Raw genomic sequence first — 72,089 nt, 5'->3', positions numbered from 1 at the left:
ATTTTAAATCAATTAATGTTAAAGTACGACGATCCAACCAAAATAAGAGGCTAATTTGTCTTAAAAGATAGTGTTACTTTAAGTTTATTAAATAATTAATGTATTTAAGTTGAACTCAGGTTCTTTAAATCACATAAAAAATATATAATTTTTGTCGATAAAGTCTCGAACTCAAGTCTCTTCAGATTAAATGACAGTAAATTTACTAAATAGAAATTAATTTTTTTCTATTTGTAAATGATAGTTATTTTATTAACAATAGAAATTGGTTTGTCTAGTTGTTATTGATAGTCACTTTACTAATAGTAAAAATTGATTTGTCTTGTTGTAAATGATAATCACGTTATTAACAATAGAAATTGATTTGTCTTGTTGTAAATAATAGTCAGTTTACTAACAATAAAAATTGATTTTTCTAGTTGTAAAGAATACTCACTTTATTACAATAGAAATTGATTTGTCTAATTATAAAGTGAATATCATTTAACCGAAAGGAACTTGTGTTTAAGACCACATAGGTAAAAATTTATGTACATAATTTGTTAATACTAGTAGAAATTATGAGAATTATTTGTTGTGAATTTTCGTTGGCCTAGTGGTAAAAACGTAGAGATGTCTTCTAATGACCTTGGGTTTCCTTATGAGAAACAATTTTGGATTCTTTTGAGATTATTAATTCATAATTGTTTTAAAATGAAATTAAAAATAAAAATTAATTTAGTATTTACAAAATGAAAAGTCACAAATAAAATCCAACGTGACAGTGCAGTCAAGGTTTAAAAATATGAGAAAAAAACCCGTTTAAAAATAGGAAAAATCCGGTTTAAGAAAAATATGAGAAGGACTAAAAGGATGCGGTTAAATTTTCTAAGAGATTAAGTCGAGTCTATTTTTTTGTGAGGGACTAATTTAAATTATGTAATATTTACAGAGGACCAAAATGGGTCTTCCATAGTTCCATCTATTATTTATTCAATGATCCTAGAAAAATGACTTGTCTCTTATAAAAAGAAACAAAGGTAATAAAAATACTTAAAAGATCATTTGGAAGAGATGGCTATCTTCCAATTTAATAAAGATTTTGAGTTGGAATCTATTAGGGATTAGTTTCTACAGTAAATCGATTTGACAAGTAAATTGTTGGATTAGGTTCATTAACTAAATGAAGGAAATATTCTCTTAAGTAATTCAATTTGACAAATAAATTGTTGGATTAGGTTCATTAACCAAATGAAGGGAATATGAGAAAAAATAAGTTTGTTAAAGTGTATTTTCAAATAGTTGATGCAACGGTCATATTAAATTAAAAATAAGTTTGACAAATAAATTGTTGGATTATATATATATATATATATATATATATATATATATATATATATATATATATATATATATATATATATGATCAAATGATACTAAAGTGTTAAATTTTAATTTGATAGCAAATGTCAACCATTAAAAGAATTGATGCAACGGTCATATTAAATTAAAAAAATCATGTACTCTATTTTTTCACCTAAAAAATAAACTATTTATATGACCGTTGGATCAATTATTTTAACAATTGATATTTGATGTCAAATTAAATTAAATGATATATATATATATATATATATATATATATATATATATATATATATATATATATATATATTATATGTGTGTGTCTATATGTATTGATTAAAGACTAAACTTCTCTATTTAATAAAATTCTTGTATCAAATTAGAATGATTTTTAAATTTGTGAAATAAACGTGTTGATTCTAATAAAATGAATTTAACAAGTTGAACATAGTTGTTCGTGAACTTAAAATGACTCGAGTTTGAGCTTTAAAAAAGTTTGTGTCAAACTCGAAATGAGTTTTAAAGTGAAATAACTTTTATCAATTTAGACCGAGTTGAAATGAATTCGACTCGACTTTTTCTAACCCTAATTATAAATAACAAAAATGATAAGTCTATCCTTTAATAAATTTTGAAGATATGAATCAAACATATACTAATCTATTATAGTTTTTTTTTGTTTTCTATAAGGGTTAAATATACAAAACCTCTCCGTAATGGAAGCGAGATTCGCTTTAGGCCCTTGTAAAAAAAATTTGATGAACCCCTTGTAATATTAAGATTCCATCCATAAGACCCCGCGTGCACTATTTTGTCCACGTGGCATTTTTTAGTTAATTTAATCCACGTGGATTATTTATATTTATATGTAACGAACCTGGTGCCTCAAGGTTGTAAGGCAACATAATGACCATTGAGCTACAACTCAGTTAGTGATTTATTAAGGCCAAGACTAACTTAAAACTAATAAAATAAATCTGACCATGCTAACAAGGTTTTCTTCTATTATTTTTGTACGGCTCAGTTTGTTTTATAACTTGGATTGAGTCATAAATTTTAATTAATTTAATAAAGAAATATGTCAAGTTATATTTAAGTTTTAATCCAACCATAATAATTTTTTATTCAAGAAATTTATTTTAAATTTGATAGAAGCATAAATTTATATATATTATTATAGTTATTTTTTATTTTATATATATATATATATATATATATATATATATATATATATATATATATATATATTGAATACACTAACAATAATATAAATATATATTTGTTACTTATATTAATTTGTAATAAGTATTTATAAGTATTAATGAGTATTTATTTAAATGTATTACTAAATATTACGAAATAGTAGTAAAAGATAATAGTATAAACAATAGTAATCATATATTTAATTTGTTACAGTTTGATTTTTTTTTCAAAAATAATAATAGTCATATATTATATTGAACTAGGATGAATATAGTATAATTGATCTATATAAAATTTGTATGAAACAAATAATGAATAGCCATACATGTATAGTACAGTGAAATATAAATTAAATGTAACAAATATATATCGCAGTGTGAAATTGTTAAACAAAAACTGAGCCTTAACCCAGCGGTTATGGCTTTGCCTTGCAACTTAGAAGGACCAAGTTTGATTCCTGGTTAAAAAAAATATTTAAAAAGTAAAATAATACCACGTGGACTGCCACGTTGGCGGTTAGAAAGAATTTTTGCTCTAATGTGGCAATCAAGTTGCAATCAGGGGTGTGTCTGAGTGAATCTAGAAATTACGAGGTTTTTTTATTAAAAAAAACTTTACCAAGAACTAAAATCAATTTTCGCTAATATTACAGGGGACTTTGTATATTTAACCTTTTTTATAATTTTTTTTTTTTAAATTTAATCAAATTTAACCTTAAAACATATTTCAAAATCATTTTCACATTAACTCTTTTAAATAATTAATTTTATTTATTTTTAAATAAACAAAAATTAACTCTTTTAAATATATATATACTCACACGATGATCTATTATATATTATATACTTTTTTAATTTGTCTAAATTTTATTTATTTAATCAAATATTTTTGTAATTTATATATAAATTTTTACGAAACATGTCAGATTAAATTATAGGCTCATGTAGGCTTGATATGACCAATTTGATTTTAATTATCAGTTTAATACAACTCTTTGAAAATATTTAATTTTTATAATAATTGATTTTAAAACATGTTTATGAATGATTGTAATCAAATATAATATAAAATTATTTACTTTGATATTTTATAATAATTAAACTTGACTTTTTATCATAAAATAAATTTAGTTTATTAAAGTATTATTATTATGATGTTATGGAATTAGTTAAATGTTTCAGATATATTATATATTGTTTATTAGTTGAAAAAAATAAATATTTTATTAATATATTAAAGTGATAACTATTTAAGATAAATCAATATTATAAATAATACTTAGACTTAGATATGATCATGATTTTCCCACATATTTTTCTGTCTTTTATTTTATTTTAAAAATTTCTTGAGTTGTTTTGAAACTTGAGATTTTAATTAAGGGTTAGTTTTTTTTTTTTAAGCAAGATGATATAAATAGAAGAATTAAGGGTTTTTCAACCGTTTATACAACAAAATCGAAAAACAACTCACAAAATTAAAAGAAATTAGCAATCAAATAAATTACGAGAAAAATAGTAAAGGATGTTTGTTAAATTTGCAAGTCAAACAACTCCTAGCTAATTCGTCGTCTTTTACTTTCTTTCCTTTAAAAGAAAAAAGTATCAATTCATATACTTCGAAAAGCACTCCTCCGCCACTATACTGGCACGGCCGTCTTTGAAGGTGTGCAAGACGACCCACCGGCCTCAAGTTTTTTAAGGCTAAACTATAGGCCTCAAGTATCAATTGATGTTTGTTTAATCTATTTTATAGTCAAACGAGAATAGAATTAAAATTAGAGATTGAGTCGTAAAATCTTAATAAGTCATAAGTGTCTATTAAGTGGATTTATTGTTTTTAATCTTACATATTTTTAATTCTTATTTTCAAACTTCTTCAAGAGAACTTACGAAAAAATCCTTTTTTTTTTTATTGATTCTAAATTTAAAATAATTGAATTAAAATTCTTTATGATATGACTCATGTACTACAAATTTAGATCAAATTGGTACTTTTGTTAAGGACTCTCTAATTATATAAGTCAATTTTAGAGTCTTACTAATTTACCTAAAAAATTTATGTGTTTTTCCTTTTCTTTACGCGTTAACTAATAAAAAAAATTGATTCTTAGGTGATTTAACACGTAGCTAATCAAAAACCGATTTTTAGGCCATTGTCTCGGATTTTTTTGTTTGGTAAAAATAGATGTTGACTGATAAATTAGCTGATGACTGATAGCTTATAGTTTATGCCTGATAGTTGAAACTAGTAACTGATAAGCTAATTGAAATGTTTGGTAAAATTAACGGTTCAAGTAACTTATAAATGTAAAATGACATAAAAAATATTTAATACATAATTATTTAATTTAAAATTAAATATAAAGAATCAAAATGAGTTTATGTTAAAATAATAAGGATATTCGATATGCAGTATGTGTGGCCAAGAGGAAGAAAATGCTGACCATGTATTCTTCTCTTGTACCAAGACTGCTGGTGTTTGGGCTGGTGTTATGCAGTGGATTGGAATTAATCATCCGGTTCTTGCTTGGAGTAAAGATATGCATTGGATTCTTGCTCATACTAAGGGTAAAGGTTGGAGGGCTCGGCTACTCCAATTGGTGGTGACTGAGACTGTACATGAAGTATGGTTGTATAGAAATGCAACTGTTTTTAGTAAAGATAGCTATAGCAAGAACACCTTAGATAGAATTATTGATAATATTGTGTATAGAGGTTGGAAAAATAGGAAAATTGGTATGCATATAGCCAATTTAATGCTATAGGAGGATAGGTTTGGGCTGAATCCTTTGGATTGCCATGTTTGTAAAGCTTTTTTGAATTAATATATTTTTTGGTTCAAAAAAAAAAAATAATAAGGATAAAAAAAGGAAGAAAAAAATATAAATTATAAGTTATAAGCTAAAACGCTATTTAAAATAGCGTATGGAAAATAAGCTATAAACTACGGATGAAAAGACCATTATCAAACAGGTCTAAATTATCATATGAGCTTAACTATAAGCTATAATACATAAGTTCAAAATTATGCCTTACCAAACAGAGCCTAAATATGTAGAGTGGAATAAAATAAAATATTATAGATTTTTTTTTGTTTGCTCTAATCTTTTTAAGAATTTCATCAAATTTAACCTTAAAATATATTTCAAAGTCATTTTCTCATTAACTCTTTTAAATAATTAATTTTCATTATTTTTAAATAAAAATAATTATTATATTCTATTTTTATTTTATTTTTCTTTTGTGTTGAAGTTATTTTGAATAATTAAAAAAATTGTTTCAAAATTTTATAATTTTAACAATTTCAATTAATTAATATTAGTTAATTAATATTTTATAATTGAATAATTATCTTTAGTCAATGTCAATTTCAATTTGTACATTATTTGTGTGGATAGATTATAGGAACAAATCAAGATTGAAGATATACATAAAATGATATGCATGACGAATATCTGCTAGATTGTGCCTAATAATTTGTCACCCTTGCTTCCCATGAGGAATCGTCGTTATTCCTCTCGTTTTTCTTTAGATCACTACAAGAGTCATAGTCAAATCAAAAGGTACTAAACTTAGTGCAATCTATGTTGGTTCCCACTGTTTTTTCCTTTCTTTCTTGGGCTCCACAATGTCCCATTAGGATTGATATGGATAATAACCACACACTCTTGATGCAACAAGGCTACAATCACGAAATAGGAATAAACACACATGATCAAAATTCTGGGTCAATTAAATAAACATTTGAGCTCTAATAATAAAGGAGCTCCTGCAAAAAACGACACAAAAAAATATCGAATTTAATTTTTGATGGAAATAATATTTGATCAGTGTTCATACCTTAGTACACAGCCCTGGATTAATAAAGACTCTTTTCTTAGAAACCAAATAGCTATAAAGCCAAATAAAAAATAAAAAATTTATGTGTCAAATTAAATATGGAAAAAGAAAAAAAAAATTGGGGTGGTTGAAAAGATAAGAAGAAGGTTAATTGGATTGGGTGGAATAAGATTTATTTTCTTAAGAAGGAGAGTGGTTTAGGAGTTAAACATTGCGGTTTGTTTAATCAGGCGTTGATTAGTAAGTGGAGGTGGAAGATTTTGAGTGAGGAAATTTTTTTATGGACTAACTTTCTTTCTTGCAGGTACGGTGACATAAGGAGAGCTATGCTCTCCAATAATGTGACTCACAAAAGAAACAAGGCGTCGTTTTGGTGGAAAGATTTATGTTTGGTTGGTTCGGGCGGAAGTAGACCGTTGGAAAATTGGTTTCCGTCAGCTATTATTTGCAAGCTTGGAATTGTGACCATATTGATTTTTGGTTAGATAGGTGGTTAGCGGGAGGGGCCCCTCTTTGTGATCGGTTTCCTTCTCTTTACCGGTTTGCGGAGGCCCTTGGTTCTAAAGTGAATGATAATGGTTTTTGGATTTCGGGTGCTTGGAAGTGGCGCATTAATTTTGGCGATAACTTGGTAGAAGAAGTTGAAGGTGAATTTGTGGAGGATCTTATTCGGGCTTTAGATGGGAGAACGCCTGTGAATGAATTAGAAGATTCCTTCATTTGATGGAAACACTCTTCAGGATATTCGGTGAAGGTGGCCTATGATATGTTGTTAGAAGGTCGGGTTCGGGGAGCGAGGCTCGGTGTCACTCTTGTGAACACTTTGATTCGTTTTTGGAAGACCAAAATCCCTAGCAAGATTTTAGTTTTTGGGTGGAGGCTTTTACTTGACAAACTTCCAACAAAGTTGAATTTGATAAAGCGGAAGATAATGTTAGCTCCTATGGAGATTGTTTGCCCTTTTTGTGGGTTGGAGAGGAAGATTTGGATCATTTATTTGCTTCTTGTTCGACTACTTTTCTTTGGTGGACCAAGTTGTGTGATTGACTCGGTTTTGATACCGTTTTATTTTCGGATAATATTTTTAATCGCCTTTCTCTTTTGGAATCGTCTTGCAAGTCCAAATTTAAGGTTGATACTAGTTGGTTATTTGAATAACTTTTTGTTGGGGAGTTTGGAATTGTAGAAACACTATTGTGTTTGAGGGTGTTTCTTGGAGGGATTTTGACACGGTAGGTATGATTAAGTTTGTTGTTTGTGAATGGTTTCTTTCCTCTTATAAAGGGTTAGATCCCATCCTTTGGGTCGATTGGTGTGTTAATTTGATTTTATGTATTAGGTGACTTTTGTAAGGGAATTTGGGGAAGTATTCTTTGACTCTCTTTTCTGTAATTGTTGGTTGGCACCCCGTTGTGCTTTTTTATAATGTTATCTTTGCTTATTAAAAAAAAGGTATGGTTTATTTTAATAACTTTAATTAAGTCAGATTTAAATTTACAAAACTGATATATGAGTAGTTTAGTAATCATGATTAGGGACTGATGACGTTTATGTTTTTTGTTACGTATAAAATGCAATCTTATCATGTTTTCTACTTGTCTTTTGCCATTTTCGTCTCGTCGCTATTAAGCTCTATGATTGTTGTTGATTGTTTCCCTTTTATATAGATGCATGCTAATGGGTGTAAGAAAGACGCAATGACCTGCAATTAAAATGGCCATGAGAATGTTCTTTGTACATTTTTTTGTTAATGTTGTGTAAAATTAATTTCTTAATATTTATTATTATTAGTAATTCATTTGTGCTTTAAAATATTATATTTTATATGATTTTTATGAAATTTACCGCTCCACCTAATAATTTTAGTAAGATCCGCCACACTACTAAACAAAATTCAAATGAACAACTTTTATCAATTTTTTTGTTATGTTTAATCTTATAAACTAAATCCAAATGACCAACACCTTTCAATTTGAATCACATGTCTAAATTCAAAACAAAATTCATCACCAGTCTATTTGATAAACTAAATTAAGACATAAATAATTGTTTTTATTATAATTGTGAGATATTGGATCGAACTTTAGTATGGTCGAATGGTAGCTTCTTGGTTCGACAGGATTAAGCATGAAGTCGAAGGTTGTTCACATGCTTGTGTCGAAGATGCTAGGGTTGTTAGCATGTTAAATTAAGTTTAGTGTTTAAATCCTAATTTGTTAAGTTAGCTTGTTTATTAAGTTGGCTTGTGTAATGGACCTTGTGGAAAAAGCCCATTAGCAAGTAAGTTAGGTTTTATTATAAATAGCATACTAGTCTCTCATCATTGCAACACAGCAAATTCTAATTTAGGGTGAGAGAGGTTATTTGTTATTCTTGTAAACTTGTAATCTTGTTTTCTAAGAGAAAGTAAAAGAATAGCAGTTATAACCAATTCTCGTGTTCTTCTTCTTCCTTGTTCTTTATTCTTTCTTTGCATTATACTTTGTTCTTGGCATTGAATTCACAACAAATTGGTGCGGTGAGCGTGGAGAAGATGCCTTCAACAAAGTATGAGATTGAAAAGTTAACCGGAGTGAATGATTTTGGTCTGTGGCGCTTAAAGATGAAAGCCCTACTGGTCCAGCAGGGTTGCTTGGAAGTGTTGAAGGGAGAGGCAGCCATGAATGCTGAATTAACGGCAGCGGAGAAGACGACTATGATCGAGAAAGCACACAGCGGAATTTTGTTGAGCCTTGGTGATAAGGTTCTCCGGCAAGTATCAAAGGAGACGACGGCATCAAAGTTATGGGTGAAACTTGAAAGTTTCTACATGACCAAATCCCTGGTAAATCGACTCTACCTGAAGCTAGCTTTGTATTCATTCAAGATGATTGAAGACAAAGTGTTGGCTGAGAAATTGGATATGTTCAACAAGCTGATTCTTGATCTTGAAAATATTGATGTGAAGATCGATGATGAAGATCAAGCGCTGTTACTATTGTGCGCTTTGCCTTGATCACATGCTCACTTCAAAGAAACTCTCCTGTATGGAAGGGAGTCTCTGACCTTTTAAGAATTTCAATCAGCCTTGTATTCTAAGGACTTGAACGAACAAAAGGAGCATAAATCTTCGATTGTTGGTGAAGGTTTGGCCGTTAAAAGAAAATTCTTGCGTAAGGATGGTAAGTTCGACAAGAACAAGGGCAAAAGCCATTCGAAGTCTTACAGTGGCGAAGCATCTGGCATTCGATGCTATCATCGTAAGAAGGAGGGTCACACAAGAAAGGTGTGCCCTGAACGCCTGGAAGATCATGGAGGTAAGGATAATGGCAATGCAGCCATTGTTCAAGATGATTTTGAATCATCTGATGTCCTTGTGGTTTCGAGCAGTGACTCTAGAAAGGAGTGGATTATGGATTCAGGTTGCACTTGGCACATGAATCAAGACAAAGACTTGTTCGAGGAATTATGTGATCAAGATGGTGGATCAGTGCTGCTGGGAAACAACAAAGCTTGCAAGATTGCAGGTGTTGGATCTGTGAGATTCAAGCTCCATGATGAGTCAATAAGGTTGTTAACTGAAGTCAGGTATGTTCCTGATTTGAAGAGAAATCTGCTTTCTCTTGGTGAATTCGACAAGAAAAGATATGTTTTCCAAGGAGAGAAAAGTATCCTAAGAGTCATGAAGGGGTCGAAGGAAGTCTTGAGAGGCGTGAAGAAACAAGCCTTGTATACCCTTGAGGCTGAAGTTGTAAGTGGTTCAACAAATGTTGCATCCACGAAACCATTGTTGAAAACAGAAATTTGGCACATGAGATTGGGCCATGTCAGTGAAAGGGGTCTGGTCGAATTAGGGAAACAAAATCTGCTTGGTTGAGACAAAGTCGAAAAGCTGAAGTTTTGTGAACCCTGTGTACTTGAAAAATCTTGCAGAGTGAAGTTCAACAAAGGCAAACAAAGAACACATGGGTCCCTTGATTACATCCATGCTGATCTTTGGGGGCCTACAAGGTGTGCATCACATTCTGGAACGAGGTATTTCCTATCCATAGTAGATGATTATTACAGGAAGTTATGGGTATTCATCCAGAAGACTAAGGATGAAAATTTTGAGAATTTCAAAAGTTGGAAGACTCTGGTCGAAAATCTGACTGCCAGAAAGGTCAAGAGGTTGAGAACCAGTAATGGCCTTGAATTTTGCAATGACGCGTTCGACAGTTTTTGTGCTGCCTTTGGTATTGCAAGGCATAGAACTACTACAGGTACTCCACAGCAAAATGGTTTGGCTGAAAGGTTTAATCAAACTATTTTGGAGAGAGTCAGATGCATGTTGACTAGTGCCGGATTAAAGAAGGTGTTTTGGGCTGAGGTTGTTTCGATAACAACATATCTGATAAACAGATGCCCTTCGACAGCGTTAGATATGAAGACACCTGAAGAAGTTTGGTTGGGACATCCACCAGATCTCGACAAACTGAGAGTATTTGGCTGCCTAACTTATGCTCACATTAGGCAAGACAAGGTCGAACCTAGAGCTTTGAAATGCATGTTCATGGGATACCCTGAAGGACCCAAGAACTTATAGGCTATGGTGCCTAGAGCCAGGTTACAGGAGGTGTATCACCAGTCGAGCTGTAGTTTTCAATGAAGCTGAGATGACTTTCAAGAAAACTGATGATGATGGTCGAAGTGCAGAAGGGCTGGAACAGGTAGAGATTCCTGTTGAGGTGGAGCAAGTCGATGCTGAATTGCATATTCCAGATGAAGTCGAAGAAGAAGCAGAAGATGCTGAGGAAGTTGAGGAAACTGTCGATGACTACCTATAGTTGAGAGATAGGTCGAGAAGAGTCATCAAGCCACCTCAGAGACTTGGGTATACAGATCTTATAGCTTATGCCTTAATCTCTGCAAGTGAGATTTTAGACAAGGAACCTAGATACTATAAGGAAGTTATGAGGAGCCGAAATAAGATTGAATGGCTGAAGGCCATGAATGATGAGATGAAATCTCTTCATGATAATCACACCTGGGAACTGATCAAGAAACCTGCCGGGACAAGGTTAGTCAGCTGTAAATGGATTTTCAAAGTTAAGGAAGAAATTGAAGGAGTGACGTCGAAAAGATACAAGGAAAGGTTAGTTGCAAGGGGTTTCACTTAGAAAGAATATGTCGAATTCAATGATGTGTTTTCTTTTGTTGTGAAGCATAGGTCCATTCGAATGTTGCTTGCCATGGTGGCACAGTTCGACCTTGAACTAGAACAAATGGATGTCAAGACTGCGTTCTTGTATGGTGATCTAGATGAAACGATCCTGATGAGGAAACTTAAAGGGTATGTTGAAAAGGGGAAGGAAGATTATGTGTGCAAGCTAAATAAATCCTTATATGGGCTGAAACAATCTCCTCAACAGTGGAATAGGAGATTCGACAAGTTCATGGCACGCATAAGTTTCATTAGAAGTTAGTTCGACCACTGTATTTACTTCAGATTTCGACCTGGAAATTCATTTGTTATTCTGTTGCTTTATGTGGATGATATTCTCATTGCAAGCAACAACTTCGAAGATGTAAAGAGGGTGAAGGCTAAACTTAATAAGGAGTTCGATATGAAGGATCTGGGAGCTGCTTCCAGGATTCTTGGAATTGACATTCGAAGAGATAGAAAGAAGCTAGATTTATGCTTATCTCAAGAGGCATATCTATGAAAGATTCTCGAGACGTTTGGCATGTCGAATTCGAAGCCAGTTGTGACTCCTACAAACCCTCAATTCAAGCTGAGTATTGATCAGTGTCCTAGTACTGATGTCGAAAGAGCCTATATGAACAACATCCCATATGCTAATATAGTTGGTTCTTTGATGTTTGTTATGGTCTGTACTAGACCCAACATAGCATATGCAGTAAGTCTTGTAAGCAAGTACATGGAGAATCCTGGAAAGGCTCACTGGCAAGCATTGAAGTGGATTTTAAGGTACATAAATGGGTCTCTGAACAGGGTCCTAATTTATGGTGGAGCCTTGGGTGAAGATAGTAAAATAGTAATCGAAGGATATGTTGACTCTGATTATGCAGGTTGTATGGATTCTAGAAAGTCTATTTCTGGATATGTTTTCACCATGTTTGGCATAACAATTAGTTGGAAAGCAACACTTCAGAAGGTTGTTGCCCTATCACCACTAAAGCGGAGTATATTGCCCTAACTGAAGTTGTGAAAAAAGCATTGTGGCTTGAAGGTTTTTCTAAGGAGCTGAAACTTCAAGGTAATGGTATCACTGTTAATTGTGATAGTCAAAGTGCAATACATTTGTCGAAGAACTCAGCCTATCATGAGCAAACTAAGCACATTGATGTGAGGCTGCATTTCGTCAGAGGCTGCATTTCGACTGAGGACAATGCTGCTGATATGATCACAAAGACATTGCCGAGTTGAAAGTTTTTCCACTATATGCAATTGATAAAGCTGCATGAAGAAAGCTAGTTTGTTCCCTTGACGTCGTAGAGTTGGGTCCAAAGTGGAGATTTGTGAGATATTGGATTGAACTCTAGTATGGTTGAAGGGTAGATTCTTTGTTCGAAAGGATTAAGCATGAAGTCGAAGGTTGTTCACATGCTTGTGTCGAAGATGCTAGGGTTGTTAGCATGTTAAATTAGGTTTAGTGTTTAAACCCTAATTTTTTAAGTTAGCTTGTTTATTAAGTTGGCTTGTGTAATGAACCTTGTGGAAAAAGCCCATTAGTTAGCATGTTAGGTTTTATTATAAATAGCATACTAGTCTCTCATCATTGCAACACAGCAAATTCTAATTTAGGGTGAGAGAAGTTATTTGTTATTCTTGTAAGCTTGTAATCTTGTTTTCTAAGAGAAAGTAAAAGAATAGCAGTTATAACCAATTCTTGTGTTCTTCTTCTTCCTTGTTGTTTATTCTTTTTTTGCATTATACTTTGTTCTTGGCATTGAATTCACAATAATAATAAAAAAAGGTGAAGCAAAACTGACAGAAATTAATTTTTAATAATAATTACTCTAAGGTCTTTATTCCTATAACAATAATAATAATAACAATAATAATAATAATAATAATAATAATAATAATAATAATAATAATAATTATTATTATTATTATAGGAATAAAGACCTTAGACTAATTTTCATTAAAAACACCATACACACTTATGTTAGAGAAAAAACAAATAAGAATTATTTTTAAAAGCAAAACTTAATAAAAAAATATTTTTCTCAATTAAAAAGAATTAATGTTATTTTTTACTGATGAATAATATTACTATGTTAGTCTTAAAGATATTTTAAGTAGTATTAGTCTTTTAGTTCAAAAATATTGAGTTAGTAAATAAAAGTTCAAGTTCATTATTATAATCTAATGCATGCTACACCTACTCAACATTCTCTTTATGTTTTTTTAGCTTTTGAGTTTTTATTTCTGTATTACGTTTACTTTTTTATTACATTCTTTCTTATAAGTTATTATTATTATCAATACTTATCAAATTTTCTCTTCATCTCACAACTATTTCCTTAATCACATCATCTTGAAAATATATTTTTATTTTTTACTTGAAAACAAATTTATACAATCATATCTTATCTTAATCTTCTTTTTTTTTCAAAATTTATCAAAATCTATTTTTAATGGGTCAACCCGAAACCCGCTTGATTCGACACATAATAAAAAACATAGACCCGATAGACTGAACCAAAAAAATAAAGTCGTGTTTATTTTAAGTTTTTTTTATTCAACCTATATTAAATTAGTGAACTTATGGACCGGCCCCATGTGCCGTATATTTTGACAGGTATAGTAATATATACAAGTTTTGTATAATTTATTATACAAACCATTTTGATATAAATGAAGAGTAACGTTAATTCAAATTTTAAAATGTCTTTCCATTTGACACTTCCTTGTATTGAACATCTTTTGATTAGTGATATGAATTAAGTTTGATTTTGTAAAAAAAAAAAAATCTTTCCATTAATCGTTAATATAAAACAAAAAATAATGCTAATTTTAAAAAAATCAGAGATATTAAAATATAATGATATACAATAGAATGAAAAATAAAATAAAGAACTTAAAACAAGGTTTGAAGTTGATTTTGATCAAGAGAAGAAAGAGGCTATGGAAAATGAGAAAGAGCCTCTAGGGTGATTTTTTTTGACAGATCCTCAAGAAAGAGCCAACTAGTGTATTTCAATCCGGCTAGAGGCTCCAATTGACTCTTTCAGCATTCAGCAGTTGAGTATACACTGTTTTCATGGGGAATTTCAGTTCATGAGCCAGATTAATCCACACATTCTGAGGGATGAAGTCTCGATGCTTCATGATGTTAGTGAACATCCAGGATCAGCTAGAATTATGCAACAACTCCATTAATGGATTACCTTTCAGATAGTATGCATGGATCCAATGAACCCACAAGTTATCAGCCTTTCTCTAAATATTCCAAAGACATTTCAACAGGGTAACTTGATTCCAACCAATGAGATTCATAATATTGAGGCCTCCACATTGCTTTGGTTGGCATACAATTTTCCAAGCTATAGGGCTCTTCCTGCTATTCTCATCCTTCCCTGTCCAAAGAAAGCATCTACATATAGAGTCAATTTTGTGTAAAACAAATTTAGGAATTGGGAAACACTGTAACCAGTATTGGGCTATGGCACATGATACACTTTGGATTAATTGAGTCCTCCCAGCATAGCTGAGGAGTCTAGTGGTCCAATGTCTCACCCTTTCAAGAATTCTCTCTATCAAAGGCAAGTAGTGATTGATGCTCAACTTTTTAGAAGTCAGTGGCACTCCTAAGTATTTCACAGGCAAATGTCCAAGATCAAATCCTGTGATGTCTCTGATAGCATTTATTGTTGTGTCTTTGAGCCCCCCACAAAATAGCTTACACTTTTGAGGATTAATCATAAGTCCAGTTGTGTTGGAGAAGACTCTAACTGTTTGCATCATCAAGCTTACAGACTCAACATCACCCCTGTAGAACAACAATATATCATCGGCAAAGATTAGGTTTGTTAGTCCAAGTTTCTTGCATTTTGAGTGGAACTGGAAAGTAGAATTGCTCTTCATTTTGACAACTAGCCTATTGAGGTATTCCATCATTAGAACAAATAAAAATGGGGATAAGGGATCCCCCTGTCTAATCCCTCTGCAGGCCTTCATGCTATTAGTCATATGCCCATTTATATTAAACACATAGGACACTGATGTGACTGTTAACATAATCCAAGCAATGAATTTGTTTGGGAAACCCATCTCCATCATTATACAATTGAAAGCCCTCCAGTCAACCATGGAATAGGCCTTCTGGAGGTCCAGTTGCATCATACACCTTGGAGTTCCATATTTTCTACCATACCCTTTGATAATTTCATATGCAAGCATGATATGGTTGTGGATCTGCTGGCCAGGGATGAATGTAGCCTGACATAAACTAACAGTACTTTGAAGAACATTTCCAAGCCTAGCAGTAAGAATTCTAGCAATGATTTTATAAAATATGGTACAGCCTGCTATTGGCCTATACTCCTATATAGAGCTGGCAGAGGCATGCTTAGGAATCAGGGTCACCACAGTTTGGTTAAACTTGCTATGCATAATCCCACTATCAAAAAATTCTTGAATAGCTGCCACTACATCAGCTTTAATAATGTTCCAGCTAGCCTTGTAAAACCTTGCACCATAGCCATCATACCCAGGGCTCTTTAGGTCACCTATACCTTTAAGAGCAGACTCAATTTCCTTCATGGTAATCTCCCCTTGTAGGAAGGCCCTTTATTCCCATGTAAGCTGTTTTCCTTCCCTCATAGCTTGAATATCTATGTGGGTATGAACCTGATTGCCAGTCCCCATTAGTCCACCATAGAAATCCATAACCTCCTTTTCAATATCCTCCTGATTAGTAGCTATAGAACCATCTGCCTTTTTGAGCATAGAGATAGTTTTCCTCTTCTGTTTGGCTTTCAACAGAGCATAGAAAAAAGTACTATTATCATCCCCTTTCCTCAGCCAGTCCACCTTTGTTTGTTTCCTTAATCTGGATTCCTCCAAAGCATTCCATTTAATCAACTCATCAGTGATCCTCTTGACTTTATCAATCAGCTCACCATCCAGTCTATTAGTCCTTAAACTGTTCTGAGCTTCCAACAAATCCACCCTGAATTTCTCAATGTTCCTCTTAATGTCATTCTTAGGTTTATGCAGATTCCTAAGATCTCTTTGTAATCTCTGAAGTTTGTACCACAAGACACACATTGGTCTACCTCTAGCAGGTTTGAGCCAACTATGTTTCACAGTTGCATCATAGTCATCAAGATCAGTCAAATGATTGCTAAATCGAAAAATTCTGGTAGTGGTTCTGACCTTAGGGATAGATATATGCAGAAGAGCATGGTCAGATATACTAGGAGGATGAATGTGTAGCACAGCATCAACATTCTCTTGGAACCATTGGACATTAACTAGAACCCTGTCAATTCTTGAGTAGATAGGGTTACTACTCTGCTTATTTGACCATGTGAAAAACTCCCCAGTGTTGTCCATTTCACCAAGCCCCGTGGCATCCATCATGTTATGAAGATCCTCATATTCCTTTTCAGTGACAAGGTTGCCTCCCCCTCTATCTCTAGCAGTTAAGACATTGTTAAAATCTCCTAAGACACACCAGGCACCCTGTTGAGACTTGAATAACATATCCAGGTTCTTCCATAGAATTCTCCTATGTTCCAATTGATTATGAGCATAAATTGCAGTCAACCAGTATCTAAATGTACCATCATTACTATACACACCACAATGAATGTATTGGCTAGATCTTTTAACAATTTTGAGATCAATATTGCTATCATTCCAGTGTATCCAGATTCGACCATTGGCATAAGAAGTGTAGTTGTTAGCATAGCTACCAGGGAGATTAAGTTTAGCCCTAACCTTCTCAGCATTATTCCTCTTAACTCTAGTTTCAATAAGAATGCTTATATTTGGCCTAAGCTCATGGAGATGGGAGCTAATCTCCTTCAGCTTGCCAATATTATTCAGCCCCCTTGTATTCCAAGATACAATCATGAGGTGCTACCTATGGTGACTAGGGGATCATTCAAAATCCCTAGGACACCAAAGCCATTATCACATGCTATATCATTAGGAGGATCAGGATAGACAATCTTTTTCTTACCTCTATCACCATTGGATTTTGCCACAGTTGTCCATTGCGGTTCCTCTATTTGAGCACTCTCCACAATAGCAGGAGTATCAGAGGTCAGCTCCTTAGTCTCAGGTGGTTTTGGCCTACAGACTTTATTCTGCATCTCTGTTCCACAAGTATGGCCAACCTTCTGACATTTATCACAAAATTTTGGCCGCCATTCATACTCAATATGTTGCTTCAATTTCCTCTCTTCAGGTCGTGGCGAAGTAACTACCACCGGCTGACTCACCGGTGTGGCAGGGATTCGAGGTGACGGCGGTACCGCAGCTTTCGGACGCCTCCGTCCTCTCTTCACCATCCTAGAGTTTTTTTATTAGATTTACTTTTAAAAAATGTAAATTCTTAAAAGTAAAATTTTGAAATTTTCTAAAATAAAAAATATTATGGAAAATTTCAATGTTTATATTTGAAAGAAAAATATATTATTTAAAAACTCAATTTTTAAATTTTCTATGATACTATTTATATTATAATTATCTCAAAATCACAATTTATGTAAATATTATCATTTTAAAAAGATTCAGCCACAACCACAGCTACAGTGAAACTACTCCCAAAATTTATCTCTATTAACGAGTTTTTTTATGCAGTGTCGGTGTAAAATATTTTACACGATCAGTGCATCACAACTATTCACCAATGATATTTTATATGTGATTAAAAAATTCAAACATTTATAAATTTTAACGACTATAATTAATTGACAATATTCGTCTGTGCATTTTATTAATTTTTTTTATTCTCACTAAATTAAAATTTATAATTTTTAGAAATCCAAAAAATTGTAAAAAATAGTTTTTAAAATAAAAATATGAAAAAAAAAACGTAATACAAGTTATGCTTTAGAAAAAGAGAAAAAAATAGCCAGAATAAAGATAAATTATGAATTAAAAAAATGATAATTATACTCGGTATTTAGTAGAATACACATGTCACATGAGTTTATAGTATAAATAAAGATAAGTTATGTATTAAAATGTCAACATGCTTAGTTGCTTATTTATTAACGAAACATCTTGTGGTGTTGGGTTCTACCAACACCATGCCAATTCTACTTTCTAACAATAACAAATTATTTGCATGCACTTTTAAATTTTCTTTTTCCATTTAAATTATTTACACTTGCAAAAGGACAAATGTGAATTTAACAAATAGCCAAAATAATACACTCCCCAATCAATCAAATATAGACATATCGCAAGCCAAAATTGCACCCTTTCAAATTCAAATCACACTATTCAATATCTGGTTGCCTTTCTCCATTTTCCATATCTTTCTCTCTCTAGCAGATAACCTTTCCTTCTCTCTCACTCGTTTTCTCTTTTCTCCCTTCAAACCCTAGCACCCCCACTCCTATCTCCACCCTATATACGACCTCTTTCTCCACGCCGCTGAAACTATTGTGAAAAGGAAGACAGAGCAAACTTGCTGCAAATACAAAAAATCATAGCCATGCTAATCTTCGTCTCTGATTCTATGGTATCTTAGAAACTCTTCTTATATTTCAATCTCTCTTTCACCCCTTCTCATTTTATTTAGAGTTGGATAAATATTCATTTGTGGTGTTTTGATTTCATTTCCATTTTTCATTTTCATTTTTACTCATTCTCCTTCATATTCCTAGATCTATGGTGTTATGATTTCATTTTTGTTTGCTTCTTCTCATTTGTGGTATTTTTATTTATTTATTGTTAGGAGTTTTGATTTCCGAAGAAAGAAGCAAGTAAGCAATAAATGTTTTCAAAGGATTTACAAGTGGTGACCACTATTTATGACTTTGTGATTTTATCATTCATGGTGATTTTTTGTGTTTTTTGTTTTCGTCATATTTATTTTGCATTTCTGTTTTTTTATGTTCATCATGTTTCTTTTTTCTAGGCCAGATGTTCATACTTTTGATGTGTAATCTGAGATTAGGATGCTTGATGCAAAAAGGAAAAAAATTTACTATGATTTTCAAGGTTTTTTCTTTTCATTGAAGCATGTGGAAATAGTTAATTGGCTTAGAAAGATGAGGAATTTTGGAGTTCCATTGTCTATAACAACTTACATTCTATGTATAATTCTTGTCCTACACTTTTGAGGAAGGTTCTGAAGTTAAATGACTTGTCGTTGTCGATGGAAGAGTTGTTGAATGAGTGTGTGGTTAAAGGACAAGCTATGGAGATTAAGGAGTTACTTTCGTGATATGCGATTTTTGAAGAGGTAATGGTTTGGGATTATTCTGAGGTAATGTTGGATTTGCGTGAATTTCACTTGGGTTGAGCTGATTTTGTTGTGTTACTTTGGTTCGAGGAGATGCAAAAGAGGTTGTTGAATGCTTTCAACTATGAAATTCCTACTAAAATAATTGTGATTTTGGAGGCTGAGCAACAACTTAATGGTCAATGGAAGTTAACACGTCTTGGTAAAGATCCCACTGTAGATTTCTAGATGGCTGATGTAAGACTTTAGAAAATCATTTTTTATCTATGAGTTTTTGTATGTGATGTTTGTACTAATAAGTCATTTCCATTTACTAGAACTTGCCAAAAGATGTAGCAATTAAGGTTGACCCTTGGTTCATTTCAATTGATACTGCTCAAAGATAAGAACATGCTTTTGCCAAAAAAAAAAAAACACCAGAAACTGGTCTAAACAACAAAAACTATGGTAGATGAAATATGGACAAATCATCCTCCGGCAGAGATTAATGTTGTCGTTTTACAACCATTAAATTTTGCAGGTCGTTCTGTCACAGATAAGTTGCAAGATTTGAGATTTTTTTTTGGAGAGAAGCATGCTCAAGGATTAGTTGTAACAACATTCGATAAAGTGGGTGTATTATTTTAATAGTTCGTCCTTTTTGTTTTCTTCCCATAAAATTTTGTTTTTATGAGATATATTTTCTTCCTCAAATGTACATTCTTTGGAAGATTTTTTTTCCATTTTATTCAATGTCACCCAAGGTTGCTTGGCTGTATAATATTCGTGGAAATGATGTGGCATATTGTCCCTTTGCTCACTCATCTGCTATCATGACATTCAATTTCGCATTCATTTACGTGGACAAACAAAAGGTGTCTATTAAGGTCAGTTCGAGTAGTCTCATTTGTAATTTTAGTATCTTTAGATTAAGAGGTGCTAATTTTGAAATACAACTGATTGAAAATTATATTTGTCTCAGGTAAAAACTCATCTAGAGGAAAATGGAATTGAAATTAAAGAGTATACAAAAATAAGCGTAGACGTGGCATTGCTTGCGGCTAATGAGCTTGATTTCGGGTTTACTCTCAAGAGTGTAAGTGGTAAACATCAAACAGAAGAAGAAAGTAGCAACATTATATGGGCTGATCCAGCTTCATCCTGTTATGCTCTTTATTCAAAATTGAACCCTGATGCATACTCATTTCAACCGTGGAGTCTTCTCAAACCAACCATGTTTGTTAGAATAGGAAATTTCAATTATTTCTCATTTTGCCACATACAATTTTGCTTACTGTTAATTTGATGTATACTCATTTAAAACATAATTGTAATTAATTTTATTTTTTATTTTATAAAGTTTGATAATAAAATGAAATATAAACACTTTTTTGGATTTAAATTAATCATTTACGTTCTAATTTTTATATATTATAGTTTGTTTATAAAGTCAAAAACGTACCCTTTTACATATTAATATAATATTTTGTTATACAAAAAGTTAAAAAAATTGAATTATTATAAATATTTAACTTTCAACATGATGTATTTGGTCTTTAAAATATGATTAAGGTTGATAAATAATTTTGTTGTGAAAAAGTTATTCCAATGTATTTGGCCTTTAAAATTGATGGTGCGAGAAACACAAAAAGGGGGGTTTGAATTGAGTTGCATCAAATGTAATCTTTTCGCAACTAAAACACAAAGTTAACGAGTGAATAAAAATAAATGACACGGTTATTTTATACTGGTTCACTGCTAACGAAGTTACTCCAGTACATCCACCAAGATGATTTCACCTTATCAACAAGGACTTAATCCACTATAATCCAATTAATTACAGACAATCACCATAAGCCTATGATCAACCTTGTTGACAACCCCAACAAGTTCAGTTGATCCTTATCATGAAACCATTATGACCGCAACCAAAGTCTTCTTGAGAATTCTGACAGTCACTTAGTCCCCCAAGGCATTTATCAACCAACGTTGATTACAAGTATGTATATAAAGATGCTTATAATAAGAAGATTACACAATGTTTAAGTACAATAACTCAAAAGTGTTGAAAGCAAGATACGAACAAAAGCTCCTTGAATATCTCAACAGAGTTTGTACAGCGCTTTGGTGTAGTTTTGTAGAACTGATTAGTTGATTTCAAATTCTTCCAATGGCTTCCTTAATAGAGAAGGATAGATCCGTTGGAGGGTAGAATAGAAAATACAAGCCCAACTGTAAAGTCCCTAACGATCATGGTGGGAATGGTAGATCACAAGTACAGATAGGACTTTCCTTACGCCACCCTATAAGAGTAGAGGTTACAATTTACATTAGAAATTTTACACTCACCATCACACGCAAGCATTTCTTGATCTTCTAAGCCTTCAGAGGCTTATGATGAAAGTTGGTTGAAGCATGAGGTAAAAGGATCAGAAGTTGAGTCTTCAGAACCTAAGTATTTGAGTCTTCAAAACCTGCTCAGTAGAATCTTGTCTTCATAGTTTTCAGCACTTGATCTTCAGAAGAGATGTCTTCAGATCTTCAGTACTTGTTCAGGAGAACCTCGTCTTCAGCAACTTCAGAACATGGGACACTGAAGCAAATCTTTAGAAGGCCACCAAAGCTTCCTTTTAAAAGTCACAATCAGAAGCTCTTCTACTAACGTTCCTTTGAACCGTTGGAGAAGTAGCATTCTAGAATCTTGACTTCCATTGTAACACATCACAAGTATTCTTCCAGAAAGTTGAGTTTAGAACTTGATGACGTCACATGCCTTCTTACCAGAGTCAGAACCTGCAAGACAAAAGCCACACACTAGAAAAAATTGTTAGTGTAAACAATTGTTCTTTAAGATAACATGTAAAGTTATCATAAAAACTTAAGGCCAAATACATAACCAATTTTATTCTTATAAAAATATGATTAAGATTGATATAAGATTTTGTTGTGAAAAAAAAGAGTTGCTTATTTATAAGCGAAACATCTTATGGCGTTAGGTTCTACCAACACCATGCCAATTTGCTTATTAATTATTAGAGGAATTCAAAAATTCATGACGTATCTCTTAGATTTATGAATGTAATTTAAAAAAAAAAAGTTGCCATTAAAAAACGAGTAGCTGTTTGTTACATGTTTATCTTATATTTCTTTATAAATTTTATTCTTCATTTAATTCTAATATAGAAAATCCTACATTAATTAACATCTAAGTCACTTATCAAATTAAATCACATGATTCACCATATCACATCAATCTAATTGTAAATATCAAATATTTTGATTTTTTAATTTGTTCTAGTTATTAATTCTTGACTTGACTATCCAAAAGAGTTAGGTTTTAAAACCACTACGAGTAATTAATTCTTCTTTGTATTTAAAAAAACTCAAATAATAAAAATTATGTAAGAAAATTCAAACAATTTATCTGAAAATCATAAAAGTTGTATTAAAACAGGGAAGACATTTATTTGTTTTAAAAGAACGTGCAAGGACAAAATGTGAGTTGAGAGATTTTCTTAAATTGAGGGTCTCAAGAATAACACGGACTCAACCAAATTTCATGGTTGAAATGAGTTTGAATTCTATTGTTGATACATCGTGCACTTTGTACGATCCTTAAATAGAAAATGTAAATAATTTTGAATTTAATATTGAGTATGATTCATAATTACAAGAGAGGGATCAAAGTTTCTCCTTAAATATAAATGTAAATAATTTCAAATTTAATATTGAGTATGATTCATAGATACAAAAGAAACATCAAAGTTGCTGTGGTGTAGTGGTTATCACGTTAGCTTTACACGCTAAAGGTCTCCAGTTCGATCCTGGGCAGCAACAATATAAGTTTTTTTTACTAAAGATTTAAGCAAAGTACATGACAGTAATTGAGGCTACCAAAGAGTCCTTATGAGTTACATGATTGGTTAGGGAATTGGGTGTTGCGCATGTCATTTATTTATTAAATAATCAGGTGTATCACACTAGGTTCTCTCGAGATTGCAACTAATATGTTTATCAAGCCAGTTACTAGTGATAAGGTTAAATACTCCTTAGACTATACATATTTCAATGTTAAGTAAGTGTTGTATCTCTCGGTTGATAGGACGTGGATGTCATACATAAAATCTTCATAAATAATTGATATTTGTCATATGGAGATTGTTGAGTATGACTTATAGTCATAGAAGAAGGGTAGGGGTATGAGGCCGAGCTAGCAAAACACTGCGTATTTCCATCCACTAGGTCGACTCAGATGTATTCTTGTAATATGAATCATACTATTATATATCGCTTGTTACACCAAAACCCGTATTCATTCAAATAATAAGACCAAACTACATAAGCGAACCTCATGTCTTGTTTGTAATTTGTATTTCTATTTTTTTTTGTTATTAGTTTATGTTCTAACAATTATATCAGATGACAATTAACTCTTGTGAAAAATTCAAAGTGTCAAGGTTTGACAGAACAAAATTTTCAACTATAGTTGTGATGTGTCAAGTGAGTTAAAGTTTCACATATGATAAAAAAATTTAAAATTGAGCCTCTTATAACTTATAACTGAATATATTTCTACATCTAGTCTATTAATTCTTTTTATTCTGATGGTTAAAAATAATACGTAATTAAAAATTGAGAGAGAATATATATATATATATAATTTCGTAAGATTGTAGGTTTAACTCACTTATCTATTGGCTATTAGACTCAAGGTTTTAAAAAACAGTTTGCGACTTCGAAAACAACCGCGACAAAACAGTTTTAACAGATGTTAATACCGTTACCGTTATCACCGTTTTTATATTAAAGAATAAAATGTAGTTAATTTATACCGCGACGACTGCATCCAATGTCGCAACACATGTATCAATCGAAATTGCAAAATATTTTACACGACCGCGACCTTTTTTGAAGCCGAGATTAGACCAATATATTGATCAAACTCAATAGTAGAGATCCTCCTCAAATTCCAACAAAAATGTCATGGACTTGATGCTATGTATCAAATCAAAACTCCTAAATTAAATTATATGAGAATGTTGAAGCTGATAATTACATACCTAATTTCAGAGGTCCAAGAGAAACAATGTTACTCAAATATCTCAAGATTATGTAATCCCTTCCCTTAAGAAAAGAGTCATCTAGTTTGAATAACTTCCCCCTACTAGGAGTCACTCATTAATGTTATAATGAATCACCTTCTTTGTTAAAAAATGCACGTGCTTATAAAAATAGTATATCATTTGGATCCTTGTTAGATAGTACTATAAATGCAACCTTTATAGCATATCAAATAAACTACCAAATAGAAGAATATTAAAGAAAAATAGTACAAGTATTGGTAGAGTAGCTTAGTTTCAATCCACCGTAATATACTTTTGCCATCTAACCTAATATTGAACCTATATAGTTGCTTTGATTGTTGGGTTTGAAGTTATTACACCATTTTATGATTCATATCTACCTACCTACTCATAAACCTGCTTATGATTTCAATTTGCATGATTTAAAATCAAGCGTTAAAAATATATAAACAATCATCGTAGTTGAAAATATTAATAATGCAGAAAATGTCAATGTGTAAGAGCAAAGTCATCATTTGGTCTTATCTTTTTGTTGAGACATATGGGTCATGCATTTCTTTTTGCAGTACAAAATAACGTGTTTGGTGTTTTTTTTACTAAAACAATTTAGCTTGAGGGAACACTTTCTTAACAAAAAAAACTATTATACAAACAAATGTGTAAATGAATTTTGAATATTTAGTTTTCATTTGGAGTATGATAGAAAGGGAAGAATAAAGGTGAACTTTTATCAAACAATTTATCTGAAAATCATCAAAATTGTATTAAAAAGGTAAGATATATATATATATATATATATATATATATATATATATATATATATATATATATATATATATATATATATATATATATATATATATATATATATATATATATATATATATATTTGTTTTAATTAAAAGAAGGTGCAAGGAAAAAATTGTGAGTTGAGATTCTTTTAAATTGAGGGTCTAAAGAATAAGTCTATGTTTGGTTACACGGTAGAAAACATTAGAATCAATTCTAGAGTGTTTGTCATTTTTAAATAGTCTGCTGCAACCGTGCTTTTTCTGGTTCAAAATTGATTTTTTATGAAGCTACAATTTCTAGCTTCTTGAAATCAATTCTAGGAATCAATTCTCCCTTTCCATCAATATATTTGTTTCCCTTAAAATGAACAACATCAATAAATCTCATCATTTTCCCCTTTTTCGTCATCTACACATCCAAAAGCAATTTTGATAAAAATATCCAAACAAATTTTTTCATACAAAACACTTTTGTTGTGAATATATCCAAACATAAATCAGTTTATATTAAACTCAATTTTAAATAAAATAAATTCTACAAAATAAATATTTTCAAATTTTTTTCACCACATGATCAAACACACACTAACATGGACTCAACCATGTTTTATGGTTGAAATGAGTTTAAATTCTATTGTTGAGACATCCTGCACTTTGTATGATCCTTAAATATAAATGCAAATAATTTCAAATTTAATATTAATTATGATTCATAGTTAAAAGATATACTACAAAGTTGCTGTGGTGTAGTGGTTATCACGTTAGCTTTACACGCTAAAGGTCTCCAGTTCGATCCTGGGCAGCAACAATTTGATATTTTTTACTAAAAAAAATAGTTACAAGAATTACAAGAGAGGGGACATGGGGATATATTTGATATGAGAGGTTTTGTATGCTATTGTTGTTGGTCATTTAATGTATATTATATTTTGCAATTAATAAATTTGTCATAGTTTTAAAGTTTGCAATTTTATCTCCAAACTAGGTAGGTGTGATTGGAAAACAATCAAATGAACTCTTAGGTATTTGAAAGGTACAACATGTCATGGTATCATGTTTGAAACTAGACAAACTAATCCTTTAGTTGTAACATACTTTAATTAAGATTATGCAGGTGGTATGAATGATAGGAAGTCTACAATAAGATATATAGTTATTCCTGTAGGTGAACCTATTTATTGAAAATCGTTAATTCGATACATAATGGTCATGTTTACTGTTCTGTATTGGCCTAATGGCTGGACATGGCCTAATCCACTCCTGCTCACAGTGAGGAAGCAATGAAAACACAAGTGCAACGTGGCACCAATCTACTGATAGTCGCAGACAAGCTCAAACGCCCTCAGGAAAGCTATTGAATATGGATATAGTTGGGAAGTGGCAAGTTGTAGGCAGTCGAACACGACCACTTGTAGGTCGGTGGAGGGCACCTGAAGCCATAGTTATCGAAAACAAATATCATACATGGGGAAAATATTAGGAGGGTACGCCGAGCAGATCCTGCCATCCTCCTCGGGAAAGAGATCCCTCCATTCCGCCTCGACCCCGGGTGGATCCGTTTCTACCTCCACAATTGTGAAGACCTCCTCGGGGTTCGAGACGAAGTATGAAGGTGTGGTCCGAGGGCCGGTGGCCACCCATTCATCCTCGGAAAAACTTGCCTCCTCTGCCTAGACGGGGCCACCTGCTCCCTCCTGGACAAGGTCATCCCGAGCAGAAGACGTCTCTTCCGAAAGGTTGTGCATTGTCGAGATACCAGCCCCCGAGCGACTGACATTGCTCATCGTCTCATCCTTAGATTGACTAGACATTTATACTTGAAAAGCAATGAAGAAAAATTAATTTGACTTCAAAAAATCAAAATCACCCTTCTACCGTTAATCAAGTGAAAAGGTGTGCGCAAAGGCAACGAGGACGACGTCCTTGGCCAAAGCCCTTAACTCAAAACAACAATCAAAAGATACCAGGGGTCTCCTCGGGAAGCTAAAACCCTATATTCCTCCGAGGACGTGTCCCCCCGACCCCTGGGGTTTAAGTTTCACATGAAGTTCATCTAAAAACTCACGCGAACCACCGCTCAAACCCAGATTCCGATAGCTATTCATCGGAAGATCCATTCATTCCGCTCTATCACGTCGACCATAACGCCTGGACAACATAAAAATGACGAATTTCTGCTCGTCTCGTCGGCGTTCAGAAATGGCAAAACCACCGTCAAACACCAACAACCCACCAGATAAACTCCTAGACTACGTTTCTCCTACCCTAAACCACATGCATCATACGAAAATATCAAAACTAAAGTAAATAAAGTGAAGGAAACAATGATACTATCATGGTCAGAAAGGAATTAGTGGTGGTCGTAATTTTCACACGGTGGTAGACGGCGGGGTAGCGGCGTCGAGCAGAAAAATGGAGAAGAAAGAGAAACGAAAAGTGACAAAAAGCTGGGGTCCCTCTTATTTATAGAGGGTCCTCCCAACGCGTGCCCGAGCACACGCCTATCTTAGCCTAGCCTAATCATCATTACTCATTTATGGCAACACGTGGCTCCACGCATGCACGCGACGTCATCCCTTCGTTTTACCTCAACTATTCATCTCCTCGGCAACACTTGATCTCCTCGGCGATTCCCCTTCCTCGTGCAAAATGAAAAAATCAACCCCCTCTAAAAACGTGCACGTCCCCGTATACTGTTACTCGAATTCAGGGCCTACCCTTAAGCCGTCACTCCCATACTTGGAGCAACGACTTAGGGGGTTCATGTTCTAGACTGGCCCAATGGATGGACATGGCCCAATCCAATCCTGCATCTAGGGCGGCCCAATAGCCTTGACCCAATAACCTAAGGGTAGTAGGAATGCCATCTACCCTACCCAACTATCAGGCTTTCTCCCCCTCGTGTCGAGAACAGCTCACCATCGCTACACTCGACCAGATCAGTTACCCCGTCAGCAACAAAGCAGACATCCTGCTCCTCGTCGAGGAGAAGAATAACCCCTGCTCGTTAAACGTCCTTGTCGATGAAGAACACCCCTCTTCTCGATCAACAACTAGTTTCAGGAAGTCTCTTAGGACTCATAAGTTTACTCCTAGAATCCTGGAAGCCACGCGTTTTAGCAAATAATCAAGTGTATCACACATAGACCAAGCATATTGATGTGAAGTTTTAAAATATTAGAAAATTACTTATATCGAGACAAATATTACTTGAAAAGGATTGTTGTCCCGAGATTGCAACTAATATGTTTATTAAACCAGTAACTAATGATAAGTTTAAGTACACATTAAACTTGTTATACATATCTAAGTGTTAAGTAAGTGTTGTAACTCTTAGTTAATAGGATGTGGATGTCAAACAAAAAATATGCATAAATATTTGACATTTTCTAAATGGAGATTGTTGAGTATGACTTATATTCATAGAAGAAGGGTAGGGGTATGAGACCGAGCTAGCGAAACGCTGTATAGTTCCATCCACTAGGTTGGCTTAGATGTATTCTTGTAATATGAATCATACTATTATATATATATATATATATATATTGTTTGTTACACCAAAACTAGTATTCATTCAAATAATAAGACGAAACTACAATTGTCTTATAATTGTTGAGTAGACACACTTGACCGAACTATATAAACAAACCTCATGTCTTGTTTGTAGTTAGTATTTCTAGTTTCTTTGTTGTTACTAGTTTGTGTTTTAACAATTATATCATATTACAATTAACTCTAGTGAAAAATTCAAAGTGTCAACATTTAATCGGATAATTTTTTCAACTATAGTTGTGATGTGTCAAGTGAGTTAAAGTCTCACATTGGATGAAAAAAATTAAAATTGAGCCTCTTGTAACTTATAATTGCAAAGATATATATATATATATATATATATATATATATATATATATATATATATATATATATAGATTTGATGTGATTGAATGACATAATAAATTATTATAGATTAATCTCAAATTTTATAAGTATGGTCTATGTGATATTAGGTTTAAATCCAACGGTTAATTTTAAAAAATATTTATTAGAAATATAGTTACGAGCGAGTGTAACTCGGGGTGTAATTCTTCGAGTGTAATTTGATCTCTCCTCATATATATATATATATATATATATATAATTTATTCTTTAATATAAAAATACTGATAACAATATCAATATTTTTTTTGAACAAATATAACGATATCAATATTAGCATTTGTCAAAACCGTTTTGTCAGATTGTGTAACACCCCGAAAATTATATCTAATTATTTAATTGGAATAATTGATGTTATGAGGATTATTGAGAAATATTAGAAATATAGCTATTGGGCTCGTGTGGTGGTTAATGAAAAGGGATGTGTTAACTTATTAAGCCCATTAACCAAAGTTATTCTATTTTTAATAAAATAGAAGGAAGTTGTGGAATAGAGAAGGTTACAGCATTTGGGAAAAGAGAAAACACGTGAAAGACTTGAAGAGCTTTGGAAAGGGGAAGACGAAGATCAAACCTAAGGTAAGGGGGGATTCTTCTCGGTTAATGATTATTATGTAATCGATAGTGATGGAATGGTTAGGATTATTAGTTATGTCAATTAGGAGTATGATGAATGAATAGAGATGTTAGGTTTTGGTGAATTTGATGAATTTGATGAAATTGATGACATTGACGAATGTTTTGATGTTAGATGACCTCTAAAATGTGTTAAAATTGTATTGTATTATGTTACTTGATGATGTTTTGATGTGAGAATGATTATGGTGTGATTGGATTGGAATTGGGAGAGGAAGGATGTCAGAATCGCAGCAAAATTCTGCACAAGACGCAGAATGCGTCGACCTAAGTGTTAGTTGCGTCGACACATTCAGCAAATTTGCGTCGACCTGTAGTGTCGACGAGCGCTTACCCGAGAGTGGTGGAAATTATTTGTGTCGACCTGAAGGGGTCCATTCGTCGACGCACAACATGCCATTTTTGAAAAATATTCGGAAGGTCATAACTTTTCATCCGTTTGTATGATTTATGTGCCGTTTTGGGCGTTGTGAAGCTAATTATATGTTTTACACGATAAAGTGATGAAATGGGAAGTGGCCGACTTTATTTCAAAACTCGATTTAATTACTTTGATGATAATTAAACATTGTGTGCATATAATGTGATGTGTGACAATGTGATTGATGTGGTGAAGGATTTGACTGTGATTATTATTATTATTATTGTTATGGTGATGGATGCATGATTATTTGAATGATGTTGAAAACATGTACATACTTATTCGGTGATGAGATGAATTGTTCATCGTTATTGGTGATGTTTTAAGTATGATATGTGTGTACATTCATTCATATGCATTCGGTGATGGATCCCGGTGATGTTTGGATCAATTGGCGGACATAATTCCCATTGTGTAGAATTGGTGTCGATGGACCGTATCTCGATGAGGAGTAGGTCAATTGGTGAGTGGGTTCAGCCCATGGTTTGGTACCACATGCATTAGCGTCAGTTCATTCATAAACATTATAACATGTTATGACTTGCAATGAATTGTATTGTGAATGATGATGTATTTTGAGTATGTTGATGGATGTGAATTGTGGAATGTTTGTATACATGTAGGATTGAGTGATTGATAATTCCTTAACGATTTATTGCTTACGACTATATAATACTCGTTAATTGTGAATGAAACTCACCCTTACATGTTATTTTTCAGATTGAGGAGTAGAGGCTTAGCTGATTCGGTGAGGATAGCTCTTAGAGTTCATCCATGAGTCGTGTCGGTCATGCTCTGATTGTAACACTGGGGAACGCTAGTTTAGAGATGAATTACTCAAATTGGTTTTGTTGTTTTATAATTGTATTGGATTAACTTGCATGGATGATGAATATGCAATGTTACGAATTATAATCCGATGTGTTGAACATGAATTGTGTTTTATGTTAAATTGTTCCTCGTGTGGCATGACAATTGACTATGATATTTTATGTTAAAAATATTTGTGATACCCTTGTATTTCATGTTTACTCTGAATTATTTGATTATTTTCGCGGGGTTTAGAAGAGTGTTACAGATTGTCCCTAAGTCTAATAGTCAAGCAGGATGACTTTTTAAATAAGAGATAAGAGGATTGAATATTAACCATTGGATTTGATATTTAGTCTAGATGAATATTTATTGCCATGACTTGAATGTGACTTCATCAAGATCATTTATCACATTCAATGATCAAGATTTAATCATATTATCTTTTATTTAAAAAGTCCTCATATATATATATAAGAGTGTAGGTTTAACTCACTTATCTATTGGCTAATAAATCCGGGATTTAAAAAAACTGTCGCGACAAAAAGGTTTTGACAGATGCTAATATTGATACTGTTATCATCGTTTTTATATTAAAAAATAAATTATAGTAATTAATTTCCAGAAAAAAGTTTTTATATTAAAGAATAAATTGTAATTAATTTCCCAGAAACGTTTTTTAAAACCTTGATTAGAGCATTGCATTGATCAAACTGAATAGTAAAGACCTCCTCAAATTTCAACAAAAATAATATGGACTTATGCTATGTATCAAATCAAAACTCCTAAATTAAATTAAACGCAAATGTTGAAGCTGGTGATTACATACCTAGTTTCTTGTCTAAGAGAAACAATGTTACTCGAATATCTCAAGATTGTGTAATCCCTTCCCTTAAGAAAAGAGTAAAGCTAGTTTGAATAACTTCCCTCTACTACGAGTCACTCATTACTATTATGATGAATCACCTACTTTGTTAAAAAATACAAGTGCATAGAAAAATAGTATATTATTTGGATTCTTGTTAGATAGTACTATAAATGCAACCGTTATAGCATATCAAATAAAACACCAAATAGAAGAATATTAAAAAAATCGTACAAGTATTGGTAGAGTAGCTTAGTTTCAATTTTCATCATAATATACTTTTGCCATCTAACCTAATATTGAACCTGCATATTTACTTTGATTGTTGGGTTTGAAGTTATTATACAAATGTGTAAGTGAATTTTGAATATTTAGTTTTCAATTGGAGTATGATAGAAAGGGAAGAATAAATGAGGGGTGCATCCATTGTGCATGAACACATTTATTATTTCTCTTATCTTTACTGACCCTTTCATTGGATCCCACTATCTTAGTTGATGATATTTTTCTGAACTCTAACGGGACTTGTGGGTCAGGGGGACCATTTAATTTCAAGTAGCAAGGTCTTAAAAAAAATTAATCTAACTTTCCTATATATACAAAGTACTTAAATCATGAAGACCCCAACAAATAAGGTAATCTAGAAATGCTTGCATTATTTTCTTTTATACATTATTAGGTCTTTTTGTAGTTCGAAATTTAAATTGTTGTGCCTGAATCATCAATGTGTTTGTTTACCTTCATATAGTAGATGAGGCATTTCTCATATTTCAACTACACACCTCAATCAAAAGGAAAAAGATATGTCTACACTAATTCTCTACACTTAGACCGTAACTGTATATATAAAACATACTAATTTTATATTTTAATAATTTATTATACCTTGGTTGTGCAAGATTTTTTTTTCTTTGTTATTGAATACGGTGTATAAAAACTGATGTAAATATAACAAACCTCCAATCAAAACATAGGATTTGAAACGGAGTTTTGCTCAAGTGTAAATAGTTCTTAGCTTTAGTGCATAGACTAGGTAAAATAAGTATTTTGTATGACAATATCTCAATGTACCCATAGGTCTCTTACACACCGTGCGAAATTTTATTTTTGTTCCAAGTTTCAGTGGATGCACTTTCGGAAGCATCCCATGTATTCCAAAAAAATTGATTGGTTCCGTAAATACATCTACGGAAGTATAATAAACTACTATATATGCGGAAAAATACAAATAAATTCAGTTCAGGGATAGTTCCGTAGGTTCATCTACGGAATGACTTAGCGCCATATTATTCCGTAGAACCATCTACAAAAGTGTCTGATATAGTTTAAACCAGGCATGATCACCCCCCTGTTGTTTCATTTCTTCAAACTCTCCATATTCCACACCCTAAAAACCCTACATCATCAATCCTTTATTTCACTCCAATAATCAAATTTTTTGGTACAACAAATCAAAGAGAGCAATAGGAGTCTGAATTTCAGGTAAATATCCATCTTCAACCACTACATTGTTCACATTATGCAACTAATTTCTCTGAAAAAAAGTTACGTTGCTTCCGTAAATGCATCTACGGAACGTGCTGAGGAAGAACACTTCCGTAGGTGCATCTACGGAACAATCCTTGAGTTGTTTTTTCCAGCAGTTATGTAATTCTGTGTTATTTTGGCAATTGTTTGTAAATGGGTATGGTGCACCCCGATAATATTTCAAGAGAATTAACTCCTTTAGTCGATGTTTGTACGAGTGTTAATGGGGTAGTCGCAAAGATGGTAGACGTCGGAGGTGACTTTAGTAGCAAGGAAGACTTTGATGATCGTGAAAGTATATGCTAACATGGATTCGTAGGAATGCAACTAACATTGGTTTTGGCGTGGTAATAGGAAGATCGGATAATGGTACGGCAAGAAGAAACTCGTTTGTAACAATGATGTGGGAAAAAAGCGGGAAATACCATCCTCCTCTAAGGAATTTTAAAAGAGATGACACGGGTACTAGAAAATGCGAGTGTCCATTTAAGATCTGTTGTTACATTTTGGCTAGCAAGAAGTGGAGATGCTTTGTTGTGGTTTGCATAACCATGATTTGTGCGCAAAATTACAAGGCCATCATAGTGTTTGTCGGCTCAATCCGGGAGAGAATACATCTATTAAAGACATGTCCTTGAATCTTGCGCAACCGAAAAATATACTTGCCACATTGAAAAGGAAGGAACCCGACAATGTATCGAATATATAAGACAAGTGTATAATCAACGGTACCACAATAATAAGGCGAGTAGGGGAGATAGGAGTGAGATGTAACAATTGTTGAAAATGTTGGATGCTAACAAATACGTGTCGCGGTACAGAACTTGCGATGACAAGGTTATGGTCCGAGATACTTTTTGGACTCATCCGGATTCGATAAAGTTGTTCAACACTTTCCCAGTAGTGCTCATCCTCGATTCTACCTACAAGACCAACAAGTATCGACTCCCATTATTTGAGATGGTCGGTGTTACATCCACTAAGAAGACATTTGCCGTTGGTTTTTCTTTTCTGGAGTGTGAAAAAGAAGATAATTTTAGGTGGGCATTGGAGGTTTGTCGCTCACTTTTGAAGAAACAAGTCGAGACGCCTAAGGTGATTGTTATGGACTACGACCCCGTTTTGATGAATGCGATTGCAAAGGTATTTCCTTTTTCCGATGCATTACTTTGTAGATATCACATATCATGTAATGTGAGAAGTAAGGTTAAACCCGCTGTGGGGACGAAACAAGTAGATACCGAAGGTGGGAAATCGGTGAAGCCCGAAGTGGTTGTTGACCAAATAATGGATGCATGGGCTCGTATTTCCAGTTCGTCGACAAAAGAATTGTATGTCGATGTCGTATTGCAATTTCGAAAAATATGTGAAAAATATTCCGATTTATTGAAATACGCTGAAAGCACCATTCTTGACAAGGTGAAGGAGAAGTTTGGTTGTGCGTGGACTGATAAGGTCCGACACCTTGGGAATAAAACCACCAATAGAGTTGAGTCGACACATGATACTTTGTAAAATTGGTTGTGTAATAGCAAGGGTGATTTTTATCGAGGTTGGGACACCATAAATCTCATGATTTCGAACCAACATAACGAGATACAAACCTCATTCGGTCGGAGCATTACGGTGTTGGAGAATTGATTTAAGGACAACATCCTTTACTCTCAATTGATCGACAATATGTCTCGGGCCGGATTGAATTATATCTTTCACGAGGCCAAATGCGGTGAAACTTTTGGTGGCAATAATGCAAAGTGTGGTTGCACTATTACTAGCACGTATGGTCTCCCGTGTGCTTGTGTTATTGCTAAAACGGTGAGATTAGGTGAGCCAATAAGAATGAATTAAGTCACTCCTCATCGGAAGAGACTTAGTTTTTATGATGATGGTTGCATCGAAGAAGAATCGAATATCTTTATTACTTCCAAATTGGAGGCGATACAAGAGAGGTTTTTGAAGGTTGATGACAACATGAAACTATACATCAAAGAACAATTGCGGAAGATTGGATTTCCAAAAACAACCGACATGAAACCGCCGTCTCAACCGGTTAAGACAAAGGGTGCTCAGAAGAAAGTGAAGCCTACACCGAATGACAACTCGACTACACGGTCTCCTTCATATTGTGAGCACGTCGACAAACTCTTTCCCAACTCACCTACTCCTAAATCTCAAAAAAGTTCAAACAAAAGAGCTCGCATTAGCAAACTGCCTCCTACACCTATTGCTCCGAAAGTTTCGACTCCGACACCTATTGCCACAAAAATTCCATCAATCGAAGAGGTGCATATTGCTCCAATAATTCTATTCATCGAAGAGATGCTGGTTTTTATGCACAAATACATCGACCGAATCTTCAATGTGCTGGGGGACGGTAATTGCGGATTTTGGGCCGTATTGGCTTTGCTTGGTAAGGGAGAGGAAGACGATAAGCTTGTCCGTCATGAACTTATCGAAGAGTTGATGAACCATAAAGACTCGTACACGCAGATATTTGGAGACGAAGCTATACTTGAATCGGTTCACGAAGCTCTTATTCATTGGTTGGGCGTTTACGCACCGACTTCAAAATGAATGAGATTCCCGGAAATGGGACATCTTATTGCATGCGCATATGACATGATATGCATTGACTTGACGCGTTATGGTTTTTCAGAAACCTTTTTTCCACTCCGCACTGCACCTACTACAAATCCAAAAGATCGTATTATGTATGTTGGATGTCTCGCAAAATCGAAACATTTTGTGAAAGTTTACTTGAAAATGGGATGCCCCATACCACCTACGTCACCGGAATGGGAATTTCATCATACCGAAGCTTCCGATACGTGGCCGGATCATTTTGTGGATACGATGCATGATTTCGAAAGGTTGAACAACATCGAAAAGGAATCAAATGCCGAAAAGTCAAGATTAGAACCTCCAATAAATTTAGCCGGCGATAGTTCTTTTGATGTATTGATCTAGTTTTAAAGTGTAATATATGCACTCTATAACATTGCAATATAATTATTTTTTGTGTTAATGTGTTTGTGTCTTTTTCCCTATACTACTACTACTGCTGCTACTGCATCGAGTTCTGTTAAAAAAACTAATAGGGAAACTTCCGTAGATGTATCTACGGAAGGGTCTGATATGAAAACTATGGGTGTTTACCGTAGATGCATCTATGGAACGGAGAAATCTATAACCCTTCCGTGGATATATCTACGGAACATTCTGTGACAAAAATTGTGTGGTCCATAATCACCAAAGGCTTCTATAAATTTGGGATTTCTAGGGTTGAATTATTACACACAAACACAAACACAAACCCTAAACACAAACACAAAAATGGCTCACATAAGGCCATGTTCAGGAAAGCAAACATCATTCAAGCGTCCCGATCCTAAACCGGTTTATCTCATAAGGGATGGGCATGTTATTTTCACTTCCGTCAAACCCCCATGTCGGTTAAATTTTGGAACATTCATTCCTTCAACCATCTCAAGAGGAATCTGATGTCTTTTTTAGAGGGAGAGTACAAACCCGACGAAGTCATCAGAAGGATCAAGAGGCTTAGAACAAGGACCTCATTTGAGACCAGAGAAAAGGAACGTTGGTGGGACGAAGTGAAAGGAAATGTTGATACCGTTCTAATGATGCACGAATCAGATGACATTGTTTTAACTGTTGTAATTTCTTAGATCTCTTAGTTTTCTTAATTTTTTGTTGGGAATTTTGATGTATCTTTTAATCAATGAATGGATCTTTTATTGTTACAACTGTTGTTGTTCTGGTTTTCTGAGTCTGGGTTTGTTCCGTAGATGCATCTACGGATGTCTTTCATATGTGCATCTACGGAACAAAGCAACATTAAACAAAAAAAAGGGTGTTTCCAGAGATGCATCTACGGAAGAACGAGGACAATTTGATCAATTTAGTGGTGCATAAGAGAGTCATGGGGTGGGATGAAAAATTGTCTTTTGTATTTACATAAAAAGAAACAAGAAGGAATGGAGAAAAAGTTGTAAATACAAACATTACAATAAAAATATATAATAAAGCATAAGAAAATTAGACTAAGTTACTGTAATTCTGAAAAGTTTATATATATATATATATATATATATATATATATATATATATATATATATATATATATATATATATATATATATATGGACATGATTAAATGATAATAAGGTGTTAAACTTAGAAAAATGACATCTTCGATAACTCTTTATCGCAAATTCGTATAACAAATTTCACTATTGGATTGAAAGCTATATCATATAAATCATGTCTATAAAATTTAACATTAATAAAAAAATATTTGATATGTTAACAAGATGCATAAAAACAAGTGTCTTATAAAATTTCAATAAAATTGTTAATTGGGGGTAGGAGAAGGGGTTGGAGCAGGAAAAATAATCGCTAGAGGAATGGGGGTAGATGTAGAAGTCCCGATATTCACCATAATATGAATACCTTGAGCATTTGCAAGACTGTAGAACAACTTCAACTTGTTTACCCTTTCCATGCTATCTGCAGAACACAGTCACACATGTAAAAAAAGCACAAAGACTTTGCTTTCACCAAAAAAAGCACAATTGATAAAGAATGAAGAAACTTCTCAAATGATTAAGTTATGGATGATCAAACAAATATGGTAAAATATGTTATCTCATGATTATATACCCTTAAGTGCTCAAACTATCTAAAATCGATCCATGTCATATCTCATAAATCATGGCTTTGCAATTTAGACTTAGAAATTTTGTGCATTACATGTTAAATAAGCACATATTTTTCAAAAGCAAAGAATTACCTAATGGTTGTGTGTGCATATCAAAATACTCAAGTGTTCTGGATTTGATCCTTGAGTATGTCATTTTTCTTAGAAATTTTTTCAAATATTTTCATTTTATGAGACAATCAATTATAGTAGCAAAGCTTTCAAAGCCATACTCTTGACAATAGATTGCAATGGAGTGTTAATCGATTGTCATAGTTTATATTTGGAAATTTTCAAAGCTTCAATCGATTGACACAAGTTTGAAATTTAAAAATTTTCAACGTATTTGGAAAAAATTTCAAGTTTGAAAAATACTTCTATTCAATGTTTTGTTTCATGACCCCTTCATTATATCTTTTCAAAACAATTTCACACATTCTCATAAATTTTCAATAGGTTTATTTGATTCAAACGGGTGTGAATGACCATATAAATATAAAGTATTTTTCAGTGACAAATCCACCTCTTTCAAAAATTTCTTCCTGAGTATTTCACTATATCTTACTGCATCTTTTATTTTTATCCATCAAGAACTTTGTGCATTATTTTCATAAATCAAATCACGTGAAAGTTCTTGAGCACTTAAAGATATTATTGTGATATACCATAATTCTTGAAAGGGAAAAAATCCATCTGTTAGAATTTATTCTATATTCTACTACTTCAAACTTTCTTATATCAAAAATCAGATATTTGTAAATATCTTATTGTTCAGGATTGTTGGAAACAAGAGAGTTAGAAAAACAAAGAATTGTTTTCTTTTTCTGTGTTGTATAATCACAAGGTGTTTGCCTTGTTGATTTAGTTAAAAGCTTGTGTACAGGGATGTACAAAGTTCTAAATATAGTAAAATCTCTTATATGTGGTAAGAGGACTAGCCGTACTCTCGGATTATGAGGGGAACTAGTATAAACCTTCTGTGTTTTTTATTTTTCCGCACTTTATTGCTTTCATAACCTAACATCCAAGCAGTAAAATAAAGATACAATCCTCTATAAACCATAAAATTTCATAGAACCTAATTCACCCCCCTTTTAGGTGCACTTTATACTTACAATTTCTCCTTCTGTTAAGGCGCGATAGGGCATAGAGACATCGACACGATTAATTCTTCTACCTATATTTACTAAATTGTCATCTAATGAATCATATGAAGAAGTTTCCTTCTCCAAGGAATTCCCATATACCCTTTATGAGTCAGAATTATCAAATATGTGTGTGATTTCTGGTTCTAGGTGACCGCTATTAGGGGAGGGAAATAAGAATCAGGGGATGTCTCCATTATAAAGGCATATGAAGTTTCAACTTCAGGGTCGTTCACTAGGTCAACCGTATTATCACTCATCCTAACCAAAAAACAGAAAATGCTGAACATAAAAGCTTGAGTCAAAATGATACATGGTTATGTGAGAGTGATTAAGTTAGAGAAAAGGAAGAAAAGAGAAACCTTTAAGCAAATGACTCAAATTTCTTTTATTAGAACTCTCCAAGAAGAGAGAACGAAGATGTTTTATGAGAAAGTAGTTGAAGTTTGAAGGCTAAGGGTTGCGAAAAAACTTCCAAAAATTTAATTTACCCTATTTATAAGCAATGGTAGCTGAAGGGTTAAGAACATCTAGAGAAAGAAATCACAAGAGAAACGACTAGTTTTTCACTCATGGATACACGCCAACTCAAGTGCATCAAAGTACTATGTAAACTGTGTCATGTCCTAACTAGTCACGACACCGCACGTGTCAGAAGAGGGTGCTGAAGCATTTCAATGATGGGACCTCTTTTAATGCGCCTGTTTCCCACTACTTTTTTAATTGATCCCAAGTGTTTCAGCTTTGTTTCACATCGAATCATGTCCTGGAGTCCGGCCAACATGACTTACGGGTTCTCCGACTCCTTCAGTGCCTAACAAATCCTTGTGGGCAATTGTTCTGGAATTGTCAAAGGCCCAATTCATCTCAAATTCATTCCATTTGACCCAAGGTATAAATCAGTTCACACGCTAAGAGCAAAGTACAATCTCTGATCTACACTTTTCACTACACTCATCTTGAATCTTGAACTGACTTAGACGTTGGAATGTTAAACATACAAATCCACTCCGCATCCCTGTAAAGAAGATCATAGTCACTATTCAAGATCATCAATCTTCCAACTACATCCATTTCTGCTTTCCGAATGAAATACTATATAATATGAATATGACTCAATAAATGTCAATTTGTTTTTCAATTTATCTTTTAGAAAAACTGACGATATTTAGGTTCTGTTTGACAAACATTTTTTTGAACTTATAGCTTACATCTTATAAGCTCATATGACAATAAAAGAATTGTTTGGTAACCGTTTTTTCATCACGAGCTTATAGCTTATTTTACTAGCTTATAGCTTATTTTCCAAACGCTTTTTAAAATAGCATTTTAACTTATAGCTTATAGCTCATTATTTTTTTCTTCCACTTTTGTTCTTATTATTTTAAATAAAATTCATTACTATCCTTTATAATTTATTTTAATTTAAAATAAAATAATTATATATTAAATGTCTGTCATTTTAATTTATCAGTTAATTAAACTGCTAATTTTACTAAACACTTCAATTAGCTTATCAACTATAAGTCATCAACCATCAGCTTAAACTATAAGTTATCAGTCATCAATCATCAGTAATCATCATAAACTATAAGCTATCAGTTAATTTATCAGTCAATTACTATTTTCACCAAACAGAACCGTAGTACTATATTTTAGATTAATTATTATTTTGTGTTTAAGTTAATTATTAACTAAATACATTTCAATTTTATATTAATTCGATATTAACATAATTGATTTATCACACGGTTATAATTACTAGTAGACTTTATCACACGGTTATAATTACTAGTAGACTTTTAAGAGAGTTTAAGTCCAACTTTTTTGTGAATGGATTGTCTCCTGCTTTTTTTTTTTTCCAGCTCATAATGCAGCTCCAAATCTAATGGTTCATAAGCCATAGAACAATATTGATCAAGCATATTTATAGATAGAGAATAGAATTTAAGATCAAGGTTAGTGCTGAAGGGATTGTAGTAGAGAAGAAAACATGACTGAGGTTCATTGAATAATGAATGTATCTGATTTACATAAAAGATTAGATACACTCATTTATTTAATAAACTTAAAAAAAAGAATAATAATGGTTTATATGAGTTGGGTGTCTTTGTTGATTGGCACGACGTATTTCTATCTCTAACACACATAAAAAATGTTTTAAAAATGTTAAATGATCACAGTTTATAAATAATTTTTTAATATAAAATCGGAAATTGCATAGCACTTTTAGGAGTGATATTTGAATAGTTTTTTTATAAAATTTGCTATTCGTTGCTGAGATACTAGTGATGAGTCGGTGGACAGCTCTAATGGAAATGAATAAGGGAGTTAGTTGGTCTTATAAATTATTGAGATCCAGGAAATAAATATGTGATGGGTTGCACTTGCACTTGCACGAGTTGGTCTTATAAATTTCAGGTAAGAATGGTTGTTATAGTACAGTACTAACGTTTATATTCTGACACGTATTAATTGTATTTAAATGGTAGTTTTTACGATTTTAGTAAAGATCATTTTTCTTTTATGTCGTAAAATTAATTGATTTGTAATATTGTTTTTTTGGCGATTTTGGTCCGTTTCTTGTGTATTGAGGTTGGATACCCTTAATTCTCTCTTATATTGAATTCTTGCTTTCACACTTGACCCACTTATTTTTATGAAGGTCTATTTTAGCAAGCTTTAACTACAAAATGGTTAAATGCACCTTAAGGTGCATGTTGCTAAAATAGACCTTCATAAAAATAAGTGGGTGTATTATAGCAAACTCCACAGGGGTTTGCTATAATACACCCACTCATTTTTATGAAGGTGTGTTTTAGTAAGTTTTAACTAAAAAAAATACTTAAATGCACCTTAAGGTGCATGTTGTTAAAATAGACCTTCATAAAAATAAGTGGGTCTATTGTAGCAAAACCCATATATATATATATATATATATATATATATATATATATATATATATATATATATATATATATATATATAGGATTCATCAAGAGAGAAAAATTAATAGTCATATTAATGTATCAACATTCTCTCTCTTGATGAATCCAATAGTTGATATTTGTTCCTCTCATCTCTCATTATAAAATGCTCTCACTTGATATGCTATATATATATATATATATATATATATATATATATATATATATATATATATATATATATATATATATAGGGGACGACTCAAGTGAGAACACTTGGTTATTATGAGAAATGAGAACAATGAATCACGACCATTAAATTTTAATTTTGTTGATTTTAATGGACTGGATTGGTTTCCCTTTCTATATTGATTTAAAATAAATATTAAGAATCATAGAAAGAGAAACCAATGCAGTCCATTAAAATCAACAAAATTAAAATTTAATGGTCGTGATTCATTGTTCTCATTTCTCATAATAACCAAGTGTTCTCACTTGAGTCGTTCCCTATATATATATATATATATATATATATATATATATATATATATATATATATATATATATATATATATATGTATATTAATTAAAAATCTATGATTAAATTGAGATAACATGATATAGAAAATGTTGACGCGACATGAGTATTTAAAAGCCTTGTAGGTGTAACTTGGGTGGGTATAAATTACTAAAATAAAATGGTTGGAATGACCTACTAGTAGTACTAGTCTATATATTAAAGAGATGCATTGAGTTAGGAGAGGTTCAGGTATCGAAGTGATTTAAAGACAGTGCTTTTCCTTTATATAAATACCCAACCGAACCACTTATTGCAGCCTCTTTATTGCTTCTTCCTCATTATACTATTTACAATTGTTCCGTTACTATCATTCACACTAACCATTTCTTATTTTCACATTTCAACTGCCTCATACTCACTCACAGACCATCCATCATCGTCTCAGGCTTTTCCTCACAACTCTACGATCGTAGATCTTCCACAACCCCGCCACCGGAGGTATTATTACTTGTTTTTGGAACCTTCCATGACTGTTATTTTCTCACTTGCGATTAGTACACTAATTAACGTCTTAGATCATTGATTTAGTGCATTCAATTTTATATTACTGTTAATTTAGTTGAATAATTATGATTTTGCATGTAATTGATTGGGTTTTGAAGATTGTAAAATGTCATTTATTTCTCAGGGCCATTAGGCGTATGTGAAAAGTTTGCCTCACGACTAGCAGCTAGGATAGTTTTTTTTTTTATTTTTATAATTGATTTAAATAAAATTGGCTTAACGGTATTATCAGAACAGAATCAATTTACAGAGTATTCCCACTTATAAAGTACAACGCATCCTACACACGTGACTTTGTAGGAAAATTAAGACAATGTTACCAAAAAATTGTTTTTTCTTTATTTCAACAATTTTTGAATCAGTATCAGATACTAATATGACGACAATTTAGTTAATTGTTTTACAAAAAATTATTATTTTCTTTACTTTAACACGTCTTATACATTTCTTTAACAAATCTCGCACAGCTAAAAAATTTAAACATGCATTGAATCAATATTATCAATGCAAACTTAAAAATATTAATTTTGATTAGAATATTTAAATTTATTTTAATAATAGATGGATTTATTATATATGTACCGGTGTTGGTGTTCTACGTTTTTCTTTTACATTATCATTGTTTAGTGTCTGTGCTATTGTACATTCTCACATCTTAAAGGTGTCCGTATTGTGTCCGATGTCCGTGTTAGATTCTGTGTTTTCGTACATTCTCCCGCTTATTATGTAATAGGATAACCTGAATTTTTTAAAAAGGAAAGTAGAGTAAAAGTGCACTTAATATTTTGGTACAAATATTCTCAAAAACAAAAATTGGTACAAATGGATATAGGCAGTTAGATCAAAGGGGTTTTTAAAAGCATTCTGGTAACAAACATATTTCAAGTATGAAATCAACTAAGTCTTAGCATTGGTTTTATATGCTGCATCTAGCTCCTTTTGAAATCAACCTAAAATTTCACAAGTTTTTGCATCGTTTAGTGTATTATACGCAGATTTGAATTTGAAAACAATGCATAATATGGTGTATTTCTTTCTAGAATGCAATATTATCATTATCCAAGTCTTGAAAATTTTCCAGAATTCTAATCCTTTTATGATTTTGTGTTGCGCCAGAGAAAACGCACTAGCAGAATACAAGAACTTGAAGCTCAAAATTTCAACTTTAAGAGGAACTGAAGAATGTTAGGAGCAATCTAAATGTGTCTGAATCATGCAACCAGCAGCTTGAACCGGTTGGTAATTGTGAGGCGGCATATATCCGACTAGCAGAATCACGAGACGTAGAATTACAAAACTTGAAGCACAAGTTACCAGAATCACTTTCTCTTGTGAACAACATGAAACACCAGCTCCAAGATTGCAAAGAGTCGGTTCAGGCTCAACCTTTGGTGAATGAGACTCTGCGACAGCTCGAGGCAGCGAAGAGAACTGTAGAGTTCTTAAGATCTGATGCTGCAAAAGCTGTGCATGGATACAACTCTTCTGCTTTTGAGTTAGACAAGTCTAGAACTCACGTGGTTTCACTCGGCAGTAATTTGGAAATAGAAGAAGAAAGATTGCGAAAGGGAGATAGTACTAATCATATTGAAATCGAGTTTCGTTCTTTGAGATCTGAGGTTGAACTACTTAGGTCTGCCATTGAGATTGCCGAGACTAAATTCCAGGAAGAACAGATTCAGAACACAGTGAAGATTAGGAATGCCTACGAGTTAATCGAACGGATAAAATCCGAAGCGAATCAGAGGGAATCAGAACTGAAAACAAAGAAAGCTGAAATTGAGGAGTTGAAGGAGAAACTGTTGGATAAGGAAAATGAGTTGCAAGGCATTGTAGATGAGAATGAGAAGTTGAATTCGAAGCTTGAAAAAAGTGTATCGTTGTCAACGAAAAAGGAACGCGAACTTAAGGAGGAACTTAAAAGGTTAGACGAATGTGTGGCGGTAATGAAGGGCGAAATGATGGATAAAGAGACAACATTGCAAAGTATATCAGAAGAGAATGAAATTCTGAAGATGGAAATCAACAAGAGGTTCACATTCTCAAATGTCGGTATGATGAGTGACGAAGTTGCAGCCGAAATAGGGGCGGCCAAGGCTGCAGAACGCGACGCTTTTGCAAAACTTAAGATAATGATTGAGGAGGCAGATAGGAGCAATAATAAGGCGGCAAGAGTGACTGAGATGCTCGAAGCAGCACAAGCGGCGAATATTGAAAAAGAAGCTGAATTGAAGAGAATCAAAGTGCAATGTGATCAGTGGAGGAAGGCGGCCGAGACAGCTGCTGCTATGTTTTCGACAGGGAAAAATGGAAACATCGCGGAGAGATCGATGTCTATGGACAATAACTACAACTGCAGTGTGATGAAGAGTAATAAGTACTCAAACTTTTATGAAGAGATTGATGATTGGAGTGATTTACAAAGGAAGAAAAATGGGAATGTGTTGAAAAAGATTGGTGACTTGTGGAAGAAGCCTCAGAAAATCACTGGTTGATTCCTGAAGTGCTTTTGAATTCCACTGTCCAGTAAGTTGTTGCTGGAATTTTTTGTTGTGCAATTCCTTTTTGCTTTGTTAGTGCTGACATAGATTTGAAACTGTTTTGTGAACATTGTTTGATAATTTAGCATTAAGTTGTTGAATGAAATAGACATTCACCGTTCTGCATAGTTTGACACACATTTTAAGCTAGGGTGGCAAAACGGGCCAATCCTCCAGGCAATGCGCATTTGGCCCGACTTTTTTGTGGGTCAAAGTTTTATGTCTGCATTCTTTAATATGTTTGTTCAACTCCATTATGTTTTTTACAGACTTTGCCCTCATTTCCCAAAGCTTGATTCTTATATGAATAATGAAATTTAGAAACAAATTTTTCCTTACATATTACATCTTATTAATAATGTTAAACATGTGATTAATTAAGTTAAAATAAATACTAAATTCAATTTAAGATAAAAAATTTGTTAGTTCAACTACATAGTTAACTAAAATTTCACAATTATTAACATCATCAACTCATAGTAAAAAATTATGCTTAGTTCAACTACATAATTTACTACAACTTCATAATTATAAATGTGATCTGACTTGGGTCTGATCAACTAAATTAATCATAGTTTTGCATGTAATTAATCATATATTGCAAATGTAGGAAAAATTGTGAGTCATATTTTTCTATTGTTATAATAGATTTATGATTCCTCCTCTTCTGCCGTGCCACAATGTCACCTGCAGAAGTTGTCTTAAGAACATCTCTAATGGTAGTATTTTTCTTTGAGTTCTCTAGCTGGACATCAATATAATAATTAAATAGTGAAACAATTTGCCATGTTATAGTAGAGTTGCATTGCAATTGTGGTACCCAATCAAATTAATGTATGAGGTAAAGTTGTGGGATCCATTAGAATTACACCAATAAAATAAAAATTAAATAAATTATTTTGAGATGATATGGCTGGTGGGACCCATAAAGAACTCTAAAATGGATTGCACCATTGGAGATGATCAAAGAAAGTGACAACATTTTTTGTTTGTTTATGCTTGACTATTTTTTGGTGTGATAGGGAATGAGCCCGATAATTAAAATTGGGTTAAAAATAAGGAGATTTCTTAATGCCTTATTACTACACCTAGTGAAAACATAATAATACTCTCATATTCTATAAATGCATCTCCGAAATACTTAATTCATTTGTTTTTGAGTCAAAGTTTCAATTTTATCACTAAATTTATTCCAAAAATATATTTCTAGATTCAGAAATGAATTTAACACAAGAAGCAGCATTGGATAATCATCACAATTAGATATTGGAAACAAGCCATAGTCAATGTGTTGAGTTGTAGTGAAAGGGAAGCTGATGTTGCCAATGTATCCACAACTATATGAAGCTGGATATTCTCTATCTCCTCCTGCAAAAACAAGATGTAGCATGAGGTGAAAAAACAAAAAGAAAGATGATAAACTGAAGCCATCATGAAACACAAACGGTTAAATGAGTTTTGGAAATATATTTTCGGAGACATTTTGAAAATGCACTTTCTAAATAAATTTAATTATAAGATTGAGGCGTGAGTCAAAAAGGAGTGAATTGTGTGTGCGAAACAATTTAACAAATGTAGATGAATTTTGATTCTTTTAAATGGACCTCACTAAATTTTTTGTGATTGTTATGGAGGGATTTACTGCTTTAATGCAAAAATCTAGTAAAAGGCTTTAGTCAGGAGTATTTGTCATGGGTAAAGCCTCTTCCGAATTAATATGTCACTTGCGGTTAATATCTTTGCAACGTGAAAAAAAAAAAATGACAATTACTTTACGATTGGCAGCCCGTTGCAAATAATATAGAAGCAATTTGAATTTTAAAATTAAGCATTTGTGAGGGGCAGCCCATAACAAATACTAATATGGAAGAAATTTTGAATTTTAAAATTAAGTATTTGTCGGGGAAGCCCTTGGTAAATTTTTGCTTTGTCATTATTACTACTAGCGTCTAAATGGACACTCTCGTGTCCGTTTATCCGATTTTTTAGTGCGAGCAAATTATAAATTATTGTTTTTTTTTTCAAAATTTTGAATATATTTTATTATATATTTTATAGAAAAATTTGTGATATGTATTCCTATATAGTATAACTATAATTTGTTGATTTTGCATTTCATATTGAAATGCGACGATGTTATTCACAGGCTCGTCTCTCCATTTTTTTTATTGCGTTAATACATGTATATTTTTTATTAATTTTTTTAACCTTCTACTAAAAATAATTCTACTTAGACACAATTGTTAAAATTAAATAAAATTAAGATAAAAATAAATGCATGTTGTCGAAAATACTATAATATATCTCTCTATCTCTATCTCTCTCACAAATAAAATACCTCTCTTACACTTCTGCAATAAATCTAGAATAAAAAATAAAAAATAGAATTAAAATTGAAAAATTGATGGCCTTAATTAAAATTTTGGTTGTGTGATATATGTAAAAAGCAGTTATAAAACTTGAAACAAATTGCTACTGAAATATAAAATTTTGTAGGTATAACCGATACAATTATGGTTGCAATTTGCCCGTAATGGTAAGACACGTGATACAAATTTCGATTGCAATAGGAGAACAAATTTAGAAATTGAATGTATTTATATCAATAGATGGTGTGATTTTGATTACGGAATTGTGGATGAATTTAACAATTAGTTATAAGTGTGATGAAAAATAAACCACCCAATAACTTGCAGCAGTTTTTTTTTTTTTTGCGGTTATAAAAATTTTGTGAGTATACGACTTGTTTTTATTTATTTTAATTTTTTAATAAAAAAATAAATTAAAAAAGTGTTTACTTATTGTAATTAACTTAGTGATAGAGGGTATAATAGGTATAGAAAAAGAGCCAGTCCAAAAGATTGTATTCTCTTTATATATTATATATTGTTATAGATGTCATTTGTGAGAGTAGTCCATAACAAATTCTAATTTGTCATTTGTGAGGAGTAGTCCCTAACAAATTTGCAATAAATAACACTCCTCATTTCTTCTCTAACCAATACACACTTTCTCTTTATTTTCTACATTTTTCCTTTTTTTTTTCTCTCTCTTGGAGCAACCCTTTCTCTTCAAAGTTCAAACCTTCAACTAGGGGTGATCAAAACCAAACCAACCCAATAGAAAACCGCAAACCAAACCAAACCGAAACCGAAACCGCAAAAAACCGCATTTGGTTCGGATTAATTTGGGTCAGTTTTTACAAAACCGCACGGTTCGGTTCGGTTTGCGGTTTGTATTTTATAAACCGAACCAAACCGAATCAAACCGCACTATGTTACAACCTAAATTTTACTAACTCACATCCAACCCAAACTTAAACTTATTATACATTAGCATTATGATTACGAACAATTTTCTCATCCTTACACATATAATTTCAGTCCCGGTCTTCTAAAATCTCTAATAACATTATCGCACCTTCTTTGCCACATACATCTTCCCTCTTCTTCTATAATCTCTACTCTCTTATATTCTTTCTTTTTCACCTTCTCATTTTTATGTAGATGTTCCGTATTTCAGTTTCGTTTTTATCGCATATCTTCTTCTCTAATCTCTCAACACTTTTTTCTTTTTCACTTTCACTAATCTTTCGTCTCTTCTATTTTTTTGTTTCGTTATAATAATTTTTATATTGTTTTATGCTATTATTTTATGTTTAATATTCCACTTTTGTCTAATTTAATTTTTACATATTAAATGGAATATTGTTGTCAAAATATGACAAGTTTTGTTGTTATTTGATAGTGTATGAATGTATAAATACAAAATTATGTTATCATCTATATGTGTATGTATGGCTCAATAAAATATTTGTAAAAAACCGAACCAACCGAACCGAACCAAACTGCATTAGTTTGGTTTGGTTTGGTTCGGATTTTTTTTAAAAGCCAACCGAACCAAACCAAACCGCACTATTTTTTCTCTTGCGGTTCGGATGATTTTTTTCGTCAAAACCGCCCAAACCGCACCGCGAGCACCCCTACCTTCAACAACACTAATATTTTTTAAGATAAACTTTTTTTTTTGGAAAATAGATTAATTTTTTATTCCTCAAAAACAGTCAAACAACAAGTCGACCCCAAACGGGTCCAGACAGCCACTCACATCAAAAGCACAAACAAACAAGGTAACTCCTAACACAAGTTACTGTATGCTAAGAGTATCTACACAAATATGCTATCTTATGTTCATATATAACTTGCTCTGTATTGCAACCATATACTTTATATGAGTTATCATATCTTGAGCCATAGGGATGTTATTGTATATAACCTCATTTCTAGCCCTCCATACTGAATAAGTTGTCTCTGCAAGAGCAATTTTGAGGAGCTGCCGCTTCCAAACTTTTTTTCGAACTTCCCGCACAATCCTATCTCTTTCTATGTTCCAGCTTTGTCCCACATGATTATAGCTGATCCATCCAAGAATGCTATTCCAAATTTCTTGAGTTATCCTACAGTTGAAAAACAAGTGATCGGTGGACTCCGGCTCGGTACAGAAAATTGCTCAATGTTTAAGCCAAACCGTCGCAGCCTATCTCGAGTTGCTAGTCTACCTAAAAACAACATCCATAAGATAAACTTTTATGTATAAGTTATTTTTTTATATATTTTTAATTTACACTTTTCTTCTCTATTTTTTTTTTTTTTAAAATCTGTTTTTGAAAATTATTGATGTTGGATTTGTTGATGTTTGGTGTTGGTTTATATAAATTTTGTGTTTTATTATTTTTCAAAAATTTTAAAACTAGATTTAGTTAATATGTTAGATATGTTTTAATTGGTTTATAAATAAAAAATGTTTCTTTTTGTGTTCTACAAGTAGGGATGTCAATGGGGCGGGGCGAGGACAGGGGATACATTCTCATCACAATTCCCGCCCTCGAATTTATTCCTCATCCCCGCTTCGGGTCCCCGCTACGGGGGAGTTTTCTCCCCCATCGCCGTCCCCGCGGATCCCCGCGGGTCCCCACGAATTCCCCATCCCCGCTTCGGGTCCCCGCTACGGGGGAGTTTTCTCCCCCATCGCCGTCCCCGCGGATCCCCGCTGGTCCCCACGGATCCCCAAGGTTCATGGGGAGATCCATAAACATGATTTTTTATTTATTATTTTAAATCAAATTAATAGTAAAAGCTTTAAAAACTAACCACAAAAAATTTAAAAATTATTCCTTTATGATAAATATATTGCTTTAAGAATATTTAATCTATAATATTGAGTGTCATGACCACAAAAATTTCAAACTAAAAAAATATTGAAATAATAATTTAGATCCCACTCTTTTACTAACAATACATATATATTTTAAATTTGTGTATAAGATTAATTATATGAAATGAAAAATAAACTTACATAATAATTTAAAATTATACATAAATTAAGGACATTATGCTATTTTAGGCAGGGCGGGAACTCCACGGGGCGGGGGATATTTACGCCACCCCCGTCCCCGAAGTGCCTTCGGGGAGACTTTGTTCCCCATCCTCGTCCCCGTGGGGAGAAAATTCCCCGTCTTTGGACCCCAAACGGGGAATCCCCATGGGATCCCCACTAATGGAGGCAAGTTGACATCCCTATCTACAAGTTATAAATAGGAAAAAATGATTTTAGTATAAATAAGTAGGTATCAATTTTCGAAAGTTTTGTTAATAAGTTTTATTTTAAAAACAAAACAATATAAAAAATAATTAGTATTATAATATAGTTTAGTAAGAAGATTTAGTTTAGTACTCCCTTCGTTCCTTTTTAAGTGTCATTTTAGCAAAAAACTCTTCTACCAAGATAGTGGATTATTAGAGTTATTTTTTCTATCATAAAATAACTCTAATAGGAACAAATTATAACATTAAATTATAAAACAACACTTAAATAGGAACAATTTTTTTTTCTAAAACGACACTTAAAAAAGAACGGAAGGAGTAATAAATTTCAATATTATTTTAAGAAATATTATTTAGGGAAAATATATATTTTAGAGAAAAAAATATAATTTTATTTAAAGAAAATATATAATTTAAAGAATGTATATATTTTATAAGTATATATTTATTTAGAAAGTATATTATTTTATTTTAGAAAGAATATATTTTAGAGAAAATATATTATTTTATTTAGGGAAAGTATATATTTTAGAGAAAATATATTAATTTATTTAGGAAAAAATATATATTTTAAAGAAAATATATTATTTTATAATTATATATTTATTTTAAAAAATACTATATATGTTTTATTAGAATAAGTGTAACCAAGAAGAATGTCAATTTGTTATGGATTAAACCCGTCACAAATTCTAAAACGCTTACCGTTTTGTCAGAGACTTAACTTTAATTAAATACTGACACACTGTGCTACCTAATTTGCGCCTACGTTTGTATGTCTGCATTACGAAAATAAAAATTGCATTTTGGCAAGGGATATACCCCAAACTTGCGCCTACGTTTTTGAATGTTTGCAGTAGGAAAATTAAGAATTGCATTTTGACAAGGGATATACCCCAAACAAAATAGCAAAGTAACATAGGCCTCTCGTAAATAATTTGCCACAACTTATTGAACAGGAATCCGTTTCCTTGCAAATTTATGTTTTGTGAGAAATATTTTGCTTTTATAAGAAATTTAACCCTTGACTAAATAGACTTTTTCTTGGACACAAGCCAAAACCAAGCCCAACCATCTAAGGCTGGGTGACAACTCTTTCAAATTGGGCCAAGCCCAACCCAAACCATCACCACTCGAATCACAAATAACTTTTTCAAAATATCGTAAAATTAGAAAAGGTGTATTCTTAAAAAAATGAGAGGTTTTGGATATGAAAAAAACAAGAGATGTAGTATTATTATTGTGACAAATTCTGACAGTCATATAATGTTGAAACTGATTACTGAATGTTTTCTCACGCCAGAATCTTCCCTTGGATCTTGTCTGCCAAATTCTTCACCGAAGTTGCCGCTCACGCTTCACTGAAATTTCTAATTCATCGGGACTCGCAAATTCTTCATATCACATCCACTGTCCTATCACAGTCATAGGAGCCAGTTACTACTTTAGTTCATTTTATTTTCACATTATTGAAAATAAATAGAGTAATGCCGTATTGTATTTTAATATAAAAATATTTCTAGTGAACAATTTTAAACATTTTCCCACTTTATACAAGATATTTTGTCACCTAGAGCAATGGCTAATTGGAATATATCTTGGAAAAACCACCCAGAATAATTCAAAACTGAAAATTCCTGAAATGGGAATTCTAACTGTTCAGATTTAGAAAACTCAGAGTCAGGTTACATAAATATATCTTTGAAACGTCACTCTCATTACAGTATGATTTAAGAAAATAGTTCACTCCAATTTCATTGATTTTGGTGGCAAACAAACATATCTCAAATTTCATTACTCTATTCACCAATACTATTACATAAAGACTTTCTTACAACAAAAAAAAAAAATGTAACATTTTAGTAAATCTAATAAAAGAAGAAATTAAAAGAACAAAACAAGGTACAAAAGATCAATGATCCATTTTTAAATGCACCAAATCTCTTATCAACCCAATACTACTAAAGAGGATTGAAAATTTAATTAACCCTAAACCAATATAATTTAGTCAAACATTAGACGAATTTATACCAACCATTCTAAATTGCAGTCTGCAATCGCAATTTTTTATGCAATAGATTAGACGCAATTCAAGACCATAATAGCTTTTGATTCTACATTAGGGGACTTTGAAGAAGTCCTTGCCAAGAAGGTGTGTTGAAACCATTATTCCAACTGGCTCTTGCTTGTTCAACTTCACCCATGTTTGCAATTCCTCCATTCATCTGCCATGGAAAACCACCAAAAACCTTACTTTCACTTTGCTCTTGCTTCATGTTAAAGGCAGCATTGCAATTGCCCATTTCTTGATCATAATTAAACATCATCTCTTCACTAACCCCACAATTGTTGTTCCCACTATTCACTTCTCCATTGTCACCATTTCCATACCCACCATTATACATATTCTGAACATTGTTATTATTATAATGCATTCCATTTCCAAGAAACAACCCACTTCTAATTGCATCCATAAACCCATGATTTATGTTCATTGAATTGTTCATGCTTGATCCATTGTTTCCCACCATTGAAAACTCATTCTCATCATACCCCATTTGTCCACCACATGATTGTTTCTGAAGCCTAGCCAATGCTAATGCAAACTCATTAGATTGATCAAAATGAGGTATGTTAGAAAACGGATTATGATTCGGCACAAATGCTTGATCTTGAACCCTCTTCGACGACGATGATCTTTTGTTCTTCCTACATCCACCACCAACAGGAACATTCCTCAATGTCCCACCTTTGGTCCAATATCTCCTGCAAGATTTGCAGAAATATCTCGGCTGAGTAAGACTGTAATTGTTGTAGTAACAGAATTTAGTGTTGGTGGAATCACATCTCGGACATTTCAAAGCTTGTTCTGGCTGAGGTTTTGGTTTGTTTTCTTGCTGTTCTTTTGAACAAACCAGCATGTTTTCCATTGATGATTGCCTTGACATTTGCTGCAACAACAAAAAAAATCAAATCCTCCATGAGTGCAAATCAAATTAAATAACCTCTACTAAAAATATTATACAGAAATAAAACAGAAAAACAGACAACAAACTGCGCTGCTAAAACAGAAAAACAGACAACAAACTGCGCTGCTACCCAGGTGAATGATGTAAATTTTAACATGCATGTATAATTTACATGATGCATCATACCTGAGAAGAAGGATCCATTTCATACAATAAGTATGAAGAGTGAAAGTGTTGGTTTGTATAATTGAAGTGAGATATAAAAGAAGGAAAGGAAAAGGAATAGAGAGACTGAAAAATCAAAATGAGGTTGGTAGTGGAAGCACAGGTGTATGGTAGGTTGGTATATATAACAAAAAATTCTAACCCCAAGATAAAGAATAATTGGTATTTGCCGTACAATGAGGATGGCTTGCACAAAGAGATAACGTTACAAATTAAAAATTGGGTGTATTTTGTGTTGAACGGTTTCATACTAAGCAAGAAAAACCTGTGGTGATTTGTCTGTATGGTACAGTTATGGTCAGTGGATGTGTGGAAATGTGAGTGGATGTGGGACCTACCTTCGCTGGAGTGTAGGCAGTTAGGTCCCCACAATTCCACTAGTTACTGTCTCATCTCCCAAATGTTTTCATTCGTTCCCTCATTTTATGGACTGGTCACTGATTTTCTTTGCCTTGGGAAGTGTGCGTTCTTTGTTCACATTTTTTGTTACTCTTTCTTTGGTTTCTAATTTGATCGGATTCCTTGCTTTCACAATTTTCGGTTAGTGCATTGGGAATCGGTTTTCATAGGTTAAGGAACGTTTATCAATTTTACCTCATCTAAATATTTCAAAATTATCTTATTTAATCTAAGAGAAAAAAAAAAAATTAAAAGGTAGTGCACTGACAGGGTAAAATAATTTTACACTGTCATCCAATAGAAAATCATAAATGTGTCATGTCATTAAGTTTTTTTTAAATAAAAAAATGGTTTAATTAGATACATGAGTGGTGATTGGTTGACAGTGTAAAAATATTTTACACTGTCAGTGCATCACCCCTTTTCTCAAAAAGAGTTAAAAGAGTTAAAAAGAGTTAATTAGATACAATATATTTAATTAAAACACAGTTTTAATTTAAATTTAAATTTAACACTCTAAAAATAATATTTGAATGAGTTTGATAATGATCTCTTTTCTCTTAAATTTTAATTATAAATTTTAAGTTTGAATTCAATTTTAATAATGTTAAAATTTTAAAAAAAAATTGTTTTTTAGAGTGTTCGTGATGCGATTTATTATCCAAAAATAAAATTTATTTGATATTCAGTTTAGTTTTGAATGATTAATTATAAATTACTAGTATAATTTTTTTTATTAATTTAGATCTTTTTCAATATTTAAATTATTAATATTAAAATTATAAAAATACTATAAAATAATAAATTTGGAATAAAATATCACATATAATATATTGAAATTTAAAATTATAACAAATTGAAATAAATAAAATATTAAAAAATTAATTAATTAATTAAACAAATAAATAATATTAAAATCAATTAAATATCAACATATTATAAATTAATGTAATATATTATTCTAATAAAAAATAAATAGTAAAATATACAAATATTATATCGGTTCAGTTTAGATTAATTTTTTAATTAATTTTATAAGTAATCTAAATTCCAATATACTATTAGTGATTTTAATAAAAGAGAATTGCAAACATATAAAACTTATTTAATTTTTTACAATTTTTTATTTTGTTGACTTAGTTTACAATTTTATTTAGATTGATTTAATTTAAGTATTCAGATTTTTCATCTTTAAGAATTAGTATCCGCAGTTGGTTGCATAGATATCCTACTTATAAAAAAATTAATCTAAATATTGGACTCGAGAAAAAACAAAGATTTGGTCTAAGAAAGGGTAAAAAAATTGTTAAACAATTTTGTGGATAGGCATGATGAAAGATGGGGTCCAAGTAATAAGCAATAAGCAATTGATTACTCCAATTAATAGTGTATTCGTCGTTTGTTGAATGTTCGAGTGATGTGGACAGGTAATGATGGTTGGTGACAAGGAAAATGACACCTATGACCGTCAAACAAAAGAATCTTAAAATCTTAATCCTGTTCTTTCATTATTTTGTGCATTTATATTCACCTATTCACACATATTAAACCGGTATTACCGTAACCCCAATCAAGTGTTGTTTTTGTGGTATGATGAAACACGTTGTGTTGTTGTGACTCAGAGTTCATCATCATTATTATCATGCATCAATTTTGCTTTACTTGAGTTGGGGTTTTTTGGTCCTTCAATTTGGGTGCTGGTGGTCCCTTTATACCCCAAAACTGATCATGAACAATAATAATCTAACTACAGTACACTCATCAGTGACTTGTCTTAACTTACACTTTATTCTATCGATTTCTTAGGGGTTCTTTTCTTTCAAATTTATTCAACAGACATAATTTCCTACTGTACAGTTCACAACAGAATTAATGTCTTTTTTTCGAAAATAATAATATTATTAAATATTCTTTTAACATACTCTTTCTTATTTTGAATATATAATCTAAGAAAAATGCTGCATTAAATAAATTTTGGACTAAAGTTTTACTTATATTCAAGCCCGGAAATAAGCTAAGTGATTTTTTTATGTAAAGTTGCCTCTACTCTAGCTCAAATCTTTTTAAAACGGCACAAAAATGATTAGTAGATCACATGCTTTTACAACTAGTCCAATAGTTTTTATTGGGATTAAGATGGTGTGTAATGTGACTTATGCTTTTTTTTTTTCATTACAAGACTAAGGGGGAAAGGGAAAAAAATCTAAAATTCCAACCAGAAAAAGTAAAGGGTTTCAGATATAAGGGAGTGACAATTAGTGCATAAGGTTGGAGATGAAGATGAAGGTGGAAGAAGAGAAAGAACACAGAGTATACTAAATTTTCTCAAAATAAAATAGAAAGATTATAAGTGAATTCTCTCTACTAACTAACTACAAATTGAAAACTGAGATTCAATATTTATATAATCAAACTTAAATGCAACCAAAATGAAAACCAAATTTAAGTTCAAATGCAAACTAAAAGGAAACTGCATCTGAATTACTTCTAACACCATCCTTTAGTTCATATTTAGTTTATTAAAATCAACAACATAAATTTCATCCCTCAAATGGATAAAGTATTCAGTCTTGATAGCTTTAGTCAGAATATCAACAAGTTGCTTCTGAGTCTTGTAGTGAGTAACTACTATCACCCCATTATGAGTATTTATATGTTTGCTTCTCCCATGCAGCACAGGATTCTTCGCAAGGCTTATGACAAAAATATTGTCTATCATCAGCTTCACAAGTTTGCTCACCTTCATCTTCAGATTCTGTAATAAATCATCATCAAAACCATTTGACACGCAGACAAAGCACGTGCAAAGTACTCAGTTTCACAGATACTTCTTGGAGCACCAAAAAATGGGACTTCTCAGATACTTAAAGAAATATGCATAAGTACTTCTTCTCTCAACTATGTCTCCACACCAATCAGAGTGTGAATAATATATCATCTCTATACCTCAGAGTTCCTTAATATACCTCAGTATATTGACAGCAACTTGGTAATGCGACCACTTTGGTTTATTCATAAACCTACTCACCATTCCAACTGCATGGCAGATGTCACATTTGGTTTTACAGAGATATGTCAATGAGCCAACCAACTGTTTTAAAATTGTAGCATTTACATCATCACCCTCAACATCATAAATTAACATTGGATTTATTTCAGCAGGTGTGATTGCAGACTTGCAATTTCTTAACTCAAATCTTGTCAGAAGTTCAAGTTCATACATACTTTAGCTAATGCAAAATTATACCTTTCTCAAAGTATAGAATCATCATCCCTAGAAAATACCATGTTTCCTAGATCAGTCATCTCAAACTCATTCATCTGCACCTTCTTGAACTTGACTATCTCATATGAACAACTCTTTGTTAGCAATATGCGATCAACATAAAGACACACCATAATCATATTGTTTTCAGAGGTATGTTGAACATAAACCTCATGCTCCATTTCACATTTTCTGAATCCTTAAAGCTTGGAAAATTAATCAATTTTTTCAGATTCCAAGTTCTAGGAGCTTGTTTTATTCCATACAAGGATAAATGACCAATCAAAAAAGCAAATTTCACATCTAAATGCATCAGAGGTCAATTCCTATTTGAAGATATAGCAATCACCAATCTGATTATTTCATGTCTAGCTAAAGAGCTAACACTTCAAAGTAGTTTAAACCAGATTTCTGTAGAAATCCTCTAGCTACTAACCTTGCTTTATGTTTTCCAATTGATCCCTTTGGCTTTAGCTTCATCTTGAAAATCCATTTGACACTAATGGCTTTCTTGTTCTTTAGAAGCTCAGTCAACTCCCAGGTCTTGTTACTTTCTATAGCCTCAAATTCTTCTTTCATGGCCTTCAGCCACACTTTCTACATGAGAGCTACTTCGATATTAACTGGTTCAGAGTCTACTAACATGTCACAGTGAATGACTTCTCTTTCAGAGTCTTTCTCAGTATCTTGTAACGTTTAAAACTTTGTGATTCTTCTTGGTATTTGTCTGACTCTTTGTGGCCTCCAAACTTGTTCAAAATATTCTTCACATGCTGAAACAATATCAAATGTTGAACTACCTTCAGAAGTTCCAGCTTCAGATATATGACCACCATCATAGGTTCGATTACCACTAGAGTCTGGATCATCATTAGAATCTAGATCAAAACTATTTTACCTTTAGAGTCAGACTCGCCTTCAGAGTCTCCTTCAGCTTCAGAGTTACCTTCAGAATCCAACTAATCTTAATAGATAAAATCCCCTTCAAAGGCATATTCTCCTTTAAAAGTTATCTCAGGTGTCAACAGAGCACCATATTTGGATTGAGACTTGCTCCAATCTCACACTTTTGCTTCCTTCACAATGACATCTTTACTGACTTTAACTTTGTGAATGACTAGACAATATATTTTATAAACATGTGTATTGTGGTACCTAATTAATAACATTAATTTGCTTCTATCATTCAACTTCTTTCTAGTAGCACCTAGAACTTGTTTGTAACAATCACAACCACATACTCTAAAATAACTCACACTTTGCTTATCTCCAATTCATTTCTCAAAAGGAAAAGTTTTCTTTAGCTTCTTGGTTGGACACTTGTTGAGCATATATGTTGCAGTGGCAACAGCTTCACCCAACAAGGTTTAGGGGAGTTTATTCTCTTTCATCATGCTCCTTGTCATATCAAGCAAAGTCATATTTCTTCTTTCAGCAAGACTAATATGATGAGAAGTGCATGGAGTAGTAACCTCATGCTCAATTCCATTCTCTCACAGTACTTCTTGAGCTCTGTGGAGTTGTACTCAGCTCCACCATCAGTTTTGAAAACTTCCAGCTTTTGACCACTATGTTCTTCAGCCTTCCCTATGAATTTTTGAAACTCAACAAACACCTCATGCTTAAACTTGATGAGTGTTCACATGACTTTTCATGCTTAACAAAATTAGGAATGACATGTACCAACTTCTTAGAACTCAGATTCCCTAATCTTGTAAAGTTCAGATGCCCCAATCTCTTGTGTCATAACTCACTGTCACCTTCAGCACCTTTTGCACTAAGGAATTTAGTTTAACTTGTCTCCACATTCACCTTGAATGTTCTATTTCTTCCCTGCTCAGATTGCATAATCAGCTTCTGATCAAAATCATACAACTTCAAGAGATTGTTCTTCATAGTTACTAAGGAACCTTTCTCAATTAGGTGATCGACACTCATCAATTTGCCCTTAATACCAAGAATATTCCACACATCCATGATCAGAACATATGATCTTAACTCTGACAAGATCAAGGTACTTATCATCAACACATATGATATATGTCCTATTTCTAGAGTTAAAATCAATCAGCCATTGTTTGTTTCCAATTAGGTGATTTGAGGTTCCAGTGTCCATATACCATCAGTCTACCAAATATCTACCATTAAATTTAGAAGACATCAATATCTCAGGTTCATCCTCAGAATCTCCTCTGGCTATTTTTGCTTCTTCTAACTTCCTTTTCTTATTTGACCAACAATCCTTAGCAAGATGACCAAACCTATTATAGTTGTAACACTAAACCATTCTCTTGTAAAACTTCTCCTCTCCCTTATAATGTTTTTTCTTATCAGGGTTGGTTACTTCTAACTTTTGAGAGCAACCATGTCTCTTATTGACCTCTATCCAATACTGCTTTTGATTCTTCTTACCTGAAGTCAGTTTCAGATCCGGTTCTACCTCTCTTTCAGAATTTCTCTCAACCAGACACAACTCATGTTCCTCTAGACTACTTTGCAACTCTTCAATTATCATAGTGTTGAGGTTCTTAGAAAGTTAAATTGCTACAACAATGTAATCAAAATGAGGAGTAAGTGATCTTAGTACATTCTCAATGATAACTTGTTCAAAGAGCATTTCTCCACAAGTTTTCATCTCATTGGTGACCATAATAACTCTAGAGATGTAATCTTGTTTTTTCTCATTATTCTTCATGTTGAGATTCTCATACTTCTTACATAGACTCTGAAGCTTCACATTCTTCACTGATGCATCACCATTGTAGTACCATATCAGTTCTCTTTGTGCATTTCTTTGCGCTCCAGTTTCATCTACTCCAACAAGCGTGTAACCGCTGTTGACAAGATCAAGAACATCTTGAGCGCCAAACAACTCACGCATTTGAATCTTCCATTGATTCTAGTTCTTTCCATAAAATACTTGAAGCCTTGTATTCAAGCTACCGTTTCAACCATTCATATTCGATCTTGTACAAATCACTCAAATCTCACAAAACACTTGTGTTTCCCAATCCCACAAAATTTTAAAAAAGTGATTTTGTTCAATTCTGATCGTAAATTAAACGTGATTTTAAGAAACAAAATCAAGCATACACCTCACGTACACTCGTGTTTCCCTTTCCTGAATCAGAATCGGAGCTTTGAATACCAATTGTTAATGCACAAAGTTGAAGATGAAGATGGAAGAAGAGAGAGTGTAACAAACTTTATCAAAATGAAAAAAAAACAGTTACAAGTGAATACTCTCTACTAACTAACTTCAAACTGAAAACTGAGTTTTAGTATTTATACAATCAAACTTAAATGCAACCGAAATGCAAACCAAATTCAAGTGCAAATGCAAGCTAAAATGAAGTTAAATCTAAAGGCCTTAATTCAAATATAAAGTTACCTCTGAGTTTTTTTCAAAGATGGTGGATAACTCCTAAAAGATTATTTTCATGTAACATATCTTTAATATTATGAATCAATACAATATTAGTGATACATATTACTTGTAAATTTTTTGAGTCATCTGAATAGAAATTAATCACAGCTTCTTTTCTTTCATAGTCTCGTTGAAATAGAATTCCATAGTTTATCGATTCTTTTAAGTATGTTGTGATACTTCTTACAGCCTTAATGTGTCACACCCTTGGTTCACCCATGTATCTACTAATTAATCTCACTGCAAAACCTATATCTAGTCAACTGTTGCACACATATCTCACAGATCCCATAATTTGTTAGAACAAAGTAGCAATGACATTGTCTTCCTCTCCATGTTTCTCCAGTTTCAAGTTTGGTTCGACAAGTGAGGATTAAGGATTCGACTCATCCATTCTGAGTGTCTTTAGTATCTTTTTGACATAATTCCTATGATGTATCACATTACCTTGCTTTGACATTTGAAATTCCATGCTTAAAAAATAAGACAAATTTCCCAGATTCGACATTTCAAATTCATTTATCATCATCTCTTTGAATTTCGACAAGTTCTCCAAGCTATTTCCTATTACCAACAAATCATCGACATATAAGTAGATGATTGTTATATCGTGTTCCACAACCTCAACATAGACACCATACTCATATTTTCATTTGACAAATCCCAATTCAACCTAGTATGAGTTGATGTTCTTGTTTCATACCCTAAGTGTCTGCTTGAGGTCATATAGCGTTTTGGGCAATTTGTATACTTTCCTTACTTCCTTCTGAATCACAAACTCGAGAGGTTGACTGGCATAGACCTCTTCGTCAAAGGGACCATTCAAAAATGTTGATTTCACATATAAGTGAATTGTCGGCTAGCCTTGTTTGCAAGCCAATGTGACAACCAATATGATAGTCTCCAATCTTGCGAAAGGTGCATATACTTCAGAGTAGTCGAGCCCTGCTCTTTGAAGAAATCCTCGAGCTACCAATATTGCCTTATTTCTTTCTATTGACCTATCAACATTGTGCTTGAACTTCAACACCACTTCAGTTTCATAGCTTTTGTATGTGTTGGCAATTCGACTAACTTGTATATGTTGTTTCTTTCGATTGCTTGTAGCTCTTCGACCATAGCAGACTTCGATTATTTATTCTTCAAAGCATCATTATAGTTGATTGGTTCAACACCTGCGAGTAAAGCAAAATGAACTAATTGTCCATCTAGTGTGACTTCATCATCACAAATCACTTCATAATCTTGAAGTTTTGCTGGATAAACTCTAGTTCTTTGAGGTATTTTGCTTGTACTATCCACACCCTCTTCGACTTCGACAATGTAAGGAATGTCAGTAACTGTTTTGACTTTGACTTTAACTTAAATATCAATTGTTTCTCCGACTTAAACATCATTACTTGCTTCGTTGAAGCCCTAGCACATTAATGGCTTGTCAATTGTCTCACCAGAATTCCAGTCCCAGGAAGAATTTTTATTAATCACAATATCTCGACTCATCACGATTTTTCTCATTAATTGGATTGAACATCCTGTCTGATCTAGTTTTGTGATATCCTACCACAATCATAGGATCACTCTTGTCATCAAGCTTCCTTCTTCTCGTATTAGAAACATGATTGTAACAAATAGAGTCAAACACCTTCAAATCACTCACTAATGTTCGTTTGCCACTCCATAGTTCTTCAGGAACCTTGTTCTTCAACTTCTTGGTATGACATATGTTCAGAATATGAACAACAGTGGTGACTGCTTCACCCATAAGAATTTTGGCAGATTTTTATGCTTTAACATGCATCTTTCCATATCAAATATGGTCATGTTTCTTCTTTCTGCTATTCCATTATGTTGATGCCTATAAGGAGTAGTTACCTCATGATCTACACCATGTTCTGCACATAACTCCTCTAACATTTTGGATGTGTATTTTCCACCTCTATCTTTCGACAAGACGTGATGGCGGCATATGGACCTCGACACAATTCATTCTTCTACAAACATTTGATATGAGATCATAATTATTAGATATAGGTATAATTTATGGTCTTATGTGATCGCTACTAAGATAAGGTATACGAGGATCAATTGATGTCCCCATTGCAGAAGTAATTGAAGAGTCAACTTCATAATCGCTCACTAAGTCAACCATTTTATCGTTCATCCTAACTAGAAAACAGAATATGCTAAAGATACAAGTTTGGGATTGAAGAAGGTTTGATTGATGAAGCAAGAGGAATAGAAAAAAGGGGAACACTTTAAGGGAAGTATTGAATCGCTTTTAGTGATACTCTCAGGGAAGAAGGTATGGAGACGTTTTCCTGAAAAGTTATTGTAGCTTTAGATACTAAATATTTCAAAAAACTTCATGTACATTCCGAAATTCTTGAAGCCTAGTTGAGAGGTAAAGATCGAATGTGTCTGGTCATTCTTAACCAACATACAACCAAGTTATTGCTTATGTATTAGGGACGAGTGAGATCGCAGATCGACGTAAGAGGTCAGACATATGGATCTCGGAGGCACGCCCATGATCGGTGTTTAGACACAATTTTGAAATCCGAGTTAAGAGTCCATATTAATGGTTCTGGGTAGCCCCATGGACACATGGAAGTTACGAAATTGATGAGGAAGACATTACATGGTATATGTTGTGATAATGATGATGACGAAAAACGTTATTAAATTCATTTAATCATGAGACTCGAAGGGGCAGTTCTTAATGGCCCAAATAGATGAGACATAGGGTATAAAAGGGATACTCACGAAAGAGGTGAGGTATCTGAAAAACACGCAAAGTAAACTAGTAGTAAAGGCTAAATCAACATACTTCCATACATTTACGACCTCACCTAACTAGCATCACAGAGGTTACCCAAAAGGTGTTTTGAACAAGAACACTTCCACATACTTAACTCACCATATTTATAAGCAACAACAATTGAAAGTATCAAAACCAAATATAAAGAGATCACAAGATTCAATGATGGAGCCACATTAAATGCACTTGTTCTCCATTAATTTTTCAAAAAATAATCCTAAGCGTTTTTGTTTCATTCTACATTGTACCAAATCATGGAGGTCGGTCAATGATACTTAAGAGTTCTCCTGACTCTTTCGGTGCCCGACAAAGTCTTGGGGGCAACTGTTCTGGACCTGGAAGAGGCCCAATTGACCAAGACTCAATATATCTCAAATCTCTAATCAGCTCACATGCTAAGAACAAGATACAATCTCTAATCTCCATTTTCACTATATTTATCTTAAATCTTGAACTGACTTGAACGTTTGAGTGCTAACCATTAAGATCTATCTCGCACTACCGTAAAGAAGATCAAAACCATCATTCAAGATCATCAATTTTCAAACTACATCCATGTTTTATTCTCAAACGGATATGATAACAAAAAGCAAATGAGATTATAGAATCGGAACTTTATCACTCTTCTTTTGCAGTCTTTTTTTTTTATACTTTTTATCCTGTTTTAGACACGAAGTTTATAAATTAGTCAATTTAAGTTTTACTCCAAATTCATGTTAAACATTAATATTTTGCTATGAATTTATAGGACTAATAAAAGTATAGATATTAGTTGGTTCGATTAATTGGTTAGTCATACTTTGTTACTATGTTTGTTACCTAGTTGTTTAAATTCTCACAAGCTTTATATAAAAAGAATTTTAACCCTCCTATTACAACTTGGCGTTAATCAATGAATTTTGAGCCGTGTCAGAACAATAATATACTTAAAAAAAAATAAAAAATAGAGACAGAATCTGATTGATCTACATTGGATTGATTTCATTTTTAAAATTAACTGATTAGATGATTAATTCCTCATAGTACATGACACATGATTTGTCGTTTAGCTGTTAGGAAAAAGTACTATCTCTCCCTTTCCTATACTGTAATAAACTATCTCTATCTAGGGACTACTGTATTTGTTTAATCAAAATTAAGAGGAAAGTTAACAGCCATCATTATATTCCACAATTTTTTAAGCTCAAATTTGAATCCTTGTGGCGTTTTTTAGTCCTAATTACACAAAACAATTGAACATGCAATCCACTAAAAATATGTTCTCTGACCTAACAATATCTTAGCTATGATTTTGTTCAAATCCCAAAATTAGATTGAAAATATTCTGCATGCGATCATAGATAGTTGGAAATTCAACAAAATTATAAAATCATAGACACTTTATAGGTTTTTTTTATGTTTAACCCTCAGAAAAAAAGATAAAGTAACCTATGTGTAAATTTAAGTACACTATACTTTTAATATTGTCCTATATTAGATGTTATGACTCCAATGATATTTTTGGGACAAGAATCTTGAAATGAATGGTGGGAAAAACTAGCAAAAGTTAATTTCATGTTTAGTTTTTTTAGAGTACTTATGAAAATTAATTAACAAACAATGATTGATTCCACTATAAGATTATCTTTGGATCCTATGAAAATTTATCCTTCACTCTAGCATCATAGCACCAAACGTGATTTAAAATGCATGGATAATAATTGATCTAAAGATTTGATTATAACAACTGAATGAAAATGTTGAAGAATGGTGTATGAGTTGTGGGGTATGTATGGATATAGTGTGGGTGGGGTAAGAAATGTTTGGTTGACTGGTCAAATATTCAGATGAGTCAAAGAAAAAACATAGACAAACAAAAAGTAAGAAGTGATCAGAACAGAATATCAGCATGCATCCCAAGGCACAACAACATCCACGACAGTACTTGTTGTTTGTATTGGCATTCCCACTTCTTACTTCCACATAATCTTTGTCTCTATATACTCATATGCCTCTAATATTGCTAGTACTAGTAACTTATACTAGTCACTTCCATGACACTTTTCATTTTTTTTTTCAATAAAAAATAAAAGTAACATTAACTTTAAACAATTTAATTATGTGTCTGTTTCGTGGCGGTGAGTTAGGTTTTTTATTGTGATTTTAATTATCTACTTAATATAAATTCAAGGTTGTCATGATGACAACCTAGGACACAACCCTAACCCAAATTCTTACATGGCATCATATTAGCATCCCAATGCTTATGTGTCATCCTATTAAAATTTAGAATTTTTATCACTTTTATTTTAATTCTTCACAACAACTCCAATTCAATATCACAATTAATAATAATATTAAAATAAATAATAATAATATTAATAATAATATAATAATATTAAACCATACTATTAATAATAATATATTAATATTAAACCATCACTAATAATAATAATAAAATAATATATCTAACTAATAATAATAGTAAAATAATAATAACAACTATAATAATAATACTAATAATAAAATAATAATATAATAACCGACCACCATAATTATAAATAATAATAATAATATATTCAATTAACACTATTATATCTTAATATCATAATTCTCTTTCTTTTATACAAAAAATCTTTAATTCTCAAATAATAATAATAATATAATAATACTAAACCATCACTACTAATAATGATAATATAATATCTAGCTAATAATAATAGTAAAATAATAATAATAAATATAAAGCTTCTTAATCTAAACCAAAATAAAAAATTTATATTTATTTTAAATATAAATATCAAATATATGTTGCTTTAAAAAATTGTCAAAAAAATATATCATAATTTTTTTATAATTTATAATTTAGATTGATCTACTTTTAAATGTATTATAAATTTAATAATTAATAAAATTTAATTAAAAATTTTGAAAATTTATAATAAATAATATGATAAAAAAAAATATGAATTGACTTGACCTACATATAATAGAAAAATATCAAATATTAAGCATTTAAGTTATATATAACAAGGCTTCTCAAGCTAAACCAATTTTCTAAATTTTTTATATTTTATAGAATTTTATATTTTATATATATATATATATATATATATATATATATATATATATATATATATATATATAATTTTAGAATTCAATTAAAAATAAGTATTTTAAATTTTATATATAAATTATAAGTATTTAAAATTTTAAAAATAATCTATATAATTTAATAAAACATTTTAATATAATTTTGACCTAATGAATTTAACATACCTACAAAGTCTTAAAAAAATTCTATATATTACATTTTAGGATTAAATAATCAATTTTATATTTAATTCAGTATACAATCAAAATAAAAAATCGGAAAAGAAGAAAAACGGAAAAGTGGATCAGCCTAACCTCCAAATTAAATAATCAATTGAATTCCCAATTAAATAATGAATTGAAAATCTACAATAAATTATACCATCAATTATATATTTAATGTACATAAATTATCATTTATAAACTTACTCTCGACGTTTCAATTTTACCATAAATAAAATTAAAAAACGACTGTATGAATTAGTTATAAATATACACCCGATGAATATTCCATTTTGTAAGGATGAAATCTCAAGACAATTACTTCTCAATCTTTTGCAATTTTATTCTGGCCTCTGTTTTCTTCAAATACAATAAGAATAAAATATTAGAAATGAAGACTATGAATACCATTTAAGCATGAGGTACAATTACATATCATAAAATAAGAATTATTTGTTAAATTTTTTTAATTTTATTCGTATGTTGTTTTTTCTATTGATATTTTTTTATATATTTTATAATATGCTACATTGATTATAGACATTTTGAATGTTTATACACATTTTGTAAAAATGCAGATGACATGGTGGTTCATTTTATATGAGGTATATGAAAAAATTAACAAGCGAAAAATTTAGGTGGGAGGTAGCATCTATCAAGAATTTTAAAATATAGTATATTTAGTGGGACTTTTAGAACATATTTGTTTGTAATTTTAAACACAAAATTTTTTTTTTTTTAATTTGTATGTGATAGAATAGTGATAATTATTTATGATAATATTTATTTATTTATAAAGTATTACCACTTTCTTTGCAATTTGTTAATAATAAAAATATCTTATTATCTTTTAATTAAATCAATACAATAAAATGTAATATAGAATATTCATTTATGTGTATATTGAAAGAATTAGTATAAGACTAAAATATCATTTTGAATATGTAAAAATATTTACATTTGATATAAAATTTATTTATTATTTTTTGAACAGTCTAACTAAAATTATAAAGATAAATTTTTATTTTTACTTTTATTTGAATTATTAATAAGTTAACAAAACCAAGATGAAGTAGAGTTAATAAATTTTTATTTTTATTTGAATAATTAGTTAAATTTTTTATAAAAATATATTTAAAATTCAATCTATATAAGCCTAAATTATTTTTATCATTTCATATATTTTATAATTATATTTATGTTACATTTATTTATGCTTATTTTCATATTTTAGAAAATTTAATAAATAGATAACAAAATAAAAATGTAAATTCAAGTCTTTTAGATAACTTACAAATAAATAGACATTTTTATAGTGATAATTGAAATTTATAAACTCACAATGTAAAATATAAATAATAATTGTCAATTATTTAATTGTGTACAAATATAATCATGTTTTATTATATTGTCTTTTGAATTTTTTCCTATTATTAATTTTTTTGTGAATTTTTTTTAATATTATTTTACTTCTCTGAATCACATATGTTATTATATTAATATTATTATGAATAAAATTATAATTCTTATATTAATAAAATTGTACTAATTCTACAATATGTGGCCGCATAAGACTAATTTTAATAAAACTGTACTAATTCTATAATATGTGGCAGTATAAGACTAATTTTAATATTAATAAAATAATTATTTAAAATTTTGTGGTATTAAATTAATAGAATTATGAGTTTTTAATTTTTATGATAAATAAAAAATAACCTTATATAACAGAATAATATTTTAATTAAATAGTTTAATATATTATAATAATAAAATAAATATTAATATTATAAAGTTCAATTTTAAAATATCCGTGCATCGCACGGGCCAACAATCTAGTTGTTGTCTAAATGTGAATTAATTATGATTTATTCTTTATTTAAAAAAGTGAATAATATATTTGAATTAATATCTTGTTATACTGTTTTGTTGCGGCTGTTTTTGCGGTATCAAATGGTTTTTAAAACATTATGGTGAGTGTGGTGAGTGTGAACGGTTAATTAGATTAGTGTGTGATAGGTTTGAAACCAAAGAAAAGGACGGTGGCAATTGGCAACTATATGAGCTAAAGCATGCTTCTTAAAAAATGTTTTATTTTATTTTATCTAACAACCACTACTTCCTATTTGTACTGTACTACATGTTTATATTCTCTTTGAAAATGAAATAAAGTAATAAAATAAATAATTGAGATTAGGAATTATTTTGAGGCATGAAATCGGTAAGACATGAACCAATGTAGATGACGCCAGATGTTTGTTTTGGACACATGTCACTAAGAATGCGGCTATTACGAGAATATGGCCGTTTACGAGGAAAACTGATCCATCACCAAAATTATACTAGTACTTTCCTTCATTAAATAATAGATTAATTACTTATTTTATAGTATAACTCATTTTAATTTAATTAATTAATTAAATATGAAATTAATTACTATGCACTGAAGTAAAATTTTTTATACAGTTAATGCATCATAATTATTTATAAATATTATTTGATAAATAATTAAAATAAAAGTTAAATTTCAATAAATATTTAACGGTCACGGTTCACTGATGGTGTAAAACTGTTTTACACGGTCAATGCATACCAATTAAGTTCACTAAATATTTTTTTAAGCAAAAATTAGTTTTATGTTTATGATAACAAAGGAAATTTTAATAATTAAATAAAATTATTGTTTATTATTTTATTTTAATTTAATGAAATATTAGTCTAGTTTAACTATCATAAATTATTGTAAGATCTTAATTAGCATTTTTATCTCAAATCGAATTTCTAGCTGAACCAATATTTATCGATTTAAATTTAATTGAATCAAACACATTTTCATCTCTAATAAGAACTTAAATGAACCAAGCATGTTTGGAAACCTAGTGGTAATGATAATACGATAATAAAAAGTATGGAGTATGGTAACGGTGGGACCCCTAACTACTCCTCCCTTCTCAAGCAAAGTATATTGTCATGTTCAGATAGTTTAATATATAGACCAATTTGTATAATCCAATAGGTAATCACACTAACTTGATATGCCCTACCCAAATCCATGGTATTGGACAATTATGTTATAAATGATTTGAATCAATGAGCACATATTATTTGGAAGGCCTATTGATTAGGTGGGACCCTTAACTTCTCACCTCTTCTCAAGCAAAGTATATATATATATATATATATATATATATATATATATATATATATATATATATATATATATATATATATATATATATGTATTTTTTTCCGGACTGACCATAATGTTCATCGATCGACTATTCAGATAGAGTTGCAACTCATCTAAAATGTTTGCAGCGTAGGAGAACTATTGAAAAGGAGATAAATACATTATTTTTCTTTCTTGTTTTATTTCGATTTTTATGTATGTTTGCACCATTTTAATTTGCTTGTATGTATTTTTGTTTTTCTTTGGTATTTTCAGGTAATAAGAGGTCCATATAGTAAATCAGAACGTAAAAAGCCCAAGATTGCACGAAACAGAGCCTTCCAATACAAATTTCCTGAGATTAACACGATCAGTCGTTTCCCATGACACGGGCCGTGTTGGCCCATTTGAAGCATGCCCATACAAGAAACTTAAGACTGACACAACCAACCCGTGTTTCTTGACACAAATCGTGTCAACACTCGGGCAATTAAAAAACTTTTGATCTTTAGATAACTTTTGTGACCTTTTGGCATTTGTAACTCTCATTTTGTTATTAGTGATTAGTAGTAGTAGTAGTAATGCACGAAATTAGTGTTAATTATGAGTCACTTATGGTTTGGATTACTATAAAAAAAAGGCTTAGGCATCGAG

The 72,089-nt window shown here is 31.8% G+C and overlaps 5 protein-coding genes, 1 long non-coding RNA gene and 2 other non-coding genes across 13 annotated transcripts; 6 read left to right on the top strand and 2 right to left on the bottom strand.

Moving 5' to 3' along the window:
* Positions 1-16,167: 16,167 nt before the first annotated feature.
* LOC131651282 (uncharacterized) lies at positions 16,168-17,457 on the bottom strand. Its single transcript, XM_058920954.1, has one exon. The coding sequence runs from the start codon at positions 17,455-17,457 to the stop codon at positions 16,168-16,170; it is 1,290 nt and encodes a 429-aa protein (XP_058776937.1).
* A 1,328-nt stretch (positions 17,458-18,785) lies between these two features.
* On the top strand, positions 18,786-21,098 carry LOC131648190 (uncharacterized). 5 transcript variants are annotated; one of them, XR_009298067.1, is made up of 5 exons: positions 18,791-19,078; positions 19,295-19,322; positions 19,478-20,041; positions 20,325-20,670; positions 20,766-21,098. It is a non-coding gene; the product is annotated as an uncharacterized LOC131648190 (long non-coding RNA). The 5 variants fall into 5 exon arrangements; XR_009298066.1 differs by having other exon boundaries at positions 18,786-19,078; positions 19,295-19,396; positions 19,483-20,670; XR_009298065.1 differs by having other exon boundaries at positions 18,786-19,078; positions 19,295-19,396; positions 19,478-20,670.
* A 2,449-nt stretch (positions 21,099-23,547) lies between these two features.
* TRNAV-UAC (transfer RNA valine (anticodon UAC)) lies at positions 23,548-23,620 on the top strand. The gene has a single exon. It is a non-coding gene; the product is annotated as a tRNA-Val (tRNA).
* Positions 23,621-26,393: 2,773 nt separating this feature from the next.
* TRNAV-UAC (transfer RNA valine (anticodon UAC)) lies at positions 26,394-26,466 on the top strand. Its single transcript has one exon. It is a non-coding gene; the product is annotated as a tRNA-Val (tRNA).
* Positions 26,467-35,824: 9,358 nt separating this feature from the next.
* LOC131651281 (uncharacterized) lies at positions 35,825-36,427 on the top strand. Its single transcript, XM_058920953.1, has one exon. It carries the CDS (start codon positions 35,825-35,827, stop codon positions 36,425-36,427), a length of 603 nt encoding a protein of 200 aa, XP_058776936.1.
* A 15-nt stretch (positions 36,428-36,442) lies between these two features.
* On the top strand, positions 36,443-36,820 carry LOC131651280 (uncharacterized). Its single transcript, XM_058920952.1, has one exon. It carries the CDS (start codon positions 36,443-36,445, stop codon positions 36,818-36,820), a length of 378 nt encoding a protein of 125 aa, XP_058776935.1.
* Positions 36,821-43,354: 6,534 nt separating this feature from the next.
* Positions 43,355-46,372, top strand: LOC131648189 (interactor of constitutive active ROPs 3-like). 2 transcript variants are annotated; one of them, XM_058917970.1, is made up of 2 exons: positions 43,355-43,660; positions 45,044-46,372. In XM_058917970.1, exon 2 carries the CDS (start codon positions 45,067-45,069, stop codon positions 46,219-46,221), a length of 1,155 nt encoding a protein of 384 aa, XP_058773953.1. In that variant the 5' UTR covers positions 43,355-43,660; positions 45,044-45,066; the 3' UTR covers positions 46,222-46,372. The 2 variants fall into 2 exon arrangements, with proteins under 2 accessions (XP_058773953.1, XP_058773952.1); XM_058917969.1 differs by having other exon boundaries at positions 43,356-43,660; positions 44,843-46,372.
* A 7,237-nt stretch (positions 46,373-53,609) lies between these two features.
* LOC131648188 (dof zinc finger protein DOF2.1-like) lies at positions 53,610-55,210 on the bottom strand. The gene is made up of 2 exons (XM_058917968.1): positions 55,025-55,210; positions 53,610-54,820 (listed from the first exon to the last, which is right to left on the bottom strand). Exons 1-2 carry the CDS (start codon positions 55,040-55,042, stop codon positions 53,984-53,986), a joined length of 855 nt encoding a protein of 284 aa, XP_058773951.1. The 5' UTR covers positions 55,043-55,210; the 3' UTR covers positions 53,610-53,983.
* Positions 55,211-72,089: the final 16,879 nt, after the last annotated feature.

The sequence above is a fragment of the Vicia villosa genome, linkage group LG2, assembly GCF_029867415.1.
Source record: "Vicia villosa cultivar HV-30 ecotype Madison, WI linkage group LG2, Vvil1.0, whole genome shotgun sequence".
In the NCBI taxonomy this organism is placed as follows: Eukaryota; Viridiplantae; Streptophyta; class Magnoliopsida; order Fabales; family Fabaceae; genus Vicia; species Vicia villosa.
This window is presented reverse-complemented; position numbering and strand designations above follow the sequence as displayed.

What these genes read in the sequence shown, in the direction of transcription:
- LOC131651282 (XM_058920954.1), bottom strand. Translation starts at nt 17,457, where the DNA reads ATGATTGTATCTTGGAATACAAGGGGGCTGAATAATATTGGCAAGCTG.
- LOC131651281 (XM_058920953.1), top strand. Translation starts at nt 35,825, where the DNA reads ATGAAACTATACATCAAAGAACAATTGCGGAAGATTGGATTTCCAAAA.
- LOC131651280 (XM_058920952.1), top strand. Translation starts at nt 36,443, where the DNA reads ATGGGACATCTTATTGCATGCGCATATGACATGATATGCATTGACTTG.
- LOC131648189 (XM_058917970.1), top strand. Translation starts at nt 45,067, where the DNA reads ATGAAACACCAGCTCCAAGATTGCAAAGAGTCGGTTCAGGCTCAACCT.